This window comes from Eleutherodactylus coqui, chromosome 10 (assembly GCF_035609145.1).
Source record: "Eleutherodactylus coqui strain aEleCoq1 chromosome 10, aEleCoq1.hap1, whole genome shotgun sequence".
NCBI lineage: Eukaryota > Metazoa > Chordata > Amphibia > Anura > Eleutherodactylidae > Eleutherodactylus > Eleutherodactylus coqui.
This window is the reverse complement of record NC_089846.1, coordinates 75,364,113-75,435,986: the sequence shown is the minus strand read 5'-3', so window position 1 is coordinate 75,435,986 and position 71,874 is coordinate 75,364,113. Positions and strand designations below refer to the sequence as shown.

General features: G+C 48.2%; 1 protein-coding gene across 3 annotated transcripts; it reads right to left on the bottom strand.

The window, feature by feature from the left end:
- Positions 1-36,470: 36,470 nt before the first annotated feature.
- KIFC1 (kinesin family member C1) lies at positions 36,471-62,385 on the bottom strand. 3 transcript variants are annotated; one of them, XM_066581300.1, is made up of 17 exons: positions 62,331-62,385; positions 55,911-56,039; positions 55,704-55,821; positions 42,893-42,946; positions 42,725-42,760; positions 42,271-42,487; positions 41,746-41,923; positions 41,451-41,618; positions 41,235-41,357; positions 41,036-41,152; positions 40,786-40,959; positions 39,553-39,720; positions 39,327-39,465; positions 37,862-38,001; positions 37,710-37,783; positions 36,784-36,859; positions 36,471-36,651 (listed from the first exon to the last, which is right to left on the bottom strand). In XM_066581300.1, the coding sequence occupies exons 2-17, from the start codon at positions 56,028-56,030 to the stop codon at positions 36,607-36,609; spliced, it is 1,947 nt and encodes a 648-aa protein (XP_066437397.1). In that variant the 5' UTR covers positions 56,031-56,039; positions 62,331-62,385; the 3' UTR covers positions 36,471-36,606. The 3 variants fall into 3 exon arrangements, with proteins under 3 accessions (XP_066437397.1, XP_066437398.1, XP_066437399.1); XM_066581301.1 differs by having other exon boundaries at positions 42,271-42,484; XM_066581302.1 differs by having other exon boundaries at positions 55,929-56,039.
- Positions 62,386-71,874: the final 9,489 nt, after the last annotated feature.

The window sequence follows — 71,874 nt, the reverse complement described above, 5'->3', positions numbered from 1 at the left end:
TCCCCTACATTTTACTGTTCAAAAACATTTAATTTGGATGTACATCTTATTGATATTAAGATACCCCCTGCGAGGGGACCCAATAGAACAAAATGTACTGTTAATTTAAAACCTCAATAAAAAACTTTGAAACAGGAAGGGTGAAGAGTTGTTATGGCTGGCAGGTGTGGACCCACTGTGCCAACTTACCAGCTAGGCTGTGATCCAGGACTGTTGGGGTTCGCAGCTGATCCCGGTGGATGTAGGTGTTGGAACGCGAAGCTGTGAGTCCGTCCCATCCGTGAGCAGGGGAGGTACAAGGAGTACCAATTATAGGTAGAAACTGATGGGCTATGGGAGATGGGGTCTCACCCTAAACTGAAACAGTGTCAGGGGGAAAGCCCTGCCTAGAAGCAGGGCGATCGTTCCGACAAGAACAGCCCAGCGGTCTTCACCTGGGACGTGTCTATCCCTGACAGGGAACAGGAAAGGAGAACTGAAAACTAAATGCACACACAGAACAATAAACGTAAACTGAAGAGACCACAGAGATGAATACAAGACAAGACAGGATGGTACCAGGGAACACGGGAGAAGTACAAGACTGAGAGCAGGAAAGCAGACCAGGTAAGTGTATCAAGGTACACCAACACTAAGGCAATGACACTAAGATTCCAGCACAGTTAAATAGGAAGCTGATGACTGATGCTTTGTAACTCACCTAGACCACTGCAGGGATTAACCTGCACTGCTGGAAAGAAGTGTACAGCAGTTCAGCCTTCATCACTAACACTGAAAAGGGTTCCTTACAGTAAGAGCAGTGAGACTGTGGAACGCTCTGCCTCAGGACATGGTGATGGCAAAATCAATAGAGTTTAAGAGGGACTAGATGTCTTTCTAGAGCGCTATATTACAGGATATAGACATTAGGTGACCGGTGGTGTTGTTGATCCAGGGATCTTCTGACTGCCGGACTTGGAGTCAGGAAGCAACCTTCTCTGAAGAGTGTTGATCCGGCGATTGTTCTAACTGCCACTATGGAGTCGGGAAGGAAATTTTTCCCCCCAAAATGGGTAAATTCGCTTTTACCTCATTGTTTTTTTTCTTTGCCTTCCTCTGGATCTACATGGGAGGGTGGAACCAGGCTGAACTGGATGGTCGTTTGCCTTTTTTCAGCCTAGCATACTATGTTACTATCACACACAAACTTCCCAGGGTGATGGGGAGTCTGATATGTTTAAAGGTGTGTTTAGTCGCTGATTCCCTTACTTACTACTATAGATACCCTGTTTATGTTCACTTTCTGTACCCTTGACACACAGCTTCTAAGGCTACATTCACACAGGTAAGCGCAATATCAGGCCGAAGAACCCACCGTAATACCGTATGTTTACATGCAAAAATGCCTTGTATTACCTATGTAATATTTCGATCGTCCGGCGCTTGTTTCACGTGTGTCAGATGATCCGCAAGCGTTTCCCATTGATTTCAATGGAAAGCATCCCATCGCATGGCCTGCGATATGTTTCACTGTCCTATTGAAATCAATAGCCGATGCCTTCTGAGGAATGTGAAAGAAATAGATCATGCAGCAATTTATTACCTTGCAGCATCGCTGTGAGGGGGAAAAAATTGCTCATGTTTATGACTCTATTCAAAAGAATGTAGTGCATATTTTGTGAGTTTTGTGCGTCTCGCAATGCAGAAAACCTGCGCGAGATCCACGTTTGTGTGAATGTAGACTAACAGTTTGAAGCGTTGCAGATTCTTGTGATGGAGCAATAAGACATCTATAGTCAGGATGCCTTTTAGATGACTCTCTTGGTCTCCTTCCAGTGAACGAGGTGTAACGTGCCCTGAGAGCTTACCGGCACATAGTGTACAATACATACTGACTGCGGATCGTTCACAGCGGAATTTGCACATCTGTAGAAATGTCTCATCAGGGTCACATATGGCTGCTGCAGGTCCACAACTAATCACCCTGCGCAGCAAATACATGACTGTCCGCGTGCAAACACACTTGTAGCATAAATACCTCGCAACTGTCATTATGTACCTAAAACTTAATGTTTACTGATCATCTCTAAAAACAGAATATAATATATACTGAAACTTGGAGGCGACCGTGCCCCTCAACCTCTCCCCCAAGCCCCCCACCACTGAGCCTCACAGGTTTACAGGGCAAGTACAGTCACTCCCTTATATAATGAGGGTCTCCGGGTAAAAGGTAGAGAGGAAACAAATAAATTATTCTGTTGATTCCATTAAATCCCTATTTGAATCCTATTATCACTTAGAGAGGATTCGTAGCTCAGAGCGTCGCATGTATGAAAGATAAGACAAACTACTGACAGAGCTGTACCGAGCCAGCTGTAATGAAGTCAGTAGCTCTGCTTGCTGCAATACCTAAAGCTAGCCTCGACACACAGATGATATCACTGTGCCACACAGCCACATAATACTGAGCAGCTGTAGTCAAAGTCAGTATCTCTGCCAGCTGCAACGCTAGTATGCCGCACAGCTAGATTGGCTACATAGGTTTAGACAAGACTGAGCTAGCTATAGCGAAGGTCAGTATCTCTGCTTACTGTAATACATCAACCCAACTAAGCAGCAGAGATGATAATAACCACATAGCTGAGTTAGCTAGATAATACTGGCTGTACTATACTGAGTCAGCTAGAGCAGAAGGTAAGTATCTCTGCTTGCTGTAATGCTCTACGTGTTTCCACAGACTAGTGGCAGATGTTTCATCAGGAGATTTTTAAAATAGCAGGAAAACCGATTTGATTCTCTGAGATAAACAGCGGCCACCCAGCCCTGATGGTGGACTGACCGCATAGTGAGGGAGTTCTGGCCCCTACGTATGCTCTAAGCGCTGCCCCCATTGACCGGGGGAGATTCCCTCTCGTCCAATCAAGAGTAATCAGTAGATTGGTTGTTCACACCTCCAGGTAGTGTTATAGATCACATGACCCACCTAATGCCATGTGATAAACATACATCCCATGCGCATATTAGCCTTTTACTCCTCACTTCTACATGAGCCAACGTAAACAACCAATCACCGTGAATCAGCAAAATCAAATAACCAATCACCATGAATCAGCCAACCCAAATAACCAATCACCGGAAATGAGTAAATCCAAACAACCAATCAGGTTGCGAATGGTGCGGATTTGGGGAGTAATATAGATATATGCATCCCATGGCATACCAGCACCCGCCATCTTGGAAAATCAAGGCACAGGAGGAGCTGATAATACATGCCCTGAATGTCTAACACCCCAGAGTCCGCCATCCTAAAGCATTTCCTCACACTCTTCATACTCACGCTCTGAGTAGGGACTGGGGTTATTCTGGTGTATATTAGCTGTATATTTAGCCCAGGACACCAATATTTTGCTTCCAGAAGTCACAGTTTTGGGGCACGTGGCAAAAAGTGATGACTTTTAGGGCTTTTGTACTGCACCCCACCATTTGTTTAAAAAGTGGGAGGGACCCAGCTTTAAAAGGCGTGGTTAGTAGAGATGAGCGAGCGTACTCGTTCGAGTATTAGCGTGTTCGAGATGCTCGTTACTCGTAACGAGTACCACGCGATGTTCTGGTTACTTTTCCTTTCATCTCTGAAACGTTAGCGCGCTTTTCTGGCCAATAGAAAGACAGAGAAGGCATTACAACTTCCCCCTGTGACGTTCAAGCCCTATACCACCCCCCTGCAGTGAGTGGCTGGCGAGATCAGGTGTCACCCGAGTATATAAATCGGCCCCTGCCGCGGCTCGCCACAGATGCATTCTGACATAGAGGAGGGAAAGTGCTGTCTTGGTGGAGCTGCTGTAGGGAGAGCGTTAGGAGTATTTTAGGCTTCAAGAACCCCAACGGTCCTTCTTAGGGCCACATCTAACTGTGTGCAGTACTGTGGAGGCTGCTTTTTGCAGTGTTGCACATTTTTTTTTTTTGGTATATCGGCCGTGCAGAGCATTGCGCCCTGCAGTAATACTCCAGGGCCAGAAGTGGTGGTTAGGCAGGGACAGAAGACATATTGATTGAATATAGGCAGTGGGCCTTTGCAAAAAATTTGGGGAAAAAAATCTATTTGGGCTGCCTGTGAGTGTCCTCAGTTTTCTGGGTCTCTGCTGGGTGTAGTAGTTCTCCAAATTCATACGCAGCCAGCTAAGTGTTACAGCAGGCTTGCGCAAAATTATTTCCTGGCTCTGTCTGGGCTGTGAAATCACCGCTGTATTGCAGTCCACAGTGCAACACTCTGCAGTTCTTTGACATACTCCAGGGCCAGAAGCGCTTAGGCAGGGACAGAAGACATATTGATTGAATATAGGCAGTGGGCCTTTGCAAAAAAATTTGGGGAAAAAAATCTATTTGGGCTGCCTGTGAGTGTCCTCAGTGTTCTGGGTCTCTGCTGGGTGTAGTAGTTCTCCAAATTCATACGCAGCCAGCTAAGTGTTACAGCAGGCTTGCGCAAAATTATTTCCTGGCTCTGTCTGGGCTGTGAAATCACCGCTGTATTGCAGTCCACAGTGCAACACTCTGCAGTTCTTTGACATACTCCAGGGCCAGTAGCGGGGAGGCAGGGACAGAAGACATATTGCTTGAATATAGGCAGTGGGCCTTTGCAAAAAAATTTGGGGAAAAAAATCTATTTGGGCTGCCTGTGAGTGTCCTCAGTGTTCTGGGTCTCTGCTGGGTGTAGTAGTTCTCCAAATTCATACGCAGCCAGCTAAGTGTTACAGCAGGCTTGCGCAAAATTATTTCCTGGCGTTCCGTAAGCGAAGTCAGCCTCCAAACACAGGCCAATAAGCGGCACATTTAATTACAGCGTTCTGTTTCTGCATTACTGGTAATACAGCATGCTGAGGGGTAGGGGTAGGCCTAGAGGACGTGGACGCGGCCGAGGATGCGGAGGCCCAAGTCAGGGTGTGGGCACAGGCCGAGCTCCTGATCCAGGTGTATTGCACCTGACTGCTGCGGGATTAGGAGAGAGGCACGTTTCTGGCGTCCCCACATTCATCGCACAATTAAGGGGTCCACGCGGTAGACCTTTATTAGAAAATGAGCAGTGTGAGCAGGTCCTGTCGTGGATGACAGAAAGTGCATCCAGCAATCTATCGTCCACCCACAGTTCTGCGCCGTCCACTGCTGCAACTCAGAATCCTCTGGCTGCTGCTCCTCCTTCCTCCCAGCCTCCTCACTCCATTACAATGACAAATTCTGAGGAGCGGGCAGACTCCCAGGAACTGTTCTCAGGCCCCTGCTCAGATTGGGCAGCAGTGGTTCCTCTCCCACCAGAGGAGTTTATCGTGACTGATGCCCAACCATTGGAAAGTTCCCGGGGTCCGGGGGATGAGGCTGGGGACTTCCGGCAACTGTCTCAAGACCTTTCAGTGGGTGAGGAGGACGATGACGTTGAGACACAGTTGTCTATCAGTGAGGTAGTAGTAAGGGCAGTAAGTCCGAGGGAGGAGCGCACAGAGGATTCGGAGGAAGAGCAGCTGGACGATGAGGTGACTGACCCCACCTGGTTTGCTAAGCCTACTGAGGACAGGTCTTCAGAGGGGGAGGCAAGGGCAGCAGCAGGGCAGGTTTCAAGAGGCAGTGCGGTGGCCAGGGGTAGAGGCAGGGCCAGACCGAATAATCCACCAACTGTTTCCCAAAGCGCCCCCTCGCGCCATGCCACCCTGCAGAGGCCGAGGTGCTCAAAGGTCTGGCAGTTTTTCACAGAGACGCCTGACGACCGACGAACAGTGGTGTGCAACCTTTGTCGCGCCAAGATCAGCCGGGGAGCCACCACCACCAGCATGCGCAGACATATGATGGCCAAGCACCCCACAAGGTGGGACGAAGGCCGTTCACCACCTCCGGTTTGCACCACTGCCTCTCCCCCTGTGCCCCAACCTGCCACTGAGATCCAACCCCCCTCTGAGGACACAGGCACTACCGTCTCCTGGCCTGCACCCACACCCTCACCTCCGCTGTCCTCGGCCCCATCCACCAATGTCTGTCAGCGCACCGTCCAGCCGTCGCTAGCGCAAGTGTTTGAGCGCAAGCGCAAGTACGCCGCCACGCACCCGCACGCTCAAGCGTTAAACGTGCACATTGCCAAATTTATCAGCCTGGAGATGCTGCCGTATAGGCTTGTGGAAACGGAGTCTTTCAAAAATATGATGGCGGCGGCCCCGCGCTACTCAGTTCCCAGTCGCCACTACTTTTCCCGATGTGCCGTCCCAGCCCTGCACGACCACGTCTCCCGCAACATTGTACGCGCCCTCACCAACGCGGTTACTGCCAAGGTCCACTTAACAACGGACACGTGGACAAGCACAGGCGGGCAGGGCCACTATATCTCCCTGACGGCACATTGGGTGAATTTAGTGGAGGCTGGGACAGAGTCAGAGCCTGGGACCGCTCACGTCCTACCCACCCCCAGAATTGCGGGCCCCAGCTCGGTGGTGGTATCTGCGGCGGTGTATGCTTCCTCCACTAAACCACCCTCCTCCTCCTCCAACGCAACCTCTGTCTCGCAATCAAGATGTGTCAGCAGCAGCAGCACGTCGCCAGCAGTCGGTGTCGCGCGGCGTGGCATCACAGCGGTGGGCAAGCGTCAGCAGGCCGTGCTGAAACTACTCAGCTTAGGAGATAAGAGGCACACGGCCCACGAACTGCTGCAGGGTCTGACAGAGCAGACCGACCGCTGGCTTGCGCTGCTGAGCCTCCAACCGGGCATGGTCGTGTGTGACAACGGCCGTAACCTGGTGGCGGCTCTGCAGCTCGGCAGCCTCACGCACGTGCCATGCCTGGCCCACGTCTTTAATTTGGTGGTTCAGCGCTTTCTGAAAAGCTACCCACGCTTGACAGACCTGCTCGGAAAGGTGCGCCGGCTCTGCGCACATTTCCGCAAGTCCCACACAGACGCTGCCACCCTGCGCACCCTGCAACATCGGTTTAATCTGCCAGTGCACCGACTGCTGTGCGACGTGCCCACACGGTGTAACTCTACGCTCCACATGTTGGCCAGGCTCTATGAGCAACGTAGAGCTATAGTGGAATACCAACTCCAACATGGGCGGCGCAGTGGGAGTGAGCCTCCTCAATTCTTTTCAGAAGAGTGGGCCTGGTTGGCAGACATCTGCCAGGTCCTTGGAAAGTTTGAGGAGTCTACCCAGGTGGTGAGCGGCGATGCTGCAATCATTAGCGTCACCATTCCTCTGCTATGCCTCTTGAGAAGTTCCCTGCAAAGCATAAAGGCAGACGCTTTGCGCTCGGAAACAGAGCCGGGGGAAGACAGTATGTCGCTGGATAGTCAGAGCACCCTCCTGTCTATATCTCAGCGCGGTGAGGAGGAGGAGCATGAGGAGGAGGGGGAAGAGACAGCTTGGCCCACTGCTGAGGGTACACATGCTGCTTGCCTGTCATTCTTTCAGCGTGTATGGCCTGAGGAGGAGGAGGATCCTGAAAGTGATCTTCCTAGTGAGGACAGCCATGTGTTGCGTACAGGTACCCTGGCACACATGGCTGACTTCATGTTAGAATGCCTTTCTCGTGACCCTCGCGTTACACGCATTCTGGCCACTACGGATTACTGGGTGTACACACTGCTTGACCCACGGTATAAGGAGAACCTTTCCACTCTCATACCCAAAGAGGAAAGGGGTTCGAGAGTGATGCTATACCACAGGACCCTGGCGGACAAACTGATAGTAAAATTCCCATCCGACAGCGCTAGTGGCCGAAGGCGCAGTTCCGAGGGCCAGGTAGCAGGGGAGGCGCGGAGATCAGGCAGCATGTACAACACAGGCAGGGGAACACTCTCTAAGGCCCTGGACAGCTTTATGGCTCCCCAGCAAGACTGTGTCACCGCTCCCCAGTCAAGGCTGAGTCGGCGGGAGCACTGTAAAAGGATGGTGAGGGAGTACGTAGCCGATCGCACGACCGTCCTCCGTGACACCTCTGCCCCCTACAACTACTGGGTGTCGAAGCTGGACACGTGGCCTGAACTCGCGCTGTATGCCCTGGAGGTGCTTGCTTGTCCTGCGGCTAGCGTCTTGTCAGAGAGGGTGTTTAGTGCGGCTGGGGGAATCATCACGGATAAGCGTACCCGCCTGTCAACCGACAGTGCCGACAGGCTTACACTCATCAAGATGAACAAAGCCTGGATTTCCCCAGACTTCTCTTCTCCACCAGCGGACAGCAGCGATACCTACGTAGGCTGCACCCGCGGATGGAAGCATCGTTCTCTATCCCCATCAAAAACGGGGACCTTTTTGCTTCATCAATCTGTGTATAATATTCCTCCTCCTCCTCCTCCTGAAACCTCACGTAATCACGCCGAACGGGCAATTTTTCTTAGGCCCACAAGGCTCAGTCATATAATTTTTCTAAACAATTTTTATACGTTTCAATGCTCATTAAAGCGTTGAAACTTTCACCTCAACCAATTTTTATTTTTACTGGGCTGCCTCCAGGCCTAGTTACCAATTAAGCCACATTAACCAAAGCGATTAATGGGTTTCACCTGCCCTCTTGGTTGGGCATGGGCAATTTTTCTCAGGTACATTAGTACTGTTGGAACAGCAATTTTTGGGGGCCCTCGCCTACAGTGTAATCAAATTAATTTTTAGCCCACCTGCATTACAGCTGACGTTACATCAGCTGTGTTGGGCACTGCAATGGGATATATTTATGTACCGCCGGTGGCTTCCTGGCACCCACCCATGCTGTGGGTCCACAGGGAGTTGTAACTGCATGTGTCCACTTCTAAAGAACCCCAGTCAGACTGGGGCATGCAGTGTGGGCCGAAGCCCACCTGCATTAAACATGACATTACCTCAGCTGTGATGGGCAATGCAATGGGATATATTTATGTACCGCCGGTGGCTTCCTGGCACCCACCCATGCTGTCGGTCCACAGGGACTTCACAATAGGGAGTTGTACCTGCCTGTGTCTATGAATTAAAAAGCCCGGTCAGATTGGGGCATGCAATGTGGGCCGAAGCCCACCTGCATTTAATCTGACGTTAGCTCTGCTGTCCAGGGCACTGCAATGGGATACATTTATGTACAGCCGGTGGGTTCCAGGGAGCCACCCATGCTGTGGGTGCACACGGAATTCCCATTGCGGAGTTGTACCTGCCTGTGACTATTTATAAAAAACCGCGGTCTGACTGGGGCATGCAGACACCTTGACAGAATGAATAGTGTGTGGCACATAGGTTCCCCATTGCTATGCCCACGTGTGCAGCTCCAGATGGAGGTGGCACAGGATTGGATTTCTCATTGCTTCTGTACAGCATTGTGGACTATCGCCCTGCCCCTTTTAATGAGGGTCGCTGCCTAGCCGTGCCAACCCTCTGCAGTGTGTGCCTGCGGTTCCTCCTCATGGCAGACGCACTTATAAATAGACATGAGTGTGGCGTGGCATGAGGGCAGCTGAAGGCTGGGCAGGGACAGTTTGGTGTGCGCTGTGGACACTGGGTCGTGGGGGGGGGGGTTGGGAAGCATGTAACCCAGAAGAAGTGGCAGCAGAGTGTCATGCAGGCAGTGATTGTGCTTTGTTGGAGGTAGTGTGGTGCTTAGCTAAGGTATGCATTGCTAATGAGGGCTTTTCAGAAGTAAAAGTTGTTGGGAGGGGGCCCCCCCCTCCCAACAACTTTTGCCGCTTTTGTCCACTCTTGCCGCTATTGTGGCTTAATAGTGGGACCTGGGAACTTGAGATGCAGCCCAGCATGTAGCCCCTCGCCTGCCCTATCTGTTGCTGTGTCGTTCCCATCACTTTCTTGAATTGCCCAGATTTTCACAAACGAAAACCTTAGCGAGCATCGGCGATGTACAAAAATGCTCGGGTCGCCCATTGACTTCAATGGGGTTCGTTACTCGAAACGAACCCTCGAGCATCGCGAAAAGTTCGTCTCGAGTATAACAATATACAGAGCACAAAAAGCATAAAATGAATGAAATGGATGCTTGAAGAAGGCGCCTGATGTTGCACAAAAATGCGTCCATTTCATTTATTTTCTGTTTTTTGGCTCTGTATATATTGTTATCCATGCTTTATCTGCACTAGCTGTTTCTTCATTGCTACTAATAAATATGCTCTAGTAACTCCAGTCTTGTGGATCTGAGCACAATAGGCACTGGATAAAAAGAAATATTGAACACAACCCAGGACTTCAGGGTGCTAGCGGGGAACGTCCTTCACTAGGACCCCGCTGAGCAGCAGGTGAGTCCAAACCCTTGATTCTACCTAACATTGTGCACAGCAGATAGTAAGGCGCTGTCCTGCTCACCCTTGTTATTAAAGGACTATAAAGGGATTCATCGTCAACATATATTACGCAAGCGTAACACACAGTGAAAGTCTTGTATTGTTCCATTCACACCTGCGTTGGAACTGCGAGTTGATATTCCATTTAATACGCAGCAGGATTTCACCCCGTATCACGCGCAGCCCTTGAAGGGCCATCTATGAAGCATTGTCCATTCGCAGGCATTGCAAAGAGGCAGCGCTCTTCAGAGAGTGGGGAATTAAAGAAAAAAACGTTACACTGCGCATGTCTGAGAAGTCAGAATACCGGCCGTGCAAATCGCAGCCCGCACGCGATCTCTGTTGGCTGTCTAATCGCAGCATTGCACGCATACGCCCGTGTGAATAAACCCTAGAGGTGGCCATACATAGTAGATTAAAGGGAACCTGACACGTACTTCACGATAAGGGCAGCAGAAAGTAGTGATAGGCTATCACAATGGGTGGGCAGAATTAGTGGGCACCATCACTCTCCTCTGCCCTGAACTCAGACGGATGAGGTGTCCCTCTCCTGGAGGTACTCCTGATGATGGAGAGGTCCAGGTCGCCTTTCCTGACCCTGGTCCATAGACGTCCCTACCTTCCTGATGGTGATAGGAATCCAGGGTCACTGCACCGAGCCACGCGGATATGCGGGAGTGGACATAAAATGGGAACTAGAGTGTCCAGAGAACACATACAGAGAGCGGACAGGCAAAACAAGACCCACCCGCAGACACTCAGGAAGCTGGGGACACGCTACAGTAAAGAATGAACTGGTTTGGGATCCACAATGAACAAAGTATAGACAGGAAGACCGAGCCAGCATTAAATCATGCAGGAAATGACAATAGCAGCCGGCATTGTGGGTGCAGACTGGATGGCTTAAATAGGAAGCTGATTACAAATCATCCCAAGCTGAATGGAGGAGTCGGACACAATAACCCTGTGACTGCTGGAAGAAAGAGTCATGAGACCGGATGACGCCTTGGTCTCCTGGAGCTAATATAGTCATGCTGTGAATGGAGATGGAGCGGGGATTGTTCCAGCCTCCCGCTTTTTATTCACAGTAACAGGCAGATTGAACGACTCCGATTGGGTTTACTGAGGTGCGAAAGAAATATAACATTTTGGGTAATATTATCATCTTGTATAACACCACTCTGACAAACCAAGACGATTCTATTCTTCCTAGTCTATCCAGTTCTTTTTGAATAGAGGCCAGCAAGGGGCCTAAGTTAATAGGTATAATATTTGACAGGCGGTGGAAGAACTTTATACCTAGGTATGAGATTTTAGATTGTCATTGAAATGAGAATTCACTTTGGATATCTGATTTTAGGACTGTGTCCACATTAATACTCACTATTTGTTATTTGCGTACATTTAAACTATGGTATGAAGCCTTGCTGAATAAGGAGATAATCTCTCACCTTCCTCAGAGAATTTAGGGGATCAGTTAGTGAAAGGAGCACATTGTCTGCAGGGCGCTCCTTCTGTGATGTCATCACACCCCAGCGATGTAATAGCAGAATGTGGATGGGTTACCATGGCAACAGTATGCCAGATATTGCATATGATCCCTATTACAAGTGATAAGGCATTGCAGGAAAGTCGTCCTGCAATGCCTTATAACAGTGATCATAGCTGCTATGGTTCAGTTACCTTTCATGGACAAAAGAAAAATAGTGTAAAAAAAAACCAAAACATTGAGCAAACAAGGCTTTTTTTTTGCTCAATGAATTGATGTTTTCTCTCCCTGCTCTCAAAAAAACAAATCTTTACAATACATTATATGCACACAAAAATGGTTCCAATAAAAACTACAGTTTGACACGCAAAAAACAAACCCTCATATGGCAGTGCCAATGGAAAAATAAAAAAGTTATGGCTTTTGAAAAGTGGAGATGAAAATCCCCCAAAAATCGTTACGTCCTCATGGGCCGTGTCCTTATGGGGTGAATAACCTGTTCTCTGTGGAGATAAGTATTAGCTACTTGTTATTTCTCAAATGCAATTCGCCTGTTTTTGCTTGAGTTTTTTTAGTTATGCTGGGAGATCTGATTTGAACAAATCTGATTTAGTCCAATCAGTTGATCCCACCAACATTTGAAAATATAGGATGTTGCATTACAGCCCTCCATTGATACGTCAAACGGCACATATTCAATATCTTACTTAAAACTAAGAAAAATTAAAAAATTACTCTCCAAACTTAATCTGGTCGGCCCCTGGAAGATACATTATCTCTTCACAAAAAACTTCCTTCTACTCACACGAGCATAAAAAATACTCTAGAATAGATTACATCTAAATACTGCACCACTTAGTTCCACGACCAAGTCATTTTATGACTCAATACTTTTCTTTAGACTATGTCCCTTTCTCCACTGAAATAACCCTCACCACGAAATATATATATATATGATGTCCAAAAAAAGGATATTAAAACAACAGCATTGTCCAAAACAAAGGGGACATCGTCACTATTAACCAAAATATCCAGACATATTTCGAAGCCAATGCAAGCCACTCCAGTAACACAAAGCCTTTTAATACAAAATTGGTTCTAAAAGGAAAAAAGAAAAAGGGAGAAAGAAAGATTTGACCTTATCAAACAAGTCAAAACCAGAAACAGACAAAAAAAAGTCATATGACATAGAAATAGACGTCTTTGATTTACGTACTAAATTAAGGGAACTGCTTCACCTAAAGACTGACAAATACCTTTTCTACACTAAATTCTAGCACTACACTATCAGACAAGTGCGGAAAAAAAACTAGCTTTCTTGATCAAAAAACAAAACTTCGAAACCTAGATTAGTAAACTCAAAGATACAAATGGCCAACTCCACCACACAATAGACATAGCCAAAATATTTAGCCCCTACTACTCTGACCTTTCTAATCCTGTATTGGCAAACAGGATATCACAGACGCCCTACCTAAAAGGCAAAAGCCCAGGCGCAGATGGCTTAATTTCCATCTATTATAAAACATTTAAAGACACCCTGATTTACACAAATATTTCAATCACATCAGTGCCACAAAGGATTTCCTTAAAGGGGTTGTCTCACGAAAGCAAGTGGGGTTCAGCACTTCTGTATGGCCATATTAATGCACTTTGTAATGTACATCGTGCATTAAATATGAGCCATACAGAAGTTATTCACTTACCTTCCCTGCGCTGGCGTCCCCGTCTCCATGGCTCCGTCTAACTTCAGCGTCTAATCGCCCGATTAGACGCGCTTGCGCAGAAGGGTCTTCTGCCTTCGGGTCTGTTCGGCAGCAGCGGCGTTCTGGCTCCGCCCCCTTCTAAGCGTCATCGCGTAGCTCCGCCCCATCACGTGTGCCGATTCCAGCCAATCAGGAGGCTGGAATCGGCACACATGATGTGATGGGGCGGAGCTACGCGATAACGCTTAGAAGGGGGCGGAGCCAGAACGCCGCTGCTGCCGAGCCGAAGGCAGAAGACCCTTCTGCGCAAGCGCGTCTAATCGGGCGATTAGACGCTGAAGTTAGACGGAGCCATGGAGACGGGGACGCCAGCGCAGGGAAGGTAAGTGAATAACTTCTGTATGGCTCATATTTAATGCACAATGTATATTACAAAGTGCATTAATATGGCCATGCAGAAGTGCTGAACCCCACTTGCTTTCGCGAGACAACCCCTTTAATGAGGCTCTTACCGCCCACATTTCCCTCATTCCCATAATAGCTACAGACCAATTTCACTAATCAACAATGACATCACACTGTCTTGCTAATAGAATTAAGCTTCTTCTCCCAAACCTGACTAACATGGAACAAGTGGGATTCACTCCCTTTAGGAAAGTAAAAGATAACACAACTAGACTTCTCAATGTGATACATCACGCCAAGTACACCAAAACCCCTCTAGCGCTTTTTACAACCGACGCAGAAAAAGCATTTGACAGGGCAAACTGTCTCTCTCAAAATGACTATATAAAAGTTTAGTTTCCCTGAAAAATTTTATGGACAAGATAATGGCCGTGCATAAAAACCTTTGGCCAAAATTTCAATATTAGGAATAGAGATGAGCGAACACGTTCGGCCCCGCCCCTTTTTCGCCCGAACACCGAACTTTGTGAACACCTCGGTGTTCGGGCGAAAAAGTTCGGGGGCCGCCGTGGCAGCGCGGGGGGGTGCGGCGGGGAGTGGGGGGGAGAGGGAGAGAGAGAGGGCTCCCCCCTGTTCCCCGCTACTGCCGCCCGCGCCGCCGCGCATCTCCCCGCCCCCCGGCGGCACCCGGACACTTACGCGCGAACACTGCAGTGTTCGCTAAAGCCGGTGTCCGGGTGCGGATGTGTCCGTAACGGACACGTTCGCTCATCTCTAATTAGGAACAATGCTGCCCAATCTTCCTTCTTCTATTTATTCTTTCAATGGGGGTCTTCCAGGAAAGACTAAGGCAAAACCAACGGATTATGGGACTAAATGAGGGCGAGCGGAAAATAAAAGCATCCTGCTATCCTGTTATTTATATCCAACCCACATCATTCTCTCAAACCGCTCCTGAGAAAAAAAATTGTTTTTGGCAAGGGAAACCAAGTATTCTTGTAGATATCTTTTATGTTTAATCACTTTTTATTAGATTTTCCAAAATATTTTACAACCATTAGAAAGTAGCAATAAAAGTAGAAAAAAGAAAGCCCAAAAAGAAAGAATGGAAAAAGGTCTCGCAGGGCCTTTAATTCACATTGTATAACAATTAGGTACGTCTTCTTGTGAACAAAAAAATAACAGTCAATTTGTCTAGCCCATGATTGATCCCCAGACCACCTCCCCCCAATCAACTATTCTTTTACTATATCACCGCATAACTGACTGAACATAGAGATGGGGTCTGCGTCATAATGAATGTTACAATTTATATAATGGAAATCCCTTTCATTAGGAGGAGAGAAGCAGAAAGAGAGAAAAGGAAGAGAGAAGAAGGAAAAAAGGGAAAAGATATAGAAGCCCTCTTAACGAGTTAAACAGATATGTCAGAAAAACAAGACACTTCTACAATAACACACTACGCATATATACACAGAAAAAACATTTAAAAAAGGGGGGTACGTACAATTAAGGGAAAGGGGGGCACCTTGAGCATCTTCTTTTCGGTCCCTAAATCCAAGGGGCCTGTGTCCCCTTCAGGGCTCGTGAGTGAGTCTAGTAAAACAGACTGGTTAACTCTGTTGAGGACTCAAACATAATCCAGGGTTGCCAGGTCTTTCTATATTTTTCCTTTTGTTTTTCGGGCTGAGAGTGCTCCGCACATAACTCCTCCATATAGTTAAAGGGGTTGTCCCGCGGCAGCAAGTGGGTCTATACACTTCTGTATGGCCATATTAATGCACTTTGTAATGTACATTGTGCATTAATTATGAGCCATACAGAAGTTATAAGAAATTTTTCACTTACCTGCTCCGTTGCTGGCGTCCTCGTCTCCATGGTTGCCGTCTAATTTTCGCCGTCTAATGGCCAAATTAGACGCGCTTGCGCAGTCCGGGTCTTCTTATCTTCTCAATGGGGCTCCGTGTAGCTCCGCCCCGTCATGTGCCGATTCCAGCCAATCAGGAGGCTGGAATCGGCAATGGACCGCACAGAAGCCCTGCGGTCCACCGAGGGAGAAGATGCTGGCGGCCATCTTCAGCCGGTAAGTAAGAAGTCACCGGAGCGCGGGGATTCAGGTAAGCGCTGTGCGGATTTTTCTTTAGGTCCCTGCATCGGGGTTGTCTCGCGCCGAACGGGGGGGGGGGGTTGAAAAAAAAAAAACCCGTTTCGGCGCGGGACAACCCCTTTAAGGTATGACATTTCTTGCTGCCATTCCCTCATTGAGGGAACTTGTGTGGTTCGCCAGTGGCGAGGGATGACTGCTCTGGCTGCTGCAATACAGAAGCGGAGCAGATCTCCCTTTTGTGCACTAATGGGGCCCAGCAGAATGGAGAGGAGAGCTATCTGCGGGGTATTACTAATAGATTTTCGGCACATTGAGTTATATGTGGCAAACACCCAGTTCCAGAAAGGCCGTAATTTATCGCAACCCCACCAGACATGTAACAGAGTGCCTCTATCAGTCCCACAGCGCCAACACATGTCCGACACCGAGGGGAATATCGCATGTAGTCGCGTTGGGTATCTGTACCATCTAGCCAACACCTTGTACCCTTTCTCCTGAGCAGCGCATGCCATGGTCAGCTTGTGTGTGAAGATAAATGATTTTTGCCAGTCGCTCTGCGTGATTTCCTCCCCTAGCTCCTGCTCCCAAGCCCACTTGAAACCCGGGCTAGTGCGACCAATCTCTTGCATCAGGAGGCCATATATTTGTGACAATACGTGCTCCGGAGGGGACCGCATCTCAAACAACCTCTCGAAGGGTGTCAATTCCACGCCCGGGGAGTCGCTTCCCTCACAAGGAAGAAACGTAACTGAAAATACTTGAGCGAGGAGATGCGGATATCTCTAAATCGATGTTTGAGTTCCTGCAGAGAAGGGATTGGTTGCCCACCCAGGACCTGCTGGACCCTGGTGTCCTCCCGATTCTCCCAACCCAAAAAGCGTTCTCGCTCCCTCCCTGGTGGGAAAGCTGGGTTATTAAATAATGGCGTCAAAGGGCTATTTTCTCTGGACAGTATCTGTTGACGTGTTTGTACATCCCATACTCTAAGTGTACCCCTTAGGAAGTAGTTTGAACCTACAGCTTGGGCCCTGTCTTCTTTTTTCACCTATGGGAGTAGCCTCAAGGGAACTCTACAATCTGTTTGCTCCAATGCTATCCATTGTTTGTTGTTGGCATGATAGTGCCAATCTAGCAGGTGTGTAAGAATCGCCGCCTTGTGATAGTTTTTAAAGTCGGGTAAACCAGTTCCTCCTTTCGATTTGGGGTACGATAACGTGCTCATGCTCACTCGTGGTCTCTGTCCACCCCAAACAAATCTGATCAGTGCCAACTTTAGTTTGTTAAAAAATGTTACCATAATTAGGATGGTTTGAAAAATGTATAAGAATCGGGGTAGGACATCCATTTTAGTGGTATGTATCCTCCCGAACCATGACAAGACTCTGGTGGAATAGGCGGAGAGGTCTTTTAGAGTGCGGTCCAGTAGGGTCGAGTAGTTCATGGAGAATAGTTTAGAGTGGTCCGATGGAATGTGTATTCCTAAGTATTTTATAGCCTCTGGTTGCCATTTAAAGGGAAAGTGTTCTGTTATGTGTTTTTTGTTTCTGGGCCCAAGGATATATTTAGAGCTTCAGTTTTGCTGTAGTTAATTTTCAAGTTGGATAGGTGGCCAAATTTTTCAAATTCTTCAATCAAGGAAAGCAGAGTGATGCGTGGTTGTGTAATATATAGCAGTACGTCGTCAGCGTATAAGGCCGCTTTATACTGGGTATCCCCCACCTTCAGTCCGCTGATGTTCGGGTTATTTCTGATTGCCGTCGCTAGATGCTCCATCACTAAGACACAGCAGAGGGGACAGGGGGCAGCCCTGCCTGGTACCATTCCTGATGTGTAAAGGGGAGGAGAGTGTGCCATTTATCCTAACCCTGGCTGTGGGGCAGGTGTAAAGAGCAAGTGTTCTAGACAAAAATGTAGGACCCAACCCTATCTGCTTGAGGGCTGCCTCCAGAAATTCCCAGCGAACCCTATCGAAGGATTTCTCTACCGACAACAGACACATTGGATTAGCGCCACCCCGGGCCTTAGACAGAAGAAGCAGGGTTTTTATTACATTGTCTCTGGCTTCTCTCCCTCTGACGAAGCCCACCTGGTCTGTGTGTATAATGTTCGGCAGATGCGGAGAAAGCCTGTTGGCCAGGACTTTGGCATAGATTTTTATGTCCACGTTGATCAGTGAGATCGGTCTATAAGTAGTGGAAACTGTGGGGTCTTTTTCCAGTTTTGGGATTACGCTTATGTGTGCCTCAAGGGCCTGTTGCGGTAAAGGGGACTCCTGGGAGACCGTGGAGAAAGCCCTGGCTAGGAAAGGGGCAAGCTGCTGTTTAAGGAACCTGTAGAAGGCGGGGGTGAAGCCGTCAGGGCCTGGGCTTTTCCCTGCTGGGGTACTTTTGATGACCTCCTCTATCTCCTCTACCGTGATATCCCCTTCCAATGCGTCTCTGGAGTCAGAACTTATTACCAGCTGGGCTGTCTCTGCTACATATTTGGAAATTCTGTCTTTTAATAAAGTTTGATTCATGTCCGCGAATTGTCCTTTAAGATTGTAGAGCTGGGAGTAGTATTTCTGGAATATATCCAGGATTTCCGTAGGATTATATGTGTCGGTGCCCGCCACATTTTTTATTCGTGGAATAAATGTCTGTGCAGCCCTCGGGTGGATCAGACGGGACAGGGGTTTGCCCGCTTTATTGGAGTATTCGTATTGAAAGCGCTTGTATTGGTTTCTTAAATGAGTATATGCCTAGTCTAATTTTGATTTTAGCTCTTTCCTGACCCGAACCAAATCTGCCAGGGTATCTGGTGAGAGTTTTTTTATGTGCCGACTCTAGGGTGTGGATCTGTTTTAGGAGTTTGGTAATCGTAGTGGCTCTTTCTTTTTTAAGCCGAGAGCCATGTTTTATTAGTGTGCCCCTCAGGACGCACTTCAGTGCCTCCCACTGAATAGGAGCCGAAGTGGTGTCTGCGGAGTGTGTCACAAGAAACGTCTCTATCTGTTCTTTAACTTCCACTTCACATACACTATCTTTCAGAAGGTTGTCATTCAACCTCCAAGTCGACTGGCGATCTATTTGATCTGGTAAAGTTAGCGTCAGGAATATAGGAGCATGGTCCGACAACACCATACCCCCTATTGCGGCCACAGGCTGCCACGACAGGGCATGGTGTCCCAGAAGAAAGTAGTCTATGCGACTGTAAGAATTATGTGGGTGTGAAAAGAAGGTGTAATCCTTATCTTGTGGGTGTAGGATACGCCATATATCTACCAGTTGAAGTGCATGTATTGCGGTTTTAAGGGTCCGTAGTTGCCCGATGGGAACATTGCCCCTGCCCGCCGAGGAATCTATGTCTGGGTTTAAGGTCATGTTGTAGTCCCCTCCGGCTACAACGACTCCCTCCGCAAACTCCGCCACTACTTTCAAGAAGGCTTGGGTAGCTACTGCCTGCTGTTGCTGTTGGTGAGCTAGGGACCTATGTATCGCGATAGAGACCCCACCCGACCGGCTGTCGGAGTTGGCGGTGTGGAACCAATGCGAGTAGTACCTATCTGGTATGGCGGGGACGTGTCCTTCTTTAAAGTGTGCCTCTTGAAATAATGCCACTTGGACCCTCTGCTTGTGCAGCTGGTATAGGACTTGTGATCTTTTCTGGGGAACGTTAAGTCCCCTAATATTTAGTGAACTAAATTTGATTGGTGCCATATTATTAGGAAGGTGTGGAGGAAGGCCAAAAAAAAAGGGGGGGGGGGGAGACGAGACAAACACTAGACAACGATTTTCTCCCAAATAAAGAGGTCAAATAGTACTTCCAAAGTTGGGGGAAGATTAGTGAGAAGAATAAAAAGGGAAGAAAGATAGTAGAGGTAGTAGGATAGATGAGAACAACTACCCTAAAGAGGGGGTGTAGGGCAGCTCAGTATATAACAAGCGTCCGGCCTACAATGGACGCTGGGGTCCAGTGGGTAGCAGGCTTTCTAATGGATGGAGCTCCCCCTCATCCCAGAGAAATGTTGTGTTATGAAAAACTGTCTATATCAGGCGCTATTTTATCTAAATTATTTTAATGGGCAAGGATAACATTATAACTATGAACGTTTAACTACTATTACAAGTTGAGAACTCGATCCTACCGACCCCTATGTCCACCTATCTCTTGTGTTGCGCTCACTTGTTCCTACCGCTGCTAAGCCTACTCCTAACTATGTGTGTGCCTTGTGTGAGTTGTCCATCCGGACGTTACCCTTGTGTGATGATGCCAAAGTCTCTTTCCTCCTCCCGTAGCTGGGTGCCGAGGCTTGAAGGCTCTTGTGTGCCGGGATATCACTCTCTCCATCTTCTCCCCGATGTGTGGTGTACCGCAGGCTGCTGCTCCTCGTTGTTGGAAAGTCTATATGGATGGGGAGAAAAGGAGTAGGAGAAACAAGGATGGGAGGGTGGGGGGGGAGAAGAGTGACAAGATGAGGGGTGGTCTGGAAATCGTCTTTCGCTGTGGATGCTGTTCGTTTAGCGGTGGAAGGTGTGCAGATTCAAGTGGAGTCGTGGGTTCCTTCCGTTCTCCCATCTTTTTGAAGTTTGGGATTTGTAGATTTTTTTTTAATTCGTTTTGTTTATTAAATAGTAATAAGCAGTCTGTGAGATACATATCAAAGAGGATTTACATGGTACATAGTGATGTAAATAAAATCAGGGTCTTGCATCGGGTTAACATCGTTTTGTTGCTGTGTCACTCAGACTGTCTGATCACATATATGTAACAATAAACTTTTTTTTAACTTATAAGAACAGTAAAAACCAACTTCTGCTCTTTCTTGTTTTGGGTCTTGGGAGTTGAGTTTTGGGTCTTCTAGGCGTTTGTCGATGGGAAGGAGGGGGGGTTATTGGGGGAGTGGGAAGGGGGAGGGTTAGCGTAGAGTAAGTTTAATTTTAGTCAGTGGTTAGGGTGGAGTGTGAGCTTAGCCAGGCTCCCCATATTTTTTGGAATTTGTTCGGGCATCCTCTTTTTTGGTATATGATTTTTTCGTATGAAGTTACAGTGTTTATGGATTGGACCCAGTGTGAGATCGAGGGGGGCTCCGTTGCCATCCATTTCATAGCTATTTCTTTGCGGGCTAGGAATAGCGTCTTTTCGAGGAAAATGCGGGTGTGGTGTGGCCACGTCTCCTCCTCCAGTAAGCCGAACAGCGCCACCTTGGGGTCTAGTTCAATGGATAATGGGGGTCGTAGAAGTGAGTTCATGAGGTTTGTCACTTTTAGCCAGAATTCCTTGACGAAGTAGCACTCCCAGATCAGGTGCCAAAAATCGGCCCCCGGTTGGCGGCATCTCTGGCACGAGTCCGAGGTGGCGCCACGCATTTTATGTAGTCGTTTGGGGGTGAGGTAGGCTTGGTGTATGATGTATAGTTGGATTAGCTTATTGTTTACGGCAGGTGACACAGACAGGTGGGATTCAGAGACGTCTTGCCATTCCTCGGGTGTGAGGGAGGTGATGTTGCGCTTCCATCTATCAAATGCTGGGGGAGGGTTGGGGTTTATTTTGGCTGAGAGGAGGTGTGTATATAAGGCTGATATTAGGCCTTTGGGTCCCTGGGATTTGAGGATGCCTATTGTGGGGAACTTGGTTATGCGGGCTGTGGGGGGGGGGGGGATTGGGAGTTTAGTGCATGTCTCAGTTGAAAGAATCTAAATAGCTGGAGGTGCAGGGCCTGTAACCTGTCGCGCAGTTGTGTGAATGTGGGGAGCGTTCCATCTATGTATACGTCTTTTAGCGTTTGTACTCTTTGGGCGATCCAGTACTGTGGGTCTGGGACGGACTGTAATGCAATAAGGCCGGGGTTACTCCAAAGGGGGAGTTCTGGTATAACACCTTGGTATCGTTGCAGTGTCTTTGCTTCCCTCCATACATTGAGAGCTAGCTTATGAAGTGGAGTTAGTTCAGAGGTTTTGGTGTGTTCCGGGAATTCTAAGAAGTTCAGGAGATTATGACCTGGTACTTGCTTTGCAAGTTGTTTGTCTGCTATAGGCAGTTCCTTTCCTAGAACCCATGATCTAATATTTCGCAATTGTCCTGCTATGTAATAGAGCCGGAGGTCCGGGAGGGCCATTCCGGCTTGTTCTTTGGGTCTTTGTAGGGTTGATAGGCTCAGCGTGGAGCGCGAGGAATTCCAAATAAATGTTGTGATTAGGAAGTCTTAAAGAATTGCTTGGGAACACTCACTGGCATATGTTGTTATATGTATAAGCATTTGGGTTGGATGACCATTTTTATGAGGTTTATACGTCCAGCTACAGATAGTGGTAGTTTAGCCCATCGTTTTAGTTTGTGTTTTGTGTTTTCTATAAGTGGGTTTATATTGTCTATTATTGCATTATTATGGTCATATGACATAAGCATTCCCAGATATTTAAATGTTGAGACTGGTTTTAGACCATATTTTGCTACATAGGGGTCGTTTTTTGGGTTAGCTTCTGTGTAGAGGATTGTTGATTTGGACCAGTTGACATGTAGTCCGGAGAAGTGGAAGAATCTGTCTATGTGTGTCATGGCTTGGACAAAGGAGTTTGATGGGTTTGATAGGAATAGGATTGTATCGTCTGCGTATAGTCCTAGTTTGCTTTCCAGGTCTGACCATTTAATGCCGGTCACGCTGGGGGCGTTTCTTAATCAGATCGCCAGTGCCTCAATGGCTATGGCGAACAGGGCCAGGGATAGAGGACACCCTTGTCGGGTGCCTCTTGTTAGTTGGAATTCCGCCGATGGGACCCCATTGACAGTAACGTTTGCGCTAGGGGACTTATATAGGGTTTTGACCCATTGTTGGAAGTTAAGTCTGAATCCGAAGCGGATCAGGCAGGCTTCCAGAAAAGCCCATTCCACCGAGTCAAATGCTTTTGCCATGTCAAGTGAGACTAGGGCCCAGGGCATATTATATTGTTTGCCTAGTTGGATGGCCGTTTGGACTCTACGGATATTTATGGTTGTGGATTTTCCTGGCATAAAGCCCGTCTGGTCAGGGTGTATGATGGAGAGGATCACTTGATTCAGCCTGGTGGCCAGAATTTTACTTAGAATCTTGTAGTCTGTGTTTACAAGTGATATAGGCTGGTAGGAGCCGCAGTCTGTGGGTTCTTTCCCAGGCTTCAGGATCACTACTATGGAGGCTTTGTAAAATGAAGTTGGGAGTGTTTTGTCTATTTGCGCTTGGTTTAGTACTTCAAGGAGTTGTGGGCCTAGTTGTTCGAAGTATTTACGGTATGTCTCTATTGGGAGTCCGTCGGGTCCTGGTGATTTATTAAGGGCCATTTCTTGGATTATTAGTTGGATCTCTTCCAGAGTGAAGGGGGCCTCTAGGAGATCGACCTGCTCCTCGGTGAGGGTTGGGAAATTTAGGTCATTTAGATACTCTAAAATGTCTGCCACTGTGTTATTAGAGGAAGAGGTGTACAGGTTAGCGTAGAATTCTTTAAAGCAAATAGTGATGGATGGGGCGTCAGTGGACTCTATTCCGTACTGGTTTTTGATCTTGAGGATCGTATTTGTTTGGTTTTCGCGTTTGATGAGGTTAGCGAGTAAGTGGCAGGATTGGTTCCCTAATTCAAAGTAGTGTTGTTTGGAGAAGAATAGTTGGCGTTTGGCGTGTATTTGTTGCTTATACAGTCGGGATAGGCTAAGCCAGGCTATTTTGTTGGTTTCGGTGGGGGTTGATATGTATTTTTTCTCTGCTTCTAAGGTCTGATTTTCTATCTCTTTGTCAGCTTGGGATGTTGTTTTTTTAATGTGTGAAATAGCGGATTTTAGAAAACCCCTGATGTAGGCCTTCAGGGTGTCCCATTTCAAGGCGGGGTGGGTATTGTCTTTGTGGGCATCTAAAAATAAGGAGATGTGGAAGGGCATCTGGTCGTCTGATCCAATGAGTTTAAGCCAGAATGGGTGTAGTTTCCAAGTGGGCCTTATTTTGATTTGGGGGAATTTTAGGGTTAGTACCGTATATACCGGCGTATAAGGCGACGGGGCGTATAAGACGACCCCCCAACTGTCACCTTATACGCCGGTATTCAGTGGAGAAAAAAAAAAAAATTCATTACTCACCTCCCACGGCGTTCTGTCGCGCTCCGGCAGGATGTCGCTCGCTCCGGCAGGCTGTCGCTCGCTCCTCGTCCCCGGCGCAGCATAGCTTTCTGAATGCGGGGCTTGAAATCCCCGCTTCCAGAAAGCTAATACACACGCCGGCAGCCATGACATCATTGAATGGCTGTGATTGGCTAAAGCACACGTGGCTTCAGCCAATCACACTATTCAATGACATCATTGAATGGGTGTGATTCAGCCAATCACAGCCATTCAATGCTGTCATGGCTGCCGGCGTGTGTATTAGCTTTCTGGAAGTGGGGATTTCAAGCCCCGCATTCAGAAAGCTATGCTGCGCCGGGGACGAGGAGCGAGCGACAGCCTGCCGGAGCGAGCGACATCCTGCCGGAGCGCGACAGAACGCCGGGGGAGGTGAGTAATGAATTTTTTTTTTTTACACTTTTTTTTTTTTTGAATTACCGGCGTATAAGACGACCCCCGACTGCAGAGCAGATTTTTCGGGGTTCAAAAGTCGTCTTATACGCCGGTATATACGGTAATATGGGGCTGTGGTCTGAGATGCCTCTCGGGCAGTGTGTTATATTTGAGAGGTGTACCGCTAGTTCTATGGAACTGAATATATAGTCGATCCTTGTCAGCGCGTTATAACCCGGTGAGTGGCAGGTATATTCCCGCATTTCGGGGTGGTGGAGTCGCCATAGGTCAACCCATCCAACGCTTTCAATTAGTTGTCTTAAGGGGGAGTTTGAAGTGGGGGTGGGGTTGGAGGGAGTATGGAATTTGTCTTTGGTAGGGTCCATTATCATGTTGAAGTCGCCTAGGCAGATCGTCTCCGCCATTGGGTAATGATATGCAAACGCTATAGCAGTCTGTAGAAGGTGGAGGTTATTGTGGGGCGGGTTGTATATGGATAGGATGACATATGGTTTAGAGTCTATTTCTCCGTATATGAATATAAACCTTCCTTCAGGGTCTCTGCGGGTAGCGATTGGGTTCCAGCGTATCGACTTGTGGATTAGCACGGATACGCCCCTAGAGGAGGAGGTGTGAAAGGAGTGGGAGGCCCATTGGATCCATGGTTTTGAGAGGTTGTCTGCCCTATCTTTGGTGAGGTGGGTCTCTTGCAGGCTAATGATATGAGGGTTTAATTGTTTAATGTATGAAAATACTGTCCTTCACTTAAGTGCTGTGCCGAGTCCTCGCACGTTCCAGCTAAGACACCTTAGGAACGTCATTGTTTACGTGGGTATAGAGTTTAGTCCCCTTGTGTGTATCTTTGGGGGTCGGGGGGGGGGGGGGGTATTGGCGGGTGTGAGGGGAGGGTTGTGTTAGCGCCTGTTTGTGAAGAGCATTGTTGGAAAACATAATATAACATTTCAAACCAATAAACATTGACATCTTGCTAAAATAGTACCGCAGATTATCAATGAAAACAACAAAATTAGAAAAGTTGAGAGAAGAGGGAGAGAAGAAAACAGAGGGAGGGACAGGGGTGTATTAAGAGAAAAGGTGAAGAAGAAAAAAAGTTGAGAGAGAGAAATAGGGGGGGGGGGGAGAAAAAACAAAGAAGTGAAAAAGACAATTTAGCTACAATCTAATTAGAAGTAGCAGTTGTTGTGTTGTTGGGGGGAATCTCTCGATGGCCTTTATAGGCTTAAAGGGGTTGTCCCGCGGCAGCAAGTGGGTCTATACACTTCTGTATGGCCATATTAATGCACTTTGTAATGTACATTGTGCATTAATTATGAGCCATACAGAAGTTATAAGAAGTTTTTCACTTACCTGCTCCGTTGCTAGCGTCCTCGTTTCCATGGAGCCGACTAATTTTCGCCGTCTAATGGCCAAATTAGCCGCGCTTGCGCAGTCCGGGTCTTCTTCTTTTCTCAATGGGGCCGCTCGTGCAGGATGCCGGCTCCGTGTAGCTCCGCCCCGTCACGTGCCGATTCCAGCCAATCAGGAGGCTGGAATCGGCAATGGACCGCACAGAAGCCCTGCGGTCCACCGAGGGAGAAGATCCCGGCGGCCATCTTCAACCGGTAAGTAAGAAGTCACCGGAGCGCGGGGATTCAGGTAAGCGCTGTGCGTTTTTTTTTTTAAGTCCCTGCATCGGGGTTGTCTCGCGCCGAACGGGGGGGGGGTTCGTGTCTTCTACGTTGGAGACGCAGTCCTCCATTTCCCGCATTCTGTCACGCATGTTGTGTAGGTCTTGTCTTAAGAGGGAGACATCGGATTTAATCTCCTCTATTTTGTTGGTAAGAGAGGATTTGCAAGTGTTGATCGCATCTAGAAGTTGACGCATAGTGGGTTCTGGGTTTTGCCCCGGTTCGTTTTCAGGATCTTTCGCCTGTGTGGGTCGCGTTGCACGCGGGGTGTGATCAGGGGTTTCGGAGCGGGAGAATTCTTTAAGTTTTTCGGCGGCTGAGCTGCCTTTCGCGGGTGTACTCATGTTAGATTTCGCTAGGTTGGTCTGGCGGGTTATGAGATTTGTTGTTGTAGTATAGATGGCGTCGGTGTTTGCTTGTAGGGATCAGAGGTTTATATCTTTGTGTTGTTATGGGTTGCTGAGGTGAGAGTGTTCGGTCGTCTGGATCTTAGTAGCGCCCTGTTATTACTGGCCTAGGTCCGGCCGTGGTGGAGGGGGCAGGGGGTCGCGCCCGTCAAATATGGTAGCTTGTCAGCCGCGGGGTTAAACAGACCACCCTCGTTCAATGTGGTTTAGGGTCAGAGATGGGTCAGTGTCTGTTGCGGGGTTTTATATTTGCTGACTCGGTGTAATACAGTCCGATTACAGGTGCGCGATAGGATAGCCGGTCCCTTGGCTATTTTAGGGGACGGGGTGACCCTGTTCTGTCGTGGGCCGTTTGGCCAGAATTTGTGGCTGTGGCAGGTCTATTCCGTCCTGTGTGTTGTCCCCTGGCCCCTTATGAAACACTTACAGTTCTGTCGCCGGCTCCGCAGGGCCGGGTCCGAGGGGGGGTCCCCACGGGAGCGGTGTCCTGGGTGGTGCAATCTGGTGGCGACAGGGCGGCTCGGAGACGGGACGAGCCGTCGAGGAAGGATCGTCGGGAACGGCCGGGTCCGCCGCAGCCGGAGGTGAGTAGCGGGGTTTTCAGCCCGTGGGGCCGGGATCGGGTCGGCGTGCGGGCTCGCGTTTGGTGCGCCCCGGGGCGTTGGATGTCGCCGCTGTGTAGCGGTAAGGAGTTTGCTGTGCGGTGGGTTCGGCGGGGCGCTATCCCCCGCGGGTCTCGCGGCGGCAGCGCTGGTCCGGGGATGCTTCACGCGGCCTCTTCCAGGGGAAGGTGCCTGGCAGCGGCGCTCCGGAGCGACGTAGGAGGAGCGCTCAGCCCCGTCTCGGGCGCAGCCGGCGGCAGGTACCCACCGACGGGGAGCAGACGGAGTGCCTCCGTTCACGGGGCCGGTCGCAGGTAGGCAGTGTCGGGGCAGTCGGAGCCGGCTGGATGGTTACGGCTTCCGTGGCGGTGGCTTCGGCTCGGATGTGTGAGGGGCGAAGTACCTCGCGCTCCAGGAGCGAAACCGACAGTTTTGGTGGGGGGGCCACCCCCTCTCGTCTCGTGGCAGGCGCCGGTCTCCGTGGCCCGGAGACAGCGCAGAGGGGCTTTGGTCCAGCTGGGATGGTGTGTTCAGCCCCGGACGTCCGAGGGGTCTCCCGCTGGGTGATGGGTGGGAGAGGATGGTCCGCCGGGGTTCCGAGGCAGCCGGGAGACGAGGTGAGTTGGAGAGGTGGTCCGTGCCCGAAGCGCGGGAAAGATGGTGGGTTTTGGCGCCTTTTCTCGTTCGCAGCTCTGTTGGAGGAGTTAGAGGGTTGCAATTTCCTTTATTTGCAGTCCAGTTTTTCTCTAGAGGTTTAGGAGCCCATTGGTCTCGTTTGGGTTGGTCTGGTTCTGGTCAGGCCAGGATTTTGGACGGATCTTGCTGTTCCCCCTGGGGAGCTCCTCTCAGTTGCGACTGTTCATGCTGGTCGCCTGAAGTGAACCGGGATTTGTAGATTTAGAAGTGTCCTTTATCTGGCAAGGGGGCTCCGGGATCTACAACGTCGGCCTGTTCCATCCCTTCTTCTTTCCCTGTTCTCTCTCTGCTGTCGCGGGGCCCCTCCCCCCGGCGGCTGGGGCAGATATGGCCAATCTTGAATAGTCGGCGTAGGGATGTCCAAAGCCGCGCTGAAGTTGACGAGATCTCCTGGGCTTCGCAGTACTATCAGACGACCCCCACATCGGACTTGCAGATGGAAGGGGAATCCCCAAGTGTAGGCTATGTTGTGCTGTCGCAGGGTATCCAGTAGGGGGCGCAAGGATTTTCTCTTCATCAGAGTGAGTTGCGATAAGTCTGGGAGCAGCTGTACGGGCCTGCCTTGGAATTGTATGGGGCTGGCCTCCCATGCTCTTTTCATTATAGCTTCCTTTATTCTGTATTTGTGGATCCGGCAGATGACGTCCCGTGGTCATTCTGGGTCTGTTGCTTTAGGGCCTAGTGATCTGTGTGCGCGATCCAGCTCCAGCGGGGTGTCCGATGGGACTTCTAAGATGAGGTTAAAGAGGCGGCGAAGAGTGTCCTCCAGGTGTTGTGGCTCTATTTCTTCTGGTATGCCCCGGACTCTGATGTTGTTCCTTCTCCCTCTGTTCTCCACATCGTCCAGCGAGTCCGTCAGATATTGTATTTGCAGGGCTTGGGTCTGTAGTATGGCATCTTGAGAGCTCACTTTAGCCGCTAGTTCTGTCAAGGATGTCTCCACTGTGGCGACTCTCGTATCCACCTGTTGCACTTCTTCACGCACTGCTGCCACTTCTGTTTTGTAAGCGTTTTCGAGCCCTGTAATATATGCTTCCATGTCTGCTTTTGTTGGGATTGCCAGAATATGAGCACTGAGGGCTCCAATATCTGTGAGCGCTAGGGCGCCTGCTGACTCTCTATGAGGTCGGTTGGTAGCTGCGTATGTTAAGTCTATGTTGGCAAGCAGTGGAGGGGCAGCAGCCCTAACACTGGTGAAGGAGGTCGCTTGTTGTGTAGCTGCCGGCTCTAGATTAGCGCCACGTAGGTTTCCTCCAATGTGGGTGTGCAGAGAGGCATCTGCGACATAAGTCTTAGTTTGTTGCTCTAGGCCTGTGCTCTCATTGCTGCAGGGGGGGGGGGGTACTCTCATCGCCTCTAGGAGGGGCTCTCTTGTAGCTGCCAGGAGAAATGTCGTTGCATCTGCCAGGAGGAGCACTCTTGTTACTGCCCAGAGGGGTACCCGTGTGACTGTCGGTTAGAGCGTCCATGTTACTGCCAGGGGGAGCACTTCTGTTGCTGCCAGGAGGGGTTAACCGGTTGCCGCCGGGGGGGAGCAATTGCAATTATGCTGGGAAGAGCGATCATGTTATCGCCAGGAAGAGCGATCTTGTTACTGCCAGGGGAAGCAATCCCGTTACCGGCAGGAGGAGCAGCCACCCAACCACCAAGAGGAGCGATCCCGTTACTGCCAGAAGGGGCACTACCGTCACCGCTAGGAGGGGCGTTCCCGTTACCGCCAGGAGGAACACTCCCGTTACTGCCAAGGGGAGCATTAACGTTACTGCCAGGAGGGGCAATCATGTCACCGCGAAGAGGAGCAACCTTAGTACCTTCAAGAGGAACACTTGTGTTACTGCCAGGAGGAGCTCTCTGAGTACAGCAGGAGAAAGTAGTTACAGTGTACCCAGGAGAGTCTGGGTCAGATTGGAGTGTGCTGATAGGCTTCTTGTATCGTGCTGCTGGAGTTTGAGAGTCTTTGTTGGGGGTGTCTATAGATGGGTTACTGTGCTCGCTCATCCCCCCAGCGCTCCCTCTGTCCTGGTTTCCGCTCTCCTCTGCCCACGTGTGCCCCACCGTGGCCGCCATCTTGGCTGGTGTGGGGCAATGGGACCGCTGCTCTCCGCTCACCTCTGCTGGGTGCCTTTCCTGCAGCACCGAAGAGAGCCTTCGCCTCTGCCTCCTCTCTGTGCTGTCCTGCACCATCGGGAGCTCCTCTGCCGCTATGGAACTGTTGGGGGAGGTCTCAGCCGGCGTCCCCGCTGCTTGGCTTTGCCCTGCCGGTATTGCTGATATGGAGGTCCTGCTTTGCATGGAGGAAGGCTCCCGGGTCTCCACGTCACCCGCCGCTGCTCTGCTCTGCATGCTTGATGGGGAGTCCTCCTGCCGCACCGTCGCCTGTGGTGAGCCGGCGGCCGCCATGTCTGACTGGGTCTCCTCTTCTCCCGATCGCTTCTGACCGGGGAAAAACCGCTGGATGCCCACTGGAGATGTATTTTCCGGTAAGTGGGTGCCGCCTCTCAACGATTTCTTCCTCCTGTTGCCTGTTTTGGTGGGTTTTAGCGCCATTTTAGGGTTTTCTCCGGGTATGAAGCAGGAGCCGAGGAGAAACGTGTCCTCACTCCTCCATAGCCAGGCCACGCCCCCCGTAGATATTTTTTAATTGCAAAAATACATGATGTTATAGTAAGCTTTCGAACCTACTTAGGGTTCTTCCCCAGGCATAATTAAATAAATCTGTAGACAATGGACTTTTTGATGTGTTTAGGATGAGAACTGTCCCATATGTGGACCAGTCAATTGATTTTCAGTATATGGATGTCTGTGTTGAGTTGTTTGAAATTTTTATGTTTGTGTCCAAAAAGTTGATTTTTGTATTCGAGTAGCCTAATGTCAGGTTTATGGTGGGTGGAATGCATTGAATCTCTTGTGGAATTTTATAAGTTTTTGTTCATTGTTAGTCCACTGATAACTTTCACATCCCTTATCAGTGGACTATGTAAATATTTACTCCTCTGCTCATCCTGTTCTGGTATTGCTTTATGTGCAAATTAATCACACTATGTCTGTGTCTTGTCATATGTATGTGAATATATATGCCTCTTCGGATCCTTTTTCTTAGCCACTAAAAGGTGTTAGGGATATTCCAAGGAGCCCAAATGATATGTTGCAGAGTTCCGAATTAGTATATGTTCTTTCAGGCCTGTCGAATTCAGAGACACACACAGGTTGTTGTATCTCAAAGAATTCTAAGTTTATTACTAGTTTTCATTCTCATGTGAAACTAACACACACACACACACACACACACACAAAAACTTGTAACATTTCTACTGTGGAATGCTGATAACTGAAAAAGCTATATTTCATGAGAGCTTCTGAAAGAACAAAGGAATGGCTGTTCACCCAGATAAATCCTCATCTCAGGTTGAAAAACAGAATTGGGCTAAAGTTCATAGTTAGTGTTGTATAAGACAGGACAAAATGGAGATTTACAGAACTTCAGTCTGAACAAAGGTATCATATCTACAAGATCACTTGGTCTGTCTCAGAGAACAATCCCATTTTGCTCTACTGGCTAACATCGTACCAGATCTTTTTCGTTTTATCTAAAAGTTTAAAATGCAACCTTTCAAAATTAGAGCCCCTTAACATAAACAGACAAAACAACGTAGACCTTGTTATCCAAAATATCCGTTTAAACATACTAGCTCCCACATTACATATCTAGTTACCAAAATCTCCCCCCGATATAACTTACTTATACAAAACTAAAATTTTATACTGCTATAAGATAATATTGAAAAAGACAACTGCATGGATAACTCTCCAAACTTCACAGCTAGGAAGCAAGAACTTTATAAAACGATAGAGAACTTTTGGTAAAACTATCTGCTACAGGTACTTCCTATAGAATTACCTCAAATTTTTTATAAAGCTGAAACATCCAATCTCTAGATTTATTTGGCAAAATAAAAGTCACATAGTAAATTCCGTAACTCTAAACACAGAAAATCTGGGGGTATTGGCTTACCCAACTTCGACTCCCATTACAACGCAGTACACTTAGCCCGAATCGAAACACTTCTTTAACGAGGAAACTATGGGCCGAACTAGAGCGCCATCCTCTAGGTACAACACTGTTCATTACCCTGGTTAACGCCATACAATAAACCCTTGCTAAAAGAAACCAACCCTCTTACAATTTGGCATAAACTAAACAAGAAGAGATTTATACCCTATATAAGCAGATACACTCCCTTCTTAAACTTAATAGCAAACAAATTAAAATAATGTCTTTAAAAATACTTTACAACATTCTAAATAACCTGAGACATCTTTGAAGTTCTTCCAAAACAGTTTATCTCAATATAAAACCTCCAAAAGACACTGTTTGCCGCAACTCAATAGGGACTACAATGCAATAGAGACTTGGTATCTCTTTCAACCAGATATTCTTAGCACTAATCAGGACTTGCTTTTTCACAAACTCCACGAGAAAAGTTATCCCTTCAGGGGGATGATCTCCAAAACATACCACACACACACACTTAATGTTGACTGAGTTTCTATATTATAAGATTCCAAGAACCAAGTTAAAAAATAATCTCCAGATGGAACAAAACTCCAGAACATCTCCATAATATTGATCCGAAACACTCTTCGTTCTGTTGGAAATGCCTTAAAGTGACAGGCACACTTTCACACATTTTCTCTTCATGCTCACCTTTACAGCTGTTCTGGCGCAAAGTGCAAAAGATAAAGTGTTATTCTTAGGCTTGACGTAACACTTGCACCAAAAGTTTTCCTGCCCAACCAATACTGCAGAGAGATCCATTGCTCCCATTACTTAGACGCTGCCAAAATACTAATTCATAGACACTGGAAAGAACCCCCCCCCCCGCCCATCCAGAAATGGCTCAGCAAGATCTGTTTACTAAACAGCTTTGAAAGACTCAGATGTATCCAAGAAGGAGAAATACCTCAAAACACGGACTAAATGATCTTCTTGCAGGAATAAGTAGCTCCCATCCCGCATTTACATCTAGCAGCCAGAAAATACACCCCTCCAATGCAAGACACCCATCGTAGAATCCTGAACCAGGATCATAAAGCAGAGCTTTCCAAACTTCCCCTTGTTCCTTTCCCTATAATCTTTGAGAATCTTCTAATTGTACAAATTTGTTCACTTTTATTACAAATTACAACAGATGAGAAATTTTTGGTGTCCTGTAACACCTGTACTCCCCCCTCACCCTTTTCCTTCCTTTCTATACCCACCACAAATTTATATATAAAGAAGGGTACCTGTTTTAGTCTATGGGACTAGGGGAGGGAGCAGGGAGTCCGGAGAGCTGCGGTTCATACTCACCGGGTGACCCATTCCTGCTGGACTGTTTAGTGCATGCACTGTCCCATAGAGATGAATGGGAGAGTACACACGCACAGAGCCGTCTAAGACTCAGTGTGTATGGTCCAGCTTTGTGGGGATACCATGCGGGAATGGAGCACCTGATGAGTATGAAAGACAGCTTCCCCAAACTCCCCGATAGCTCATCTTTGAGCACCATAAATGTAATTGATGGGCTTCTGAGATGACAGGAAAGCTTCCAGCAGACACACCATGTGTGATGGTGGCCTAACCACTATGCAGTTATTCAGACATTGTGTACGAGTACTGAGGCGAGTTTGTGCTGTTGTGCCACGCTGCACTTATGAATTTCATTTATAGGAAGTGCTGACTGAATTTTTATGATTTGTCTCTTCAGATCATATAATCATAGAATGGTAGAGTTGGAAGGGACCTCTGGGGTCATCGGGTCCAACCCCCGGCTCAGTGCAGGAGTCACTAATTCTGCCTGTCCACGGGCGGGGTTTCAATGCGTTCCCCGCGGCGATAATCCGGCTGCAGTGAACGTTCTCCATAGCGTTGCTATGGAGAGCGCTCCCCCCTTCCACGAGCGGAGAATCATTGCAATGTTATCAATTTTCTTTTTGACGTAAGCAGCCAGATCTTCAGCACTGAGATCAGTCACGGGGCTGCAGGTTGGAGCTGAGAGGGGAGTGAAAAGTATCAAAGAGCTGTTTAGGGCTGTACGAGGAGACGAGAGAGGTGAAAGACTTCTGTGGCGTGGCGAAGGGTGAGGTTGTAGGTGCTGAGCATGACTTTGTAGTGGAGAAAGTCTGCAGGCATTTGCAACTTTCTCCGCAGCCGTTCAGCACCTTGAGCACCGCCGAATGAAACGCATTTGAAGCGTGAGCCAGGATTGCCACGGTTGTCCTAGGAAGCAGAGCAGAGACGGAGGAATACCAGATCCAGAGTATTGCCATCGCTGTGAGTGGGAGAGACTGAGTTGAGAGAGAACAAGAGAGGTGGTGAGTGATAGAAGGTGAGAGGCAGATGGGGGTCATTTATGGGGATGTTAAAATCATCTAAGATGAGGGTTAGAATTTCACAGGAGAGGAGATCGGGGAGCCAGGCAGCAAAGTGATCCAGAAACAGGCAGGGAGCACCTGGGGGGGGGGGGGGGGGGGAGGTAGATAACTGCATGGACAGTGGGTGGAAAAGCCATAGCATATGTACCTCCAATGATGGGAAAGTGAGTGAGGGCACCTGGGTGGGGGGATTTTTATCTAGAATTTACCAAGCCCCACTAGATTTGCACAACCGGTTAAGTACTTGGGAATAAAAAAAAAATATAAATCAAGAAGTGTCAGATTACTACATTTAGACCAATTGTTGCTCAAATTTAGCAGAAGCTAGATGTATGGTGTCAATGACCTCCATCGCTAATAGGGAGGGATGATCTGGATGCCATAGCTATTATACTTGCTGCATAATTCATCACAGTGGATTGTCCAACACTACTTCTAGAAAGGGAAGAGCCTATGTAGAGATTTAATATGGTGCAAAAATAGTGCACGTATTAAATTAGAAACACTTTGAACCTCTAAAAGCAGAGGGAGGATTAGCGCGGTCTAACCCCATAGCATACTTCTTAGGCTCCCAGATGCAACATTTTAATGGGGGTGGGAGGTGGAAGAGACACAGGATGCCAGCTTTCACTAATGAAAGGAATACTTTGACGAAACACATTTGTTTGAGGCGTTGGAGATGCAGAGGCCCAAGTGTAACGCCCAACAGTTCCCCACACAGTCCCTCATGCACAAGATTTGGTGGAAAGCTAGAGGTATTGAAGGTTGTACGCAATAAACCTCTATATGGGATGCCCCTGGTTGATGGAGCTAGGTGTTACACGCATCTCTCAGATACTGTCAGGGCAAGCCACAGACATTCAATCAACTACAAAGGGATTATGATTTACCGCAGTTTTATTAGGTACTTGCAGCTGACACATGCATACCAAGCGGAGCGCTACGGAAAAGACGACTACACATTTTGTCGGACGTTCTAGGTACAGCATCCACTACAGCAGGGAAGATATTGCAGTTATACAGTTATATACAAGGACAATTAAATCTACAGAATCAGTCCTCGATTAAGAATTAATGGGAGGCTAATATTGGTCCCATATAGGACTCACATTGACATGAAATCCTGCAGATAACCCCCAAATTATCCCTAAGCGAATCAAACTGTCAGATATAGTTGATACATAGAGTAAATCGCACTGCAGCCTTTTTACACAATATAGGGATAAGGAATAGCCCTTTGTTTGCTGTAAACCTCAAGTAGCGGGACTGATACATATGTGGTGAGTCCAAAGTTTAACCGATACTGGAGTGAAGTCCACTCTCTGATTAACATTGTATCTACAATAAATCTGGAGTTTACTCCATTAGTTTGTTTCCTAGGATATAAAAGTGATATACCAGTGGAGGAGCATGAACAGCTAGCGGTAGGCCCTCTGTCCACGGGCGATGCACTATCCCGTGGCGGAGCTCCGCTGCAGGAGCCACAGACGAAGCTCCGCCGGTCAGCCTGCCTAATCTCATAGATAGGCTGACCGCCCACGGAAAATCGTGACAATTCGCAACATGCTGCGAATTGCCTACTGAGAGCGGAGAATCGCAATGATTCTCCGCTCATGGACAGGGGGCAGGCGCTTTCCATAGCAATGCTATGGAAAGCCTCAGACAGCGTGATTCGCCAGCAGCTCACTGCTGTTGAAATCACGCCCGTGGACAGACACCCATAGTAAGATTCTGGGGGGGAGCCCCTTTCCCCAGTATTAGGGGAATTCAACAATAAAGTCAACAGACTTACTATGGGAGAAAAGGCATACTGTACTTTAAACATAAAGCAGGACACAAATACAGTAAGATATGGTCCAGATGGTCGAAAGTATTTGGACCATATCCGAACTTGCAAATTAGGTAAACAGATTGTACAAGGGAAACCATACATAGGATATATCCTGGTCGCAATAGAGCAAAGCAGTGACCCATGAAATAATCATAAGGCCTCTACCGATATCAGGTTGATGGTTTATAGCTGCCACTGTTGTATTTCTACATTATATTGTGATACACATGGAAAATACAACTCACTATTCTCAAAAAGGACAAAGTTAAAGCGATAATCTGAAAGAATGGAAGATCCCATGGACCAATGGTCCCGTGTCCTCAGGATGCTGGACGATCTATATACTGGATGCATAAGAAAGACTCAACGGAGGGGGTTGAAACGCTTAGCATTTTATTTTTCTAATTTGTTTGTTAAATAAGTGATGAAAATCCACATAAGAGTAAAATATATATATATAAAAGTTTAAAAAATTGATAACATTAATAACTTGATCTGTGGAGCTGCTCATTTCCGGTTTGCACTTGCTGTGCCGATTACACACTCGTTGACCTGAAAGCACAGAATGAGAAGTTAAAGCCTTGTAGGACATGTTTGGCTAATATGGGACGGTGCGGGTGGGTGAGCGGTTGACCACAAGGAGCCCTCCTTATATAAAGAGCACAGGCCAGCTTTACATCTCACCTTGCTGGCAAAACGTAGAGAATTTAAAGACTCTGAGAAGTTTTCATCCATGGGAGAGACATTCACAAACATTAACCTAAAAAAAGGAACAGAAAATCTTAGTATAATGCTTACCGAACACTGGAGGATCAAACACTTCAGTGAGCTCCTATGGGCCCCATAAAGCTGTGGGAGCAGATGCACAGAAGCCAGGAATGTTCTTCCCGTACTCTTACACACAGCGGACTACTTATTTGTGTGCCCATAAGGGAGTCTACTAGTTTGAGTCCTATTCAAATTACCATATAAACACAACCTGTACTAGTGTCCCTTAACCCTTTCACATCCCAGGACTTATGCTTATATCATTGTGGTGTGGGGTTTGTATAGAGTGGGATAGGAGGGCTGATCGCAGCTGTTACCAATGCGGGCATTTAAAGGGGTTATTTGAGGGGTCTCAAGCAATACTCCACCCCTCTCCCCTATAGGCCCCACTGTGCCAAAACAAAAAAGGAGTAGTTCTTACACCTGCCCTACCACTGCAATCCGGTGCTGCAGCCCTGCTGTGGTCAAGGCATTTGTTGTGGCAGAGGTCACAGAAGTCCCGACTGCTGCCATTATAGCATCAGGGATGTGAGCACTGATCCCAGGAGAGGGGGCAGTGACATTGCAACCTTGTTACAGCGGTCATCTGTAACTGACATCAGTCACAAATACCGGGACCACAATGGGGCTGCAGCGCTGAATAGCATCAGACGGGCAAGTACTGAACCTTTTTATCCTTTTAGCACAATGGGCCCTACAGGGGAAGTGTTGTCCAGTATCCGGACATCCCTTTAAGGAATTATCAGCTATGAGAAGCCACCACCATGGCTGTACCCACTCCTTGAGATGCTCCCCACCCCATTACATACACAGGTACTAGAGGCATCAGACTGAATACTTACACTTTGGCGTTTCCTCCCAGGCTGTTCTGTAGGAGGTAAGTCAGTTTGCTATTCCTATAGGGAATGTGTGCATCCTGCCAACACAAACATAAAATTAAAGCGTGTCAGCTCCATAGTGACCAGAAAGCTTGTAAAGCCCATCAAGCGATTACCTTGTTACATAACGCAGTGATCACCATGCCCAGCGTTGAGAGGGAAGCATTTATGTTCTGCGTTTCCTTAAGCCGGTCTCCTGTGGACAGAGACTTGTCAAGCCGCTCGCTCCCGGCAAGGTCGACTAGGCTTAATACAGCTAATGACAGAAAACAAAGCCAGTGATTTCAACCTGAATAAAGTCCACCTGGAAGTAAAGCAGCTAGACGGCTTCCCGTGGAGGGTGGAGCACTCGCTTTATTTGTCAAGGTTAGATGTGGCTGCACGGCTTTGACAGCACTGACCATGCAGAAGTACAACTTCTCTGAACAGTTCTAATAGTTACACCAGAAAGGCCAGCAGACTGGCCATTAACCCTTTACCCACTGCAGACAGTTTGGGCCTTCATGAAGCAGCTTTTTCCATCTCCACCTCCCAAAAGCCATAACTCCCGGCTTTTCACTTTTATTTAGTCTAAGACACCTTAACATAAGTGCCTGTACATTACACTGCAGTACATAGGATCCAAGCCCACAGGCAATTACGACCCTCCTAAAAAAGGAACACTCCAGGGAGAACAGTTTCCATGGAGTTTCCGCATGTAGGGTGGAGGGGGAATGACGGACAAGACACTTCCGAGAGGCCCTTTAACCACTTAGATGCTGTTTATTGACTGCAGCATCCAAGATATTAAAACAGCCCAAGTTCTCCAATATATTACCGCTGGCTCTGATAAGCGCTTTCACACGAGCCATAAAATGTTGCAGGAAAAGATAAAAATAAATCCCCACACAGGATCTGCAACAGATTTCAACCTTTGAAATGCAGAGGCTGAAAGTCACAGCAAACTTGCACCATTTAGGTGAGAATTTGCTGCAGATTTTCCATCGTGTGAAGTCAGTAGACTACGCCTTGTGTGAAGGGACCCCAAGGCCGGCGTCATAGGGGCAGAAGTGCATTTGTGCACACCTGTGCATTTTTTGCATGTGCATGCCCTGAATAGTTACACATAAAGAAACATCCAAGCATGCCCTCTTTGATTTCAATGGGCAAGTTTAGTTAATCTAAATAGGGCCATTTCCGTGCGCAATATGCATGAAAACATGCTGTGTTTTTTTTGTGCAAACAATAATGTGCAAACCTATTAAAGTCAACAGCCATTATTCACTGCATATGGTGGGTCCAAATACTTACACGTGAATTAGGCTGCCGCACACATGATGGTTTGCAGGAAACCTTTCCACAACACAAGTTACTTACTCATAGAAGGTTTAAAAACTACATGAGCTTCAGACAGAAGGAACTTGATTTGCTGGCTACTAGGTTCTCACAAACTACAGTACATCACAGAGCAACTATGGAGATGAGCATTCTGTATACTACCCCTAGCTTACCACCCTGTATGGTCCCAGAAGTACACCCATCCTCAACACCAACAGACCAGAGTCCAGAACGCACCCCTACATGACACCCGCACACACTTACATGACGCCCGCACATTTCTGACAACATTCTCCCCCTCGATCTTCAGCTGAAAAACACTGTGGCTACGAGACGATCGGTCATTAAGGTTAGTTTTGGCCACGGATCGGTTTCTTTTTGCCCTGAGGAGCAGCTCATGCACCTAACAAATATGAAGTCACAAGTGAGAAAACCATGAAATAATGTGCTGCCTGTTCTTCAGTAAGCAGTAGTTCAGTCATCTGTTCACCTCTTCAGCACGGGAAACTTCTTCATAGTGCAGATTGGTGACGTACACCTCGCTGCTGGATGGACTGACTTTACGGATGTCATACTCCAGCCTCTTGTCTGATTGGTTTACCAGCAGATCTCTCAGGGTCTCGTTATAGATTTCCAGGAAACTAGCAGTGAACTTATGCTGTAGAAAGAGAAAAAGTTATCAGTTAGCCCCGTAAGGCCCAATATACACAGGCAAAACAGAATTAGCAAATCCACGCAGGTGACCCGCACGCGTGATCCATGTCTATAGGGAAACATTGGACACCCGCTGGTAGTTAAATACCTGCAGATGTGATTTTTTTTCCCCTGGCACATGGATTACACGTGCGGGAAAGCACCCGCAGCATGCTCCATTTTGTGCGGGTCTCCCGCGGCTTCCATTGAAGTGGATGGAAACACTCCAGTCCTGTAGCACACCTGTAGCTCTATTTGTGCTGTGGGACACTGAGTTCAAAAGCAAAAAAAGTGCACGGCGCATGCTGCCGGTGTGCCAAGCACGTCCGCCGGGCCAAAGAAAGAAGATCCGACTGCAACGGAGAGAATAACCAATTTTGAGGCCTTATATTTGCGGGAAAGGAGGAGTGACCCACTGCAGGATGCTGGATGGAGAATTCGTGCAGGCCCAAATTTCCCTGTGGACATGAGGCCTAAGGGGTTTTCACCTGGTCTTCACGGTCTACTAATTTTAGTTTCAATGGAGCTGTACAAGGTTTTTGCCAGACGAGTTGCTCTGTGTGAGTGTTCAGTATGTATGTACTTTTTTCAGTAAAGCAGAATATATATGTATATATATTAAAAATAAAGGGTTTTCACTGCAGGTTTTCCCTTTGTCACACAAATATGATGCAGGGGCACTATGTCAGTACAATAGTGTGCCCCAGCAGGACCCAGGGTCGCATTCATAGCAGCGATTCCTTGTGATGCAATTAAAGGGAACCCATAACCAGGTTTATGGTGCCTGAAGCACAGGTAGCGTGAACCCAGGACAGGCATGCGCAGTGCAGCCATGTAGGTCTTATCAAACGCTGCAGTGAACGGTCACTCTAGGTGGTCCAGCACTGCCCCTCGGTCAGGACTCCTACTCCACTCAGTGCATCTTCCATTGGTGTAAAGCACACAAGACAGTTTTCTGGCACAAGCATTGTGAATAGTAAATCTGCCCGTGTGGGAGGCTAGCCTTACGACGGCAATAGGCTACATTTACCTGCCAGCCTTTAGACTTCATCTCCTCTGCACTGCTGAAGATCTGCCGTATGGCTCTGGGTATCATTCCCATGGTGTCTCCCGAGAGGGTTTCTGGGCCCTCCATGGTATAGGTCTTCCCACTGCCTGTCTGACCATAGGCAAATATACATACAGGATACCCATCGAGAGCAGACTAAATGAGAGAAAGCACAGCTTAAGCAGCGGAACAGTACCAATGCACAAGCAGGAAACATGGCTGTGTGACTTACCTGAACCAGTAAAGAGATCTCCTCAAATACAGCAGCCTGACTGGTGGTAGGTGGAAAAATGCAGTCAAAATTAAAGTTATATTTGACAGGCTGACACGAATCCCGACCGATGCGAGACTGCAGGAGATGAAAAAGATAAAGTTAATTGGAATAGATCACTACGCCAAGCTATCCTGACTAATGCTGTAATGTGGCCCACCTCCTCAATCTTGGTTAAGACTATTCCCTTCTCATCATTAGGAGGGAAGATAATGTGGCCAACAGATGAAGCCTTCTCAGATGGCAGGATTGGCCGGACTCTGCAGAAGACACGAATATTCCCCTAATGTGGGAAGGATACAATCAGATGAAGGGGGTACATAAGAGAAGTCCACCCCAGAGCACAGCAGCCTACAGGCGTTCCAGTAGTACATACCTTCAGCTCCTGAACACTGTTATGTAATAGTCTGCGCTCAGTTTCCAGTTTGTAGATTTGGGTGTCCTTTTCCGTTATATGACACTTCAGATCCTCCAGCTTCACACTTTGCTCCCTTACCAATTCCTGCAGTCCTGAATTCTCCTCTTCCATGCAAGCCAGTCGCTCCTGTAAGATGGGGTTTAACACAAGATACGGTCCCCGTGGTCAGTGGCTGAGGACATGACAACCTGCAGCAAGTGACCGGAGATCAGAGCTGCCGTGTAATACACTGGTCAAATGCATTTCATCTTACCCGCTTGTCCTTCAGCTGCTGCGCCATACTCAAATTGGTGGTCCTCAGCTCTTGCGACACACATTTCTCTGTAGATAGTTCTGCTTCCAGTCTCTGGGAAAGATCTGAGAGCCGCTGTACCTCCGCTTGAGCATCCATTAGCCTCCTTTGCTCATACTGCAGCATGGATTCCACCGAGCTAAAAACAGGATATCACAGGGACTTGTAAAACAGAACGCAAATGGGTCAAAGCAGGAAAGCTGCTCACATAAGTCCAAGGCCGGATTCACACAAATGGCAGCAACGACAGGCTGCCATCGCCGCTGTGGCCAGTAACCAGCTACACTGGCCAAGTCACGGCTAGAGAATAAGCAACAGGGAATTTATAAGGCGAGTAATTTGTTTCCCCCCTTGGAAATTGCTTTCCTTCCATCGACTTGTGCTTAGTTCCCTCCAGCAGTCCAGGTGAGATGAACACAGCTGCACCCTGGCATGCTGCAAGAGGAGAGGGGAACATAAAGAGAGAAGATATAGGTCTCCACTCACCGCAGCGTTTGGCTGAGACTGGAGTTCTGGCTGCTGAGAAGGTCCACTTGTTTCTGAAGCTGCTCCTTAGAGGTCTGGAGATTAGCCTTCTCCCCAGACAAGGCCTGCACTCTGCTCTTGTAGTTTGTGACCTTGCCCTTCATGTCATTCACTTGGCCCTTCAGATCCCAGGCAGCACGTTTCTTGCCGGGTGCTGCGGTAGCCGGCTGAGCAACTGCTTAGGGGGACAAAAGCACAAAACACGTACATAATCTGTATACTGGGTAGATAGATGCTGCATCTCTAATAACGCTGAGGTCCCCGCTGCCCCATCAGTGTCAGTCACCAGGCAACCCTCCATGCAACATGTAGAAGTCATTCTGCTGCTGTACTACATGCTTTATTGCAGTGGGGGATATATGACACTAGTGGTATCTGTCTTCACAAGCTCATCAGCCCCTACTTGTAGTATTACCTGCTGCTGCGCCTTTGGGTTTGGCAGAAACTGAAGCTAAAAAGGGAAGGAGAAAAAAAAAAACAAAAAACGACAAAACTCAGAAAATCGCGATTTTAAATAGATGAAAGTTTCTAAGATGTGAGAGGTGATCCCACAAGCATGGGCGCCACTCTCCCACCTAGTTACCTGTGGAGTTCACCCTGCTTCTGTTCTGCTGTAGGACCTGCAGAGATTGACGACCTGCAAAACAGAGAAGACTACACTCTAGTCGTGTCAGCAGGATCCGCAGTCCGTTCTCTTGGAAAGTAAAGTTGTGGTTTTATTTGCACCACACTTTTTTTAAACAATCTGTTTTTTATTGATTTTATCTGAGAAATATACAATAGGTAACAAGAATATGACAATATTATACATATTTGACATTCACTGCGAGGGATATACAACTTCTATTCCGGTGTACAGCTGAAATATCCGTTACCTCATATCTTGAAGAAACGTTACAAGATTAGAGCATATCCTCCATCTAATTAAATGTGTTAACACCTACTTGTGTTTAAAAAACAGTAGCATATAACTTATTTTTCAACACACAAAAGGGTTAGGGGGAAACGTAAGTGGTTAGTTGGGATATAAGCGTATCCACGGGTTCGACTTGTTTGTTTAGGTATTCAGCGAAACAACCATTTTTTTTTGGGGGGGGGGGGGGGGCATATAGTTTTTCATACAGATTATGGTTGGATATTGTCTGGACTAATTCTTCGATAGTAGGGGGTATGGGGGCTGTCCACCTTCTTGATATCAAAAGTTTAGCAGCGAGGAGTATGTGACATGCTATCTTTCTTGTTGTGCTAGGGAAAATCTTGTTATCCAACAAAAGAATTGCTAAACCCAAAGATTTAGGAGTAGGCGATCTCGTGGTTTTCCTTAGCAACAAGAAGACCTCGTCCCAAAATTCTAAGAGTTTTGGACAGCCCCAGAATATATGGTAGATATTACCCGAGTGACAGCGCTATCTCCTGTATTGGGGGAAGGCTCTAGCCAAAGCAACCGGGGTGTAGAACCATCTAGTCAATACTTTGATGTGGACTTCGAGAACATTTGCGTTGAGGGTAGATTTATTAGCCCATTCAAATGCCGAAAGCCACTGGACGGTTGTATGTCTCCTTCCTGTGTCTCTCCCAATTGAGAAGGTGAGTGCTTTTAGTTTCTCTCATATCGCCAGAGTGGATGTCATAGCACTCTCACAAGGGATCGAGACAGAGGAGCAGAGTCATTGAGTATCCTTGACAGCTCATATGGGATTTTCACCTTCCAAAAGCAGAGTTCCCTGCAAGAGGGAGCGGACCTGTAGATACTTAAATACTGCCTCTGGTGGAATAGTAAATTGTTTCATTAGGGCCAAGAAGGGCAGAAGGCCTTCTCCCTGTGCCAGGTCTTCTAGGTTTGCAATGCCTCTCTCCAGCCATGTGTTAAGGCGAAGGTCAGGGATAAGAAATTCAAGGGTTGTTAATGGAATTTTGACGACAACCTTCCCTGATTGGTCTCTGGTCTTTTGTACCAGCCAATTCCATGAATGGAGAGATGCTCACATGGGCGGAGACATTGAGTGCAGATTCTGGATCGGGGGTAGTGAAGGCTCGAGGGAGTTAAGTAGGGAGGCAAGGAGGAGGGACCCAGCGGGCCTATTGTCATTTAGGTGGGTTTCAATCTGTAGCCATCCTGGTCCTGTAGCCTCACCCATCCATTGTCTAATTCGATTAATGTTGATTGCGTGAAGGTATGACCACAAATTAGGAACACCTAAGCCCCCTTGTTTCCTATTGAGATGGAGCATTTAACATTTTGAGTTGGTCTTCTGTGATAGATGGGAGATTTATTTTTCCCAGGAAGGTGTTTATTTGGAGAATGTCCGGTTGGGGTGTGGAAGGGTCGTTTTTTAGGTTGTATAATTTAGAATAAAAGTAGCTAAATTCGTCGGCTATGTCCTGGGGATGAATTAATTTTGTTTCTGATCCGTCTTGTTTAATAAGAAAGGGCATCTTAGATGTCGCATGCCGTTTTTTTGCTAGTCTGGCACTCAATTTTGAGGATTTGTTGAATGCCGTGTAGTAGTTCATTTTGGAAAATTTAGTTGATTTGTCAAATTCTTCAATTAGTGCTCGTCGTAGACTGAGCCAGAGACTCCATTAATTCTTTGTGGAGCGCGATTGAAGGGGAAGATTGCATGTGTTGTTCTACACTGGAAATTTGTGAAAAAAATGTTATAAGGAGTTGTTTTTCCCTTGTTATGGTGTGAGCTGATGTTGATTAGGATGCCCCGCATGTAGGCTTTATGTGCGCACCATGTGGAGAACATATTCGTGTCTGGGTTTGCATTGATTGAGAAATACTTGACTTTGATTGCCAGGTTGTGTTAGGGGATTATTTCTCCAATTTCTAGGAGTTGATGTGAAAGTGGCTATACTAAGTGAGGAATATGGGGGAGTGATCCGACCATGTTGTATCCCCTATTTCTGCGTGTAACACTTCAGGGAGGGTCCATCTGTCGATCCTAGAAAAAGGATCTATGCTGGGGAGAGTAGTATGTGTATTCCTTAGAGGTTGAGTTGAGGCATCTGAATGTGTCATATAACGCTTCCTTATGGAGCCATGGAGCTAGAACTGGGGACACCCTGTTAGTAGAACTAGTGGAGTCAAGTTGTTTGTCGGGGATGATATTGAAATCACCGCAAATTATGGGTTTGCCTACATGCGGTTTTCGGATCTTCCTAAGGGTTTTGTTTAAAAAAGTAATTTGAGAAGTGTTTGGGGCATATATATTCACTAGTTATTTGATTATTAAAGTAGCCCACTAGGATTATGAATCTTCCATGCGTGTCCATTACTTGATCAGTGAAGACGAAGTTTATGGTGTCTTTGATTGCGATCAGAACCCCCGCCTTTTTCCCCTCAGCACAGGACAAAAAAATATTTGGGAATTTCTTGTGGGAAAACTGGGGGAGAGAGGAATCCGCGAAGTGTGTCTCTTGGAGGCACAATATATCAACTTTATTTTGTAGTGCGTCTTTCCAGACCGCTGACCTCTTAAAGAGAATTTAGCCCTTTGGTGTTAAGTGAGCATATTTTTACAGACATGTTAAGATTGGAAAAGTTTGTAATAGCAAAGAACCCTTATAATTTTACCACTTTGAGGGACAGAGGTGGGGGAAGGGGACAAATACATTTGAAACAAACCGCTGGCCAAAGGTGCCAAACAAAATGGCCAGGTGAGGAGCTTTTTCTGGGCTCAAAACTCAGTGGCCAAAAGGAACTTAGGAAGAAACGACAAGACCAAGTACCTGCATATTTTCGGGGGAAGAAAAGTTCGCCTGACATAAGAGAAACCTCCAATCTGAATGAGAGGAAATGGTGGTGCAGCAGGGAGAGGGGGCCTGCGGCTTCTCACGGGTGGTTCCAGAGGGGTTATTGTCAGCTTTGTCTTGAGAATTGTCTGGAATAAGGATACCCCAGGACAAGAGTCTTCTGGTCTGGTAAATGTGAATACAGATCCCTCTTTGTGTAGGATTAATTTTGTGGGGTAGCCCCATTTATATGGGATTTTTTCTCTTCTGAGTGAGGTAGTAATGCGCATGAATGCTTTCCTGGCTTGGATTATAGCAGAGGATAAGTCCACAAACAGCTGGATATTTGAGAACTGAGCAGGGAGATCCGTCGCCTTGCGGGAGGCAAACATAAGAGCCTCTTTGATGTGGAAAAAAAAAAAATGGACCCTTGCTATGACATCACGCAGAATATTATCAGGAAGAAATTTTGGTTTTTGTAAGCGGTGTGCAATATCAATGATAAGTTCCTGGTTGGGAGAGGAAGGAAGAAACTTTTTCATTAATTATAACAGGAAGTCATTCAGGTCAGCTGGACAGATTTTTTCAGAAATGCCCCTGAACTTAACATTGTTCCGTCTATTACGGTCCTCTAAATCGGCCATCTTAGTTTTTAACTGGGACACTGTGCTTCTATCAGGGTATTATGCGAGTTAGTCAGTTCCTCCATCTTGTTGAGGTCTTCATGCATGGAATTTCTCAACGCTAACATTTCTTTAATAAACGCTTTCGAAGCAGGAAGCATATCAATAAGCTCTGCGCTGCCTGATTGGGGGGGGGGGGGGGGGGGGGGGGGGGGTAGTAGTGTATGCATTGTAACCTCTAGCCTAGGTCTTCTTTCCATAGCATCCATCATGACAGCACACATGGAGGTTGCTCCGCCTGTGATCCTTGGGACAGGAAGGAGTTCTTTAAAAGCCACCTCCCACCGCTTGACTCCAGTGTCTTCCTGTCCCAAAACAGACACAGGAGGAGTTCTCCGTGATGAGGATGGAGGCAGGGGGAAGCTGCGGGCGCTACTCACCGGGGCGCGGAGGCAGCTTTCTCGCTCTGTCCGGAGGATGAGCATCTTCAGTGGGGAAGGAGCGGCAGGTGTGGGGTGACTGCTCTGCGCTCCTACTCCCCGGCGTCTAGCGGCGGCCGGCTTCCGGGTATGGGGCAGCGCCGCGTCGTGCGCGACGTCAGACGTAGCGCGGGCGCTTAAAGGCGCCAAATTCAAATCCAAATGATCCCTCTTCATGTCCTAAGGCTTTTCCTTCCTGGCTGAGCAAGTATGGATAGCGCTGAAGGGGATAAGATTGTGCCAACTGTAAGTAGTCCACTTGGACAAACATGAGGGACATGTTTTGTGAGTAATGAAGTTTTTCACACCTGGTATTAGTAATGGCTTCTCCTTTATAGGAGGAAGCATTAAAAACTAAGCAGGAGAAAAAAAAAAAGATCAAGAGGTGTGCGTTATGCGCAAAAAAAGTGGACGATAACGCCAAGAGACCCATATGTTCGGATTGTACTTCAAAAATAGTTAATGACGAGCAACACAACCTATTACAGGGTATTCGTGAAATGGTGCGGGAAGAGGTACAGGCATTAAAAGAGCAAACCCTCGACATCCAGCCGGGACCCTCCCGGAAAAGGGCCCGCACCGAAATTTATGGGATCTCTTCACCTGAACATTCCGAGGGAGAGTTTTCGGACAACTCCTTGGAAGTGTCAACCCCCCATACTAGAAGGGGATAAAAAGTTCTTTTTCTCAAACATAGACCTAGAGGAACTAATCTCCGCAGTCCGTAACACCATGGAGCTCACTGATATACCACAGGTCAGATCAGTGCAAGATGAAATGTTTGGGGGCCTCAGAACTCGCTACAAGAAATGCTTCCCAGTTAACGAAAACCTGCGAAACATGATCTTGGATGAGTGGCGCAAACCCACACGAGGGTCCGCCGTCCAAAAAGAGTTCAGAGAGAGACTCTTTTACGGCGGAGGATTCCTCTCTTTGGCGTATAATCCCCAAAGTTGATGTTCCAGTCGCAATACTGACAAAAAAGACGACGCTCCCCTTTGAAGACTGCTCCCAGCTGAAAGATCCGATGGAGCGTAAAATGGAGGGGTTCCTGAAAGGTCTATGGAAATCAGCCTCTACAGTCAGAGGCCAACATAGCGGCCACATCAGTGGCAAGATCCCTGCACCTGTGGCTGGATCCGTTGGATTCCCACCTACATTTAAAAACCCCTAGGGAAGAGCTTGTCAAATGCCTACCGCTAATTAAAAAAGCGACAGCTTTTTTAGCGGACACATCAGGGGAGTCCGTGAGGTTCGTGGCAAGAAATGCAGCCCTAGGAAACGCGGCCAGAAGGGCCTTATGGCTCAGATCATGGGCAGGAGACCAGACGTCCAAGTCCAGGTTATGCACGATCCCTTTTGATGGGCGAATATCTTTTTGGGCAAACACTGGACAAAATCTTGGAGAAAGCAGCAGATAAACTAGGCTTCCCAACAGACTACCTGCCCAAGAAAACCATTCCCTTTCGGAAAGAATATATCCCAAGGGGAAAAAAGCAAAGGGAAGACGGGTAGGTGGTCCTATCCGAAAGGGGGTAGAGGGAGAACTTCGGGGTTTCCCTCTAGATTTGACCCAAGATAAAAAAAAGTCACGGTGGGGAGGGGGAGGGGGGGGGAGGAGACTTCTCCAATACTCAGAAAACTGGCTGCAGATTTCAAAAAGCCCCTGGGTTCTGGAGATAGTCTCTACAGGCTATAGAATTAGGCTAAACTCGAATCCCCCCGATAATTTCTGCATAACACCACTGCAGCCCCCCAACCTCCAAGCAAAATTGGAGGAGGGTGTATTTAATTTGATTAATATAGGAGTAGTTATTCCTGTCCCTGTGGCGGAACAAGGCCAGGGTTATTATTCCCGTTTATTTTTGGTCCCAAAGCTAAACTGCAAATATAGAGTTATTTTGAATCTCAAAAAGTTAAATGCTTATGTAAATAATTATACGTTTAAAATGGAAACCATACGATCAACGGTCCCATTAATAGGTCAGGGTAACGTTATGTGTAGTATAGACCTAAAAGATGCGTATTTCCACATCCCCATCCATGTTACATCTCAAAAATTCTTAAGATTTTCAGTTTATATGGGTAATACCATACAACATTTTCAACATATCTGTCTACCGTTCAGCATCTCCTCAGCCCCTAGAGTGTTCACAAAAATCATGATTGAACCAGTTAGGTTCCTGCGGGAGCGCAATATTAAAATCGTCCCTTATTTAGACGACCTTCTACTGATAGCAAGCGACGCTAAAACCATGAGGGCTCAGTTAGAAGAGACGCTACAGCTACTCAGAAAACTAGGCTGGATCATTAAGTATGAAAAATCTAGCCTAGTCCCAGAAACCAAAAAGATTTTTTAGGCATCCCTCTGGATTCAAATAAAAAGCGGTCTTTTTTACCCGAATCTGGAAATTTTGTATCTTTCAAGATGTGGGAAATTTTTGAAGAAAAAAAAAAAAAAAAAAGTGGTGTCAGTCAGGAACACAATGCATATTCTGGGCCTAATGACGTCCTGTCTTCTGGCGGTTCCCTGGTCCCAGTTTCACTGCAGGATTTTACAACAAAAATTGTTGACGACCTGGGATCGTTCCCAGGAATCCCTGGAGGAAAAATTCAAATTACCACTATGGGTAAAAAAAATCCCTAGATTGGTTGTTGACCCCATCAAACCTGAGGAAAGGAGTCCAGTGGGCACTTTCTCCGTGCGTCACTATAAATACGGACGCCAGCGGTACAGGATGGGGTGCCCAAGTGGCAGGTGAAGCCTTGCAGGGATCCTGGTCTAGGTCCACCAGTACCCACTCATCCAATTATAGGGAACTAAGGGCGGTCTGGGAGGCCCTGATTAGATCAGAGGATGTATTACGAGGCAGACATGTGAAAGTATTATCAGATAATATGACTACGGTTTCCTTTCTCCGTCACCAGGGAGGCACCCGCTATCCTCGCCTGCAGTATATGACAAGGAAAATACTATCCTGGGCAGAGATCAACACGGCATCCCTCTCGGCGGTCCATTTAAAAAGGGACTCAAAATCAGGTGGCGGACTTCTTGAGCAGGAAAAAACGGGATCCGGGAAACTGGTCCCTCAACCCGGAAGTATTCCGACATCTTACGGACCAGTGGGGGCTACCACAAGTGGACCTGTTTGCCTCAAGAAAAGACGCAAAATGCCGGGACTTCTCCCTAGATCCAGCAGACCAACGACTAGCATTAGATGCACTGTCCCAAGAATGGGAGATGCCCCTGGCTTATGCGTTCCCTCCCTTACTGCTAATAGCCAGATGCCTGCAAAAAAAAAAAAAACGCACGCAGTCACACCACTGTCATATTCATCGCCCCCGCGTGGCCAAAAAGACCATGGTATCCAATGCTGAATTGGTTGGCAATACAATCTCCGATAGAGCTACCCCTCAGAGAGGATCTCCTATCCCAGGGCCCAGTTTTGTTCCAGAGACTCCACTGGCTAAAACTGACGGCCTGGCTGCTGAGAGGCAGACATTAAAAAAACAGGGGCTTTCCGACAAGGTAATTAATACTTTATTCAAGAGTCGGAAATCAACTACCTCAAAAATTTATTATAGAATTTGGGAAGTGTTCTGTACATGGTATAAACCAGAGAGCCCTAACCTAGATTGTCCGGACGTTATTAAAATTCTAGATTTTCTGCAAGCAGGGCTACACAAGGGTCTTAGTCCCCAAACTCTGCGGGTTCAGATAGCAGCTCTTAGTGCCGTTTGATGCTAAGCTTTCGGAAAACAAATGGATTAGAAGATTCCTGAAGGGGGCCATTAGATCAAAACCCTTTGTGAGGGAGCCATCACCCTCATGGGATCTTAATATAGTCTTGGAGGGCCTCTGTGACCCGCCATTCGAGCCCATTAACCAGATTACGGTGAGAAATCTATCCATAAAAGTCACCTTTCTGATCGCCATCACATGGGCTAGAAGAATTGGCGAGTTACAAGCCTTATCTAGTAGAGAGCCCTACTTAAGGGTCTTAGATGACCGGGTAATATTCAAACACACCCCCGACATTTTACCAAAAGTCGTGTCCCCTTTCCATCTAAGTCAAGAAATAACACTGCCATCATTCTGTCAAAATTTTAGTAACACGAAAGAAGAGAGTCTTCATAACCTAGACGTCCGTAGAGTAGTAAAAACCTACATAGACGTTACTCAAATCTTCCGAGAGTCAGAAAAGTTTTTCCTACAATACCATGGGGCCAATAGGGGCAGACCAGCTTCAAAGGACACCCTAGCTAGATGGATCAGGTTAGCGATCCAGGAGACCTACAAGACCAGAGCTTTGGCAGCTCCAGAGGGGACGAGGGCCCACTCCACCAGGGCTCTCGCCACCTCCTGGGCAGAGCGCAGGGGAGCCTCAATAGATCAGATCTGCAAGGCAGCGACATGGTCTAGTATAAATACATTCGCAAGACATTATAGACTAGATCTCCACTCAAACACGGAGTTGGCCTTTGGACGGAAAGTACTCCAGGCAGTTGTCCACCCCCCCTAAAGAAAGCTCTTATGATTTGGTATACCTCCATGTGTGCCGTCATGAATGGACGCTATGGAAAGACAAGAATTATTCTTACCGTTAATTCCTTTTCCATGAGTCCATCATGACAGCACATGCTTTCCCACCCTTGATTGATGTATATAATGTCTGTACATACGATTAATGTCTTTCAGTGCTAATAAAAAAACTGTTGGACCTCGTATCCGTTGTGATAATTTGGAAGTCACTGGAGTCAAGCGGTGGGAGGGGGCTTTTAAAGAACTCCTTCCTGTCCCAAGGATCACAGGCGGAGCAACCTCCATGTGTGCTGTCATGATGGACTCATGGAAAAGGAATTAACAGTAAGAATAATTCTTGTCTTTTATCAGGGCTGGCTGTGGGAGAGTTTCTGTCTCCTGCATTAGACACGAGGCTGGGCGCCATTTTGAGTGAGTGAGTGCCGTTATGTGTAATGGATGCTGCTGCATCACTCACCTCTCCCATCGTTCCGAGCGGCTCCTGGGCTATCCGGAGCTGATCTCTGCCTCTGGAGTCTCGCTGGCAGCGCTGGAGGAGCTGTCAGAAGGAGGAGAGCGCGGCTGTCGTGTCTCTTCTGCTGCCGCGGGCCGAGAAGGAGTCGGCTACACGTTGTGGAGAGGGTTTTCCCGGCTTACCTCGGGTCATGTCAACAGGGCAAGGAGTCGGGTGAGTCTCCTGCCTGATAGTAAGTCCCGCTGATGCTGTTTTAGTAGCTGTGGAGGGTTAAACCAGAGCGGAGCTCAAGCCACTGCGTCCGTCTCGGTCTTCAGTCAGGCCACCAACCTTTTTGCACCACTTTCCACCCCACCCCTTTAAAAAGTTTTACTTCTCCATTGGTGTAACTGAGGGCTTGCTTTTTTTGCATGAGGAGTTGGATGTTTCATTGGTGCTAGTTACTGTATGTAATACTGGGAAGCATTTTTAAGTTGAGTGAAATGGAAAGAAAGGCAATTCTGCCATCTTAGGGGTGGCGAGTTCTAGCAGCTGCAGCAAAAGCAACTTCTATGGGTCAGTAAGATTACACCACTAATATACAATTTCTCTTTTTCCTGCTGTACTACTTTTGAAAAATAGAATTTTCTGCAACCATAACTTTTTTTGTTGACATGGTTGTGGGGGCCCACTTTCTTTTGGACATCCTAGTTTGTATTGGTACCATTATGGAGAACATAAGGCTTGGATTTAGTTTTTTGTCATGGAATTCTGGAGTTTTGTTTTTCTGACATTTGCTGTGCGGGATATATAAGATTACCGGTAATCAGTTTTCCATGAGCCCATTGCAGCACCAGTGAGATCCCACCTACCCGATCTCCCTGAAGCCAGGTGCACCCTTCGCCGCAGTGCTGTAGTAAGATTGGGGACTAATTCAGGACGATCCTTTTTATTCACATTTATTACTTAAATATAATTATACAAAGTTAAGCTCACCTACTGCAGTTGGGGAGGAACTCTTCCGGTTCCCTTACACCAGTAGGATTAATAACTTGGAGGTTTGGTGACCTGAAGGCATCTTCTACTGATTGGATTGGGCAAGCCACGACTGACTTGTAGCCTTGAAGTATCAGCACTCCCTTCTGATGAAAGCTGCCAGCCAGATATATATTCTGTAATGTGGAGCATCTAACAGATTTTTAGACCCCTGGATCCAACTGGCCTCCATTGTACTGGTTTCTCTATTAGAGCCAGCTAGACTATGGAAAACGCTTTAATGTAGTTCTTAGGAAGTCTGATTCCCAGAAAGGACCAACCATTTCTACAATATGACCCCAAGCCAAAATCCTAGCTCCGAGTTCGATATTAAAATTCAGAGGATCCGTGACAATAGCTGATCAGATATAAATATCCTGAAGTATTAGGCCTCATGTCCACGGGGAAAATCAGGCCCGCCGCGGATTCTCCATGCAGAATCCCGCAGCGGGTCCCTCCTTTCCCGCGGACATGAGGCAAAAAAAAAAAAAGAAAAAAAAGGGACTGAACTTACCTATCTGGACGCTGCGGATCTTCCCTCCGTCACGGCCATATCTTCTTTCTTCGGCCCGGCAGATGTGCTCAGCACTCCGGCAGCGTGCCGCGCGCATGCGCCGGGCACTTTTTTTTTTTTGAACGGAGAGCAGAAATTCAGGTACGGGTGTGCCGCGGATCCGGACGGCTTCCATAGAAGCCTGCAGGAGACCCGCACTAAAAATGGAGCATGCCGCGGGTGTTTTCCCGCAGACGCAATCCACGTCTCAGGGGAAAATGACATCCGCAGGTATTTAACTACCTGCGAGTGTCCAATGCATCCCTATGGGTGCGGATCACGCTGCAGATTTTTAATTTTATTTTACCAGTGGACATGAGGCCTTAAAGTGTCCTCCAACTACTGCACGTAAGGAGGCAACTCAGTAAGAAAGCCTCCAAACTTCCCATTGGAGGTAAATTGTAACCTCCATCTAGCTCATCTTGTTCTTATCCATCAGTCTCATCTCAGATCTCCACAGGCATTCTCTACCATAGACACCTTACTGAAGGCATCTGGGGAGGAAGAAGGTCCTTTCTCTATTGCCTTTCCACTGAAGGTCACTGGCAGCCGCCCAACACAGAGGACAAAGGCCAGACTGGCGGTCCTCTCAGGAACAGTCATTTCCTTGCCAGCTCCCCTCACTGGTCATACTAGACCCGGCCAGAACAGTACACACCTGAACACCATAGCTCTGTAGGCCAGGGAGCGAACACGAACACACATGCACCTGTAGGGTCCCCCCCACAACTGTAAGAGAAGTATCCCTCCAGAGACAGGGGAGCCCAGCACCCGCTGCAGGAGATGAGGGGATGATTTCAGGCTCACCCAGAGGCTCCTAGTGTAGACTTACAACAGACAGGTAACCTCTCACACCATAGGGTTAGGGAGCAAGGCCCTGCAGTCCACCACCAGAGATCTGGAAGAATCCTTGTAAGAGCCAAGGCAACAGCCACCTCCTCCAACCTGTCTGATGACAGGAGGTGAAGGGTGCGCCTACCTTTAGAGACTTGGAAGGTTCCCGTTTCCTGTCTGCAGGCACTCACTGGTGCCATCATGGGCGTAAGGGACTGTGGCTGTTGTGGGCAGGTGTCAGCTGTCAGACAGCCGACACCTGCCCTGTATGGTGTATGATCGACACCGGACCCCGCTGCATACAAATCCCAGATGCCCAGGATGTAAATGTACGTCGTGGAGCGAGAAGGGGTTAAGGAGCACCAGAGCACCAGTTTTTCAGACAACTTCTGCTGATGTAACCTGTGTGTAGGATCAGTCTGGTGGTATACACTCATTACAGTTGTTCTTGCTTTATCACTGTAAATCATGGGAGGAAGTGGGTTCCCACGAAATGCCACACGTGTAAAGCATGTGGGCAGCACCGGAGTCACAAATACCCCAAGATGGTATCAATAAGAACTACTGCTCGCCATGCCACAAACAGGCTCTCAACCCAACAGGGAAGAGTTAGGATTTTAGAAGTGGAGATGAACCCCCTCCCCCAATGCATCACATCCTTAAAGGGGTTGTGCAGTTTCAGAACAGCATTCCCCTTATAACACCAACAAGGCCAGCGGTGCATTCCCATGTTAAGCTGCCACGTTCCAGCGCTGCAGCCCCGCTGTCCTCTGGATGTTTGCCGCTGTAGACCATGTCCCTGGATATCAGGTGGCTGCTGCACTGTCACTTCTGGCATCTGCACACAGCCGGCCATCATGCCAGGATGTCACAACAGTGACGCTGCAGCTGCTGACTGGCAGCAGCAGTCACATGATATTTGGCGACAATCTTCAACATCACACAGCAGGATGGCAGGACAACAACATGGAATCAAGTGGAGACGATTGTGTCATGTTACAACAGCCGGTAAAATGGAGGTCCCAAACTAGTCTGCGTCCTTAAGGGGGTATTTGTTACTGCAATAGCAGCTGTAGACTACATTACACTTTTCCATGAGAAGGAACAGACTGAACCCCGCCTGACTCTGCACCCCATTCTCACTCCGTGTACTCACCAATCACTGGTGGCCTGGGCAGTGCAACGGCCGAGACGAGACGGGGCTGAGAAGTAGCAATGCTCGCTGCCACCTTCACTGTCAATGGCTCATCCACATGAGACTCCTTCAGGCGTTTCTGGGGATAAAACACAAGACGTAAAGATGTCCGACCTCCTTAATGTGAAGCTCTACAAGCCAGGGTGATATAACAAACATGGAACCCACCCAAGGTACTGTCATTACCCCCGATGACTGCGCCGGATGGTCTCCGCTCGGGCGCCGCTTCCTGCAGGGAGGGACGGGTAGACGAGACTTCCTCAAAGACTTTTCTACGTTGTTCTCCATGATTACATGCTGAAGAGGAATAAATAAATATCAGAAAATTGTAGACCGATGTCGAGTAAGAAGCAATGATGGCCACTACGTGTGCCCACCCTGAGCGGCAATCAGCGGTATCAAGAGACATACAACATGCCTCAAACTTAGCGCACCTTTACCTGTCTGTGTGGCAGACGTTAGAGGGAACCGTAAGCTCTTCAAGACACTATGAACTAAGTTCTGGGAGCGCTAGATTTATAGCAATAGTCACCCGGCTGCGGGAGCACGAACATGGCACACCTGAAGAGGCAGATTTCTGTGCTGTGCCTGATCCTCACTGGGTGACATTGTGGGAGCAGAAGAGCAAGAAATACTAAAAACAGTCCTGCTGCGCTCTTGATGGGGTAAAACCTAGTAAAATACTTGGGATCAGACAAGCTTCTCGCCGGCTCAGAGCTGATCTTGTGTTAAAGGGGTTGTCCCGCGCCGAAACGGGGTTTTTTTTTTTCAAACCCCCCCCCCCCCCCCCCCCCCCCCCGTTCGGCGCGAGACAACCCCGATGCAGGGACCTAAAGAAAGCTTACCGGAGCGCTTACCTTAATCCCCGCGCTCCGGTGACTTCTATACTTACCGGTGAAGATGGCCGCCGGGAACCTCTTCCTCCGTGGACCGCAGCTCTTCTGTGCGGTCCATTGCCGATTCCAGCCTCCTGATTGGCTGGAATCGGCACGTGACGGGGCGGAGCTACACGGAGCCCCATAGAGAACAGGAGAAGACCTGGACTGCGCAAGCGCGGCTAATTTGGCCATCGGAGGGCGAAAATTAGTCGGCTCCATGGGAACGAGGACGCTAGCAACGGAGCAGGTAAGTAAAAAACTTTTTATAACTTCTGTATGGCTCATAATTAATGCACGATGTACATTACAAAGTGCATTATTATGGCCATACAGAAGTGTATAGACCCACTTGCTGCCGCGGGACAACCCCTTTAAAGCTCTCAAGGAGTCTTCAGGAAAGGTGGTGCGACACTATTTAGTGCAGCCCATAGAGATTATGGCTATGCTGGTTCATGCGGGACCTGCGTCCTCCATGGTGGATCAACAGTTAAAAGGATGCATGTGCTGTAAGCAGCAGTATACTACAGTTACAATTCTTAGGCTATTTCTACCCATATTTTAAACGATTCCTTATCTGCACTTTAGTATTGTAGTCTTTCAGGGAAGTCTTTATTACAATCCAATATACATTTATAGTCCTTTTATCATGAGACTTTTCTGATTACATCGTTTATTCATATGAGGGGAATAAAGCACTTCTATGCTCTGCATCTTGCCATGTTATATGCGATGGTGATGTCCAAGGTGCTGATTGGGACATCGTTGGTTCAGCAGTGGGATCTACAGCCGTCAGCCATGCGCACAAGCACGTCATCATGTCAGCCCCAGCTGGAGCGCGGTTCCTCCCTGATGTTGCATAGCGTCCCATTTAAGGGACTGTCTCCCTGGGTCATGTGACCTCGGGAGGAGCCCGGATGACGTTCTCTCACATACAAGCTTCCAGGTGAAGAGTAAGCCTGTATGTACTATACATGTATTGTGTACTTTTATATGCCTTGCATGTACTTTAATAAATCACTTGTTTTTAGTGTATTTTGCCGCTTCTGTCTACAAGCTCTCCATTAGTACCTCTGGATCGTCAGCCATTTGATCTCAAGTATTTTACCATCTCTCACCTCATAAAGGGCGCAGCAAGACTTTAAGCATTTCTGATTTACTCTCCTCACTGAGTGAAGTTGTGGGGGTTTTCCTGTTTCACAGATAGTTTGTGGGACTGAAGGACCGTTCCCCTTGGAGCTCCGCGCCAGCGGGGACCTCTGATTCTGGAGCCCAGGTGGGCGACTTCCTCCCCCTTTGATTTAACACACTCTGCTGCAGTAACTACATCAAGGGGCTGTCCGGCCGCGCAGGGGGACGTTATAATAATGCTTCCCTTTCACGAAACATACAGGGGTCAACACGCCGGGAATATCCGCTGGAATGTCTGTGCCTTAGACCTCCCTGACGGACGTTTTGTACAGCGTTTAGTGCTGCGTACTAGGCCCCCACTCATTCCCATGGGGCTGCTCACACAAGGCTGAGCACACAGGTTCCCAGTGCTGCGTACTCGGCCCCCACTCATTCCCATGGGGCTGCTCACACAAGGCTGGGCACACAGGTACCCAGCGCTGCGTACTCGGCCCCCACTCATTCCCATGGGGCTGCTCACAGTGTTCCCAGCGCTGCGTACTCGGCTCCCACTCATTCCCATGGGGCTGCTCACCCAAGGCTGAGCACACAGGTTCCCAGCGCTGCGTACTCGGCTCCCACTCATTCCCATGGGGCTGCTCACCCAAGGCTGAGCACACAGGTACCCAGCCCCCACTCATTCCCATGGGGCTGCTCACACAAGGCTGAGCACACAGGTTCCCAGCGCTGCGTACTCGGCTCCCACTCATTCCCATGGGGCTGCTCACACAAGGCTGAGCACACAGGTTCCCAGCGCTGTGTACTCGGCTCCCACTCATTCCCATGGGGCTGCTCACACAAGGCTGAGCACACAGGTTCCCAGCGCTGCGCACTCGGCTCCCACTCATTCCCATGGGGCTGCTCACACAAGGCTGGGCACACAGGTTCCCAGCCCTGCGTACTCGGCCCCCACTCATTCCCATGGGGCTGCTCACACAAGGCTGAGCACACAGGTTCCCAGCGCTGCGTACTCGGCTCCCACTCATTCCCATGGGGCTGCTCACACAAGGCTGAGCACACAGGTTCCCAGCGCTGCGTACTCGGCCCCCACTCATTCCCATGGGGCTGCTCACACAAGGCTGGGCACACAGGTTCCCAGCGCTGCGTTCTGACAGCGTTGCATGTTCTCCTCTTGGCCGTTTTCAGCTCTGTGTCCCCATTGAAATGAATGGGCTGAAATCGCGGCACATCTTTGTACTTCGTGTTTATAGTGTTACACGCAGGCTGCTGCGCCGGCAGGGCTGAAGAAAAGATTCCAGCTCCCTTGGCTGCATTATCAGCTGTGCTGAAAACGGAGCCAAAACGCTGTCAAAACGCACGCCAACGTTACTGAAAACGCAGTAAACACAGCGCTGAAAAGCAGAGTTTTTAACCTCTGTGAAGTCAGCACCCCATCTTTCAAAAAAGTTAATTTTTTTATAAGTTCTGGATGCACCCCAAAGAGTTCTAGAGTTCCCAATTAATTTTAGAAATAGTTCTAGCAAATTAGGCAAAAAAAAATCAACAAATGTATTTCTGCGGTGCTAACTTCCAAAAATGATATTACTAAATCAGCGAGAACTTTGTAAATATTGGCTCTAGAGCTTCGAGCATTAAGAGTTTTCTTCAGAACTCTTGAGGTGCTACCCAGAACTCATATAAAATCGCAGGATTTAAAAAAAAATTATTTACACAAATCCGCAGTGACGGCTTAGACGCAGCGGATTTGCCATCCTGTGTGGACGAGATTTCTGAGATTTCTCAGCGGTCATTCAGCTGAGAGCTGCCCCTGATTGGTCCCTGCGCTGAGCCAATCAGAGGCAGCACTCTCACCCATTCATGAATGGGTGTGAGTGAGAGCTGCCTCTGATTGGTCACAGCCTGACCAATCAGAGGCAGCTCATTCAGCAGGCGGGGATTTTAAAGCCCCGGCTGCTGAATACTACTCTGAGGTGTGTGTGTGTGTGTGTGTGTGTGTGTGTGTGTGTGTGTGTGTGTGTGTGTGTGTGTGTGTGTGTGTGTGTGATTTTTTTTTTTTTTGTTTTTACACATTTCTGGATGAATTTCAGGGAAGGGCTTATATTTTTAAGCCCTTCCCGTAAATTCATCGTCAGATCGCCCGTAGCCCATTGCTTTCAATGGAGCCGGCTGTATTGCCGATTCCATTGAATTCAATGCGCTGGACAGCGCTGAACTGCTCCGGCCCGTTTCTATTGAAAGGCAGCTAGGAGCAGTTTTTTCCGGCGATTTTTCGGCCACGGTCACGCGATTTGCGGATGTGCATCCGACTTGCGATCCGCAAATCGCGGGGAAAAAAACGCCCGTGTGACCGAAGCCTAATTTTCAAATGCCGGATCCAAAAATTTCAACGTTATGGCTAAATCATTTTTTTTTTTTTTTTTTTTTTTTAAATCCCGTGATTTTATAAGAGTTCTGGGTAGCACCTCAAGAGTTCTGAAGAAAACGCTTAATGCTCGGAGCTCTAGAACCAATATTTACAAAGTTCTCGCTGATTTAGTAATATCATTTTTGGAAGTTAGCACCGCAGAAATACATTTGTTGATTTTTTTTGCCTAATTTGCTAGAACTATTTCTAAAATTAATTGGGAACTCTAGAACTCTTTGGGGTGCATCCAGAACTTATAAAAAAATTAACTTTTTTGAAAGATGGGGTGCTGACTTCACAGAGGTGAGTTTTTACAAACACCTGTGTAAGGGAGGCCTTACACTAATCTGATGATGTAAGCAATATTCAACGATGGCGCCGTTGTGCTGCAATCCCCCAATGCCCTGCGCTCTCCCCCCTCTGATGACAGCAGGGCGCATTGAACGAAGAGAAAAAGCAGTCTCGCCGGGCCCCGGCCACCTCCACTGAACTCCTCTGGAGTCTCGCCGGGCCCCGGCCACCTCCACTGAACTCCTCTGGAGTCTCGCCGGGCCCCGGCCACCTCCACTGAACTCCTCTGCAGTCTCGCCGGGCCCCGGCCACCTCCACTGAACTCCTCTGCAGTCTCGCCGGGCCCCGGCCACCTCCACTGAACTCCTCTGCAGTCTCGCCGGGCCCCACCCACCTCCACTGAACTCCTCTGCAGTCTCGCCGGGCCCCACCCATTGCAATAAATGGACAGTGTCAGCAGCGCTACCTAAAACGTGGTACTAAAGCTGTGCCACATTTCCGACAGCACTAGATACAAGAAAAAAAAAAAAAAAAAAAAAAGAAAAAGATTCCTCACCGGAGACCCCCGGCGCAGCGCTCTGTCGCTGTTTGCAGACTGTCAGCAGTGATACAACATGTATCGCTAGTGATGGAATTTGAAGACCCTGCCCACATCAAAAGACTCCTCTGATTGGTCCGTCTGTATACCCGGCCATCCCTCTTCGCATCCATGCAGGGTTTTCAGCCAAAGATGCTGATAATGCGGATAACTGAAAACTCATTAAAGACACACAAAACCGCCCCAGTGGTATTAGGCACTGCACATGCGCGAAGGAACAGCCGCGTGTGCCCGAGAGCCGACAACCACTACTGCGCAACAAGGAGACCAGAAGAGGAGACTTTGTAGTATCCAAGGCTGACAGATCCGTAAACCCAGGGGGAGGGGTGTAAGTATATAGCTTCTGTATGGCTCGTTCACAGAGCACACAGTGCTCTGTAGTGGCCATGCACTTGTCACGGACGGACAACCCCTCCACCCCCAGGGGCCCCTAATAGCACTAACTGAGGGCCCTTCACACAGGTTGTACACGGCCGGTGCCGCCCCCCCATACCTGTCCGCTGTCACTCCTCTGGGCGGCGGATATGCCAGCTTGCACTCAAGAACGCATGCGCAGTACAGAGGATGCTGTGCTGTTGCTATGGCGATGACATGGCTATCCTGCAATAATGATTGTGGGTGGGCCGCAGGGTAGATGCTTCCAGAGCCTGCAGGAAGCCGTGTTTTTCCATTGCATGCTGGACTGGCTGTGGCATCTGGAGGTGGGATCCTGCGCCGCACTCCGCCCGCAGATCCGCACGCTTCTGGCTCAGCGCTTCACATCTACGTACACGGATTGGTCAGACGCAGCGAGGTGATAGACGCCGGCTGACCAAGCAGCACGTTTATAATCAGAATTATCGTGCACTTCCCCCCGAGTAACAATTGCTACGTGTAGACGTGCCCACACCTCAGTGACGACATCACCAGCGGGGTTAATGGGCACCGGCAGAAAACCCAGAACCCCCAGACTAGCAACCCAACAATAGATGTTAGCAGAACCACCACCAGTGAGGACAGCCATGTACACGAGGGGGCAGACAGACCCCTGACCGCAGCACAGGGGAGGAGGTGCACCTCACCAGCTATACTGGAGACATCCACCAGCCCAAAACGGCTGATAGCAGAGAGCAACAGCTGGAAGTCAAGCACCCTGCAAAAGGCCATGTAGGAAGAGCTGCAGCAGGCACTACAAGTCCCAGCGTGCCGTCAGAGCAGCAGGTTTATCAGGACTTGCTGGGATTTGTGGTTTCAATCCAGTCTCAGCCAGGCGCCCCCTGCAAGTCCCCGATGATGCCCGCCAACCTTACCGGGTCCGCTCTCCTCACAGCCGCAGCTCCTTCTGTTCAAATCCAAACAGACGGTCGGTTACTTGTAAGTCCCGCCTGGTGTGAACAACCAATAAAATCGCAGCTCCGGCGGCACATGAGACGCGATTGGACAGTGCCTCATAACAAAAAAACAAAACGATTCTGATAGCCAATCGTAATGAAGAACGTCACGGGGGCGTGGTGCTGCAGCTTTTGGTGCGCAGAGCTGCTGAATAGAGCCACCTAATTGGCTCTTCAGCACCACGTGACTACACAGCGTGCACGCGGATTGCCTTCAGCAGCCGTGCACTACACACTACACTTAAGCAGCACAGGTTTAGGGTTAGGTTTAGGTGGCTCTATTCAGCAGCTCTGCTGAACTGCGGCTGAAATTCTAAATACGCGTCCTTGATAGAGGAGATATCTTAGTTACATCCTGTGTGGTAAAAGCTAAGTGGTCTTCAGAAAAATGGCGTCCACTGTTCAAGAACTGCTAGCCTCTTGCGTCCCAAAGTGGTCACGTGACATGGGCTGTCCTGGAGGCATATTAACTTCTGCCCTATTCAGCAATTCCAGCAACCTGATTGGTTGTTTGGATTGGCTAATTCACCGCCCCTTCACTGCCCCCTTTTCAGATGTGCACGAGGATAGTGTTAGGCAGGGGTCACACAGGGCGGATTTGCCGCGGTTCTGCCGCAGCAGATCCGCCGGCGGCAAAACCGCCCGCGGCCGCTAATCTCGGGATTAGCCAGCCATGTGGACGAGGTTTCCCCGAAACCTCGTCCACACGGGACGGCTAATCCGCTGCGGTAAATCCGGTCGAAACCGCGGCTGCGGCAGCCGCGGTTTCAAAAGAAGCAGCATGTCTGTTTAGGCTGGGTTCACACGGGGCGGATTTTCGTCGGAAATCTCGCGGTTTGGCCGCAGCAAAAACCGCAAGATTTCCGCCGGGAGAACCGCTGCGGTTTAAGCCGCGACGGCTTTGAAGCGGCCCAGCCGCTCGCTCTTTCGCTGCGGCCGGCGCTCGCATAGAGGAGAGCGCGGCCGCAGCGGAATGAAAAAAAGAATGGACATGCTGCTTCTTTTGAAACCGCAGCCGTGGTTTCAACCGGATTTACTGCAGCGGATTAGCCGTCCCGTGTGGATGAGATTTCTGAGAAATCTCATCCAGATGGCTGGCTAATCCCGGGATTAGCGGCCGCGGGCAGTTTTGCCGCGGGCGGATCTGCTGCGGCAAAACCGCGGCAAATCCGCCCTGTGTGACCCTAGCCTTACAGACGTTTTTTTGTTTATTTATGTTACGGCCGCGCTCTCCTCTATGGGAGAGCCGGCCGCAACGGAAATGCATGCGGCCGGACCGCTTCAAAGCCGCCGCGGCTTAAACCGCGGCGGTTCTCCCGGCGGAAATCTCGCGGTTTTTGCTGCGGCCAAACCGCGAGATTTCCGACGGAAATCCGCCGTGTGTGATGTGCATGAGAAGCACGTGCTGAGCTGTCAGTAGCAGTTACGGGAGCGCGATCATTGCATAAACATGACCAGATGCTAGCGCACCACCATGCACAATACACACTCCACCTCCGCTCCTCTCCAGCTGAGCTTCCGATCACGCTCCGGTGACTTCCCCAGTGAAGGGGCTGTGAATCAGCCAACCCAAACAACCAATTAGGTTGCTGGAATTGCTGAATAGGGCAGAAGTTTTGAGGAAAAAGTTAATATGTGTCCTGGAGAGAGATATTAACCTCATAGGGTGCTGTCAGACTGATCACACTGGGGACACTGTTTAGGGGTTGACTGAGATGTTAGAGCTCTACGGGGTCACAGATTCTGGAAATACCATGAGTTTTTCTCAGTCTTTTTTTCAAGATATGACATATATACACACAATATAATACAAGGTATCACATATGTATAATACAATATATAATATATATACAATATAATTCAAGATATCACATATGTATAATACTATATATATAATACAAGATATCACATATGTATAATACAGTATACATACATTTATATGGACTTTTGTTATCCTGAGAAGCAGACCCGATGGAGGAAAACTCAGCAGGCGGTTATCACCGGGGACCTGCAAGGGGGAACCTGGCTGAGACTGGATTGGAACCACAAATCCCAGCAAGTCCTGATAAACCTACTGCAGGGTGCTTGACTTCAAGCTATTGCTCTCTGCTATTAGCCGTTTTGGCTGGTGGATAAGTCAAGTAAAGCTGGTGCGGTGCACCTCCTCCCCTGCACAGCGTCCAGGAGCCCGTGCGCCCCCTCATATACATGCCTGTCCTCGCCACCAGCGGTTCTGGTAGCATCCAAGCGGATGGCACCATCTTGTGTTGGCTTGCTGGTCTGGCGGTTCCAGGTTTTCTGCCACCACAACGGAGCTGGCGCCCGCGCACTGCCATTGCACACCGAGGCGAGCACATGTTTACACGTAGCAATTGTCCCTCAGCGGGAAGGGCGCAATAATTATTATAATCGTCCATCTAAATATGACGCCGCTCGCTGTTCAGTCAGCCATTTAATTAACCATTTAGATGATGTACAAATTTAACATTACTTTTCAGCATTTTGAGGAACACTGTTTTCCTGCACCAAGCCAAGTTTGCAAAGGCTCATGAGTGTCAGAATAATAGATACCCTCCCCAAATGACCCCATTTAAAAAACTACACCCCTTAATGTATTCACTGAGGGGTGTCATGAGTATTTTGACAACACCATTTTTTTCAGGAACTATTTCAATTTAGAAGACAAAAAAAAAAAAATTCATATTTTTGCAAATATGCCATTTTAAAGACATATTTCTTTCCTATAGTGCCCATGAAAATGAGGATTGACACCCCAAAATGGATACCCCTGTTTCTCCCGTGTTCAGAAACATACCCATTGTGGCCCTAGTCTTATGTCTGGATGCACAACGGGGCCCAAAATGAAAGGAGTAGTCGGTGGTTTTCAGAACATAAATTTTGCTTGAAGGCGTTTTAGGCCCCATAGCACATTTGTAGAGTTCTTGAGCGGCCAAAACCCAAGAGAACCCCCACAAGTGACCCCATTTTGAAAACTAGACCCCTTAACGAATTTATCTAGGGGTGTACTGCCCATTTTGACCCCACAGTTTTTGAATGCTGTCAAGCAAAGCAAAGGGAAAAAAATGTGATTTTCGTTTTTTGGCAATTCTGTCATTTTAAAAACTGCTTTTTTTGTACAGCACACACATGAATGAAGACTTGCACCCCAAAATGGATACCCCTGTTTGTCCCGTGTTCAGAGACATACCCATTGTGGCCCTAATCTTATGTCTGGATGCACAATGGGGCCCAAAACGAAAGGAGTAGTCGGTGGCTTTCAGAACAGATATTTAGCATGAAGGTGATTTAGGCCCCATTGCCTACTTGTAGAGCCCTTGAGTGGCCAAAACGACAGAGAACCCCAACAAATGATCCAATTTTGAAAACTAGACCCCTTAACGAATTTATCTAGGGGTGTACTGTGTATTTTTACCTTACAATTTTTGAATAAATCTAAGCAAAGCAGTAGGAAAAAATTACAAGTTTCATTTTTTTGGCAGTTGTTTCAATTTAAAAACTGTTTTTTTTTTGTACAGCACACATAGGAATGAAGACTTTTACCCCCAAATAGTTACCCCTGTTTGTCCCATGTTCAGAAACATACCCATTGTGGCCCTAATCTACTTACAGGACACATGGCTAGGCCTATAATAGAAGAAGCACCCGTTGGATTTCAGGGTACAACTGAATAAATTCCAGGCCCTATTGCCCACTTATAGAGCCATTGAGCGTCTAAAATGATAAAGAACCCCCACAAATGACCCCATTTTAAAAACTAGACCCCTTAACGAATTCATCTAGGGGTGTATTGCGTATTTTGACCCCACAGTATTTGAATGAATCTAAGCAAAGGAGAAGGGAAAAATTATGATTTTATTTTTTTGGCAATTTTGTAAATTTAAAAACAGTTTTTTTTGTACAGTGTACAGAGGAATGAAGACCTTCACCCCAAAATGGATACCCCCGTTTGTCACGTGTTCAAAAACATACCCCTTGTGGCCCTAATCTACTTAAAGGACACATGGCAAGGCCTGTAATGGAGGGAACACCCGTTGGATTGCAGGGCACAACTGAATACATTCCAGGCCCCATTGCCCACTTGTATGGAATAAAAATTGACACCTTAAAAAAATCCCCCCCCCCCTCCCACACACACACTCCGCGCCCTTTTCGGCGTTCCCCAAATCTTAGATAAAAGTGATAATGTGAACTGTGTAGTATTTCCAAAGACAGGGGTAATTACGGAGGCTGGTTGGGATGGGTACATTGGGGCAATAAAACCGTGTATCCCCCCTCCTCTCATGCTTTTTGGGGGTCATTTCTTGACCTCAGTGGTGGGTATGGGGTGTAAAAAGTGCCGCTCTGTGAGTCTCCGTAAGCCTGATGAGGTGCGGCGGTCTCACACAGAAGACGCTCAACAAGGTGCTCCTGGAACTGCAGGAAGGCGAGCGTTCCCGGGGCTTCTTGTAAATTGCGTATTACAGGTAGCGGTCTGAATAACGCCGGGCTCATGCAGCTGTAGGTGGAATCCGCTTACGGAGGCCCGCAGCGGATCCCATCTGTGAGCCCGGCTGTGACCCTGCATACGGCCGCATAATGTACTGCGCATAACTGCCTACTCACACAGGTGGTCATGCGCAGTACTTTTTTTTTTTGTTTGTGTTTCCTGCACCGGCGCTTAGCGAGGACACGGGTACCCGCAGCCCATATACAAGGTAGTTGCGTATGGGCAGCGGGTATATCCACGATCATGGAGCACAATGGGCTCTATGTTGCGGATGTCCGCGGTAAAATAGAACCTGCTGCGTTCTCTTTTCTGCGAGTGGATTACGCAATTCCGACCCACTATTGTGAGCGGAATTGTGTAATCCAATGCGATTGATCTGCGTATTACCGCGGATCAGACGCATGTGGAATCCGTAATTCCTATCCGGTCATGTGAGACCGGCCAAAGGTAGATCGCTACCTTTTTATCACTTGACTGGCGACCGCTCAACAAGGTCACTGCTCCAGACTCTCGGCAACCGTTGGTCGCTGGGAGCAAGGAGATTTTAAATTTCCTGGGCTCCCCGACTTCTGCGCATGTGTCCGGTGTTTTGCCGGCGGTCGCATGTGCAGAATCCAGGAAAGTTCACGGAGGAAGATCGCGTCGGGGTGCAAATACGGAGGCCTCCGGTAAAAAGTTTCATCTCATCTCACCGATCGCATCAGTGAGGGGAGATGAACCTTCACCTTTTTTTTTACTTTTACATGACCGCCATTATCCATTGGATAACGGCGAACACGTGATCAGGAACCGCTCACCGCGGCCCCCCGTGAAATCTCCAGGCTCTTGGCTAAGTTTTGTAGCCAGGAGCAGGGAAATTTTAAATTACCCTGGCAATCCACGGCTTTTGCGCTGCGCCTGCCATATAGGCAACGGGCGCGTGCGCAGAAGCTGGGGTAAGGTCCGCGGATAAATCCACAGGCCTTAGGTACGTCATTTCATCCTCCCTCACGGATATGATCCATGGGGGGTGATGAGACGTAAGCTTTTTTAACTTTTTAAAACATTTTTTTTTACTTTTTACACTTTTTTTTTTACTTGAAATGATTACTGTCATCCATTGGATAACAGTGATCATGTCCCTGGTGAAATCTCTCTGCTCCTGGGTACACATGGCAGCCAGGAGCAGAGGGATTTTAAATTTCCCGGGACTCGAGCCCCTCTGCGCAGACGGGGACTTCGGGTCCCGGAACACCGGGGACATCGGCGGACCTGAGGTGAGTATTTTCACCTCCCCTCATGGATCGGATCCATGAGGGGAGGTGAAACTTGTCCTTTTTTAAAAACTTTCTTAACTTTTTTGCGATCGCCGCTATCCAATGGATAGCGGCGATCGCGGGCCCGGGGATCTCTCACCGCGGTCCCCGATAACATCTCCTGGTTCCCGGCTACCTTCAGGAGCCGGGAGCCAGGAGATTTTAAATTTGCCGGGGGCTCCCGGGCTTCTGCGCATGCGCGTGACGTCATCATCTGGCGCATGCGCAGAAGACCGGCGGCGGGTCTGGAAGGACCAGATCTTCGGGGGCAGGGCGGAGAAGGCGGGTGAGTATTTTCAGCTGCCCTGATGGATCCGATCCATCAGGGCAGCTGAATCTTTAACTTTTTTCACTCTTTTATTTACTTTATTGCGATCGGCGCTATCTATTGGATAGCGCCGATCGCAATGCCGGGGGGGACTGCCCGCAGCCCGGGATGACATCTCCATGCTGTCGGCTACCTGCGAGCACCGACAGCATGGAGCTGTCACGTCCTCAGGCAAGTGGGCATTAATCCAAAGAGGACGCATAATACTACGACCTCTAGGATTAAAGCCCACTTACTGAGGACGTAGTTTCCCGATGGGGCCGTCACTAAGAGGTTAAACTCCTCTATGGATTTTGCCATCACCACGTCCTCAGGCAAAGAGTTCCACAGTCTCACTGCTCTTACAGTAAAGAACCCCCTTCTATGTTGGTGATAACGTAGACGTAGAGGATGCTCTCTTGTTACCGTCGCAGTCCTGGGTATCTTGAAAAAGGCTCTATCTTGGGCCAAAATGTAGCCTACCTTTTTAGACCATGGGAAAATAAAAATTTGATTATTTTTACAGTATCTCTGTATGCTGCCACTATTCTTTTATACATTTGCAGCCCTGGGTATAAACTGATCATCGGAGAGATCCTTGTATTGTCCCCTCATGTATTTATACATGGTTATTTGATCGCCCCCCTAAAGAAGATCTATAATTTCAGGCACCATAAAAAATATAGTTTTTCTTTGTTCCCCAGTGTAATTGTTCAAAGAACAAGCCAACGGTGCATCTGGCGGTATAAGCGGGCCGCACCAGAGCCAACTATGTATACGGCGGTATAAGCGGGCTGCACCAGAGCCAACTGTGTATACGGCGGTATAAGCGGTCCGCACCAGAGCCAACGATGTATCCGATGGTATAAGCGGGCCACACCAGAGCCAAAGATGTATCTGGCGGTCAGAGTGGGCCGCACCAGAGCCAACGGTGTATCCGGCGGTATAAGTGAGCCGCACCAGAGCCAACGGTGACGTCACTCATTCAAAGAGCTGCTCTTTAAGGACCCTTCTCTGTGAGCGCCTTCTGACGCCGGAGGTCAGTTGACAATTTCCGATCCAGGGATTATGACGCAGTGGGTGTTTCAAGAGATCCGTGGCAGCTGCAGGCACTCAGGGGGTCACATAGGAGGCAGAGGGTTTAGGGAGGGGGTGATATGTAAGGTGTATGTGGGGCGTCAGGGCGCCGTTCACTGTATCTACTAAGTGACTTGGAGAGAGAGGCATCCGACTCCCACCAGCTACCTGCATACAGTGACGCTGCTGCTCTCCGCTCTCGCTGGTCATAACCGTTGCAGTCCTATTAGCAGTAACACTTGTGGCGCCCTCTGTCTGCAACTCATCATCTGTCAGTAATGAAGCTCCCCAGTTGGCCCCTGGTAGTAATAGTGCTTTCCATGTGCCCCTCTCCCGGTAGTAATGATGCTCTCAACTTGTGGTTGTTAGTGGTGTTAGCGGTCCTCATGTGGCCTTGTGGTAATGGTGCTCCCCTTGTGGCCAGGGTGACAATGATGCTCCCCTTGTGGCCCCCGGTAACAATGGTGCTCCCCTTGTGGCCCCCGATAACAATGGTGCTCCCCTTGTGGCCCCCGGTAGTAATGATGCTCCCCTTGTGGCCCCCGGTAGTAATGATGCTCCCATTCTGCACCCACAATTGTGCTAATTACCCCAGTCCTGGTTCGGCTATCTCTATAGAAAATGAAGGGAGTAGCGGTCATGCATCTGCTCCGCCGCCCCATCTACACGGTGGAGACAGGGTGCGCCATTTTCATGATTTCTGGGGTCCCAGCAGTCAGATAAGCCCTTTAAGAATGCCTTCAAAATAGTGATAAAATGGCTGAAAAAACATCTAAAGGAAAGTGCTGGAGATGCCATAATGCAGCACCACCCTCACCCCACAGCAAGGATGTGGACTGAATTGGAAAATGTGTCTGAGCAAGGAGGCAGCAAACCTCTTCTAAGGACTGGGGAAAACCAGGCGAGAAGCCGATGGAGGGCAACCTCCAGAGTTAGGCTCAGGTCAAGCAATTAAAGAGGTTTTCTGAGTCTGAACTATTGATGACCTAGCTTCAGGATTAGTCATGAATGGGTGACTGGTGGGGGTCCTCCACTCAGGATCCAGTTATCAGTCCGCTGTCAGTGTGGGTGGAGCCAGAATGTGACTACTACAGCTGAGCATGCGCCACCAGCCTCGGCCACTGTGATGGGGGCGGAGCTCTCAGCTTCTGGCTATGTCCACACTGACAGCGGCCCGATAACAGCTGATCTGTGGGTCCTGATCAGCCGATCAACTATTCATAACCTATTCTGAGGCTAAGTCATCAATGAAAGATGGAAAAGAAGAACAAAAACGTACCATAAGGTCATAAATAATACCAGATGAACAAACAGGTACGTATCCCGCAGAAGAGCCTATAGCCAAAACTAGATAAAGGAGAGACCTTGCGCTTCACATATATTTTTATATTTTAGTCCTGTGAGTAATTGAATACAGGCAGCTCTTTATACTATATAAGGCCTCAATGTTTATGTATAGGTCAGCCTAAGAAAGGGGTACGAGACCCTGAAATGCGTAGCTCTCAGGCCCATTGCACACGGGCGTATTTGCACTGTGGAATCCGACACAACACAGCAAATATTGTCCATAGCATGCTATGGAAAATCACTTTTCCCTGCCCACAAGGGGAAATCAATCGCGATTTTCTGCTCGCGGAGGGATAATCGTGGTATGTTCAAATCCAGCACGGATTCCGCAGAACGAACAGCTCTTTTCTCTGGGGAAATCTGTAAATTTGAACACAACCTCTATCGGCTCCTGAGGGCGACTTCTACGGGTGGCGGTCTTTCTCATAACTCGGGTTTGACCCCTTACACATAATATATGTATGCAAGTCCCTACATATATATATTTTTGTCACGTTGATTGTCATCTTGCCCAAGCGCTGTTCCTCTACTATTATAGAAGAGCCTATAGGAACACTTGAGGCATGATGGTAATGGCCCTCTTAGACAGGTCTACACTCGGGTAAACGACTGCACTAGTGCCGATGTCACCGCTATCGACGAGCCCGCATTCCAGCAATGGTTTTTAAGCTGACTGAAGGTGTGAACGAATAGTCAGCATTTTTTGCATTAACACTGAATGATTATCGCTCGTTGGTTTGTAGGAATTTTGAGCAATAATTGTCCCGTGTAAATGGCCCATTAGGGACAGACTCCAATGAGGGAGGAAACCCCGAGGACATAACATCACCAGTTATATGTACCAGAGTAGACAGTCCTGGGAGATGGTAGACGTCCCACAGGGGCAGCTGGGAAGTAGAAGATAAGACAATCTACACTCCCCATTCATTA

Coding starts and splice junctions, on each gene's coding strand:
- KIFC1 (XM_066581300.1), bottom strand. CDS start 56,030: ATGGAGAACAACGTAGAAAAGTCTTTGAGGAAGTCTCGTCTACCCGTC. Junction 42,947..55,703: donor GCCCAGGCCACCAGTGATTG/GTGAGTACACGG, acceptor TCTGTTTTGCAG/GTCGTCAATCTCTGCAGGTC. Junction 41,358..41,450: donor ACAGTGTTCAGGAGCTGAAG/GTATGTACTACT, acceptor TTCCCACATTAG/GGGAATATTCGTGTCTTCTG.